The sequence below is a fragment of the Nerophis ophidion genome, linkage group LG04, assembly GCF_033978795.1.
Source record: "Nerophis ophidion isolate RoL-2023_Sa linkage group LG04, RoL_Noph_v1.0, whole genome shotgun sequence".
NCBI lineage: Eukaryota > Metazoa > Chordata > Actinopteri > Syngnathiformes > Syngnathidae > Nerophis > Nerophis ophidion.
Window position 1 is genome coordinate 52,563,954 of NC_084614.1, and position 55,146 is coordinate 52,619,099.

General features: G+C 40.0%; 1 protein-coding gene across 3 annotated transcripts; it reads left to right on the forward strand.

Moving 5' to 3' along the window:
• The first annotated feature begins 1,132 nt into the window (after positions 1 to 1,132).
• Positions 1,133 to 33,991, forward strand: LOC133551535 (probable 2-ketogluconate reductase). Of its 3 annotated transcripts, none has more exons than XM_061898340.1 (7): positions 8,782 to 8,871; positions 13,081 to 13,216; positions 19,368 to 19,746; positions 24,315 to 24,486; positions 32,906 to 33,081; positions 33,147 to 33,243; positions 33,343 to 33,991. In XM_061898340.1, the coding sequence occupies exons 2-7, from the start codon at positions 13,103 to 13,105 to the stop codon at positions 33,494 to 33,496; spliced, it is 1,092 nt and encodes a 363-aa protein (XP_061754324.1). In that variant the 5' UTR covers positions 8,782 to 8,871; positions 13,081 to 13,102; the 3' UTR covers positions 33,497 to 33,991. The 3 variants fall into 3 exon arrangements, with proteins under 3 accessions (XP_061754326.1, XP_061754324.1, XP_061754325.1); XM_061898341.1 differs by having other exon boundaries at positions 32,909 to 33,081; XM_061898342.1 differs by lacking the exons at positions 8,782 to 8,871; positions 13,081 to 13,216 and adding an exon at positions 1,133 to 1,222.
• The last annotated feature ends 21,155 nt before the right edge of the window (positions 33,992 to 55,146 follow it).

Here is a 55,146-nt window from a genome sequence, read left to right on the forward strand (position 1 = left end):
GCTCCCTGTATGATCAGTGTCAGAGCTTGGTCCGCATTGCTGGCAGTAAGTCGGACACGTTTCCAGTGAAGGTTGGACTCCGCCAAGGCTGTCCTTTGTCACCGATTCTGTTCATAACTTTTATGGACAGAATTTCTAGGCGCAGCCAAGGCGTTGAGGGGTTCCGGTTTGGTGGCCACGGGATTAGGTCTCTGCTTTTTGCAGATGATGTAGTCCTGATGGCTTCATCTGGCCGGGATCTTCAGCTCTCACTGGATCGGTTCGCAGCCGAGTGTGAAGCGACCGGAATGAGAATCAGCACCTCCAAGTCCGAGTCCATGGTTCTCGCTCGGAAAAGGGTGGAGTGCCATCTCCGGGTTGGGGAGGAGACCCTGCCCCAAGTGGAGGAGTTCAAGTACCTAGGAGTCTTGTTCACGAGTGGGGGAAGAGTGGATCGTGAGATCGACAGGCGGATCGGTGCGGCGTCTTCAGTAATGCGGACGTTGTATCGATCCGTTGTGGTGAAGAAGGAGCTGAGCCGGAAGGCAAAGCTCTCAATTTACCGGTCGATCTACGTTCCCATCCTCACCTATGGTCATGAGCTTTGGGTCATGACCGAAAGGATAAGATCACGGGTACAAGCGGCCGAAATGAGTTTCCTCCGCCGGGTGGCGGGGCTCTCCCTTAGAGATAGGGTGAGAAGCTCTGCCATCCGGGAGGAGCTCAACGTAAAGCCGCTGCTCCTCCACATCGAGAGGAGCCAGATGAGGTGGTTCGGGCATCTGGTCAGGATGCCACCCGAACGCCTCCCTAGGGATGTGTTTAGGGCACGTCCAGCTGGTAGGAGGCCACGGGGAAGACCCAGGACACGTTGGAAAGACTATGTCTCCCGGCTGGCCTGGGAACGCCTCGGGATCCCCCGGGAAGAGCTAGACGAAGTGGCTGGAGATAGGGAAGTCTGGGCTTCCCTGCTTAGGCTGGATGGATGGATGGACTAAAAACTTGTTGAAAAATAAACAAGTGATTCAATTATAAATAAAGATTTCTGCACATAGAAGTAATCATCAACTTACTAATAATGGTATCACAGATTTTCAGTGAAATTGCCAACAAAATTATTTAATTTATTTTTATTCTATTAACTCTAGGGCCCAAGTGCCTCTGCAGTGATGAAGAGAGATGTGACTCTGAGATGCCTCATGGAGTACATGTGAGAGAGTGGACAGGACTCTCTGACTGCTGTGTAAGTATTGTTTAAAAACAGGTTTGGATCAGTCTGCTGTACAAGTCTGATGTATAATACATGTGTTTACAACTTTTTCTCTGTGTAATAATCCATCCATCCATCTTCTAAAGCTTATCCGGGCTTAGGTCGCGGGGGCATCAGCCAAAGCGGTCCCGTCCATCGCTGCTTGCAGCTTTATTTAAAGAATGGACATTTAAATAGTTACCAGGTAGAACAATGGATTGAGGAAACATTTTTAGACAACATCATGCATCAAAAACTATAAATAATAAAGTAGGAGCTGCAGCAGTTATACCAAAAGGAAACATAGTATTAAATAAAATAATCAGTGATAAGTTATCTGTTTTTACAGGGCAATTTGGTTGCGTTTTACATGTCAGTTAATTGGATAGAGGAAAATAAAGCAAGGAAAGGAGTCGTGTGCTCGGACTCCAGCAGTGCATTGATTAGCATAAAAACATGGCAAGATAAGATTTAGTTTATGAAATAGTTCAGGCAATCTGCAGAATAAATAAAGCGGGAGGTGTGGTAACATTTTTCTGGGTTCCTGCTTTTACAGGAGTTGTGGGCAATGAGTTAGCAGACAGATATGCAAACCAAGCAACCACTAAAACAGAAGTAAACATGGAGATCAAGCACAGTAAAGAAGAAGTGAAAAACATAATTAAGATAGAACACAATAAAAAGTGGCAGGATAATTGGAATAAGGAAACAAAAGGTAGAGAGTATTACAACGTCCAGAGGAGAGTAGGTGTAATGAGAGGAGGGGGTAAAAATAGGAAGGAAGAAGACATTATTACGAGAATGAGATTAGGACATACTGTAATAATCCCAGGAATGTAGGCTCATACGACTTCTTTGCTTGTCTTGTCTTTATTGCACAATATGTAATTCAACCAAACTACAGCTCCAATGTGTGTCTCTCCTTTTCCCGGCAAAACTCAAACTCAACGACACTCCCAATCTCTCCCGGAAGTCCCGCCCCCCAGCCAAAGTCCTTGGCTAACCCCGTAGCCAGCCTCTACATCACCCTCCCCTTACAAAAATTCCTCGCCCTCGAGGACTGACCCGCAAGGCAACTTTTGGTAACATCATAGCAGCAAGTAAATCGGAGTAACCCATTAGTGCAAACAAAACAGTGTAGACAACGTAACCCTTACAGCAAACAAAACAGGGTTCACAATCCTCCCCCTTCCCTTATTTTCCTTCAGTCTAAGGACACTACAAAATCTTGCAAGTGGTCCGGAGGCCTCTTCTTCCGCCTCGACCGCTCCCTTCCAGTCCCCCGTGGTGGGACAACTGGGTCGGGTGTGCCAGTCCTCGGGAGGGAGCTGCAGGGGGCCGGGGACAAGACGGATGGGAGAAATTGGTTCGCCCTGGGGTGTAAGCGGGGAATTGGGAAAGGGCTGGGCGGGAAAGAGAGAGGTCACCTGTGTATCTGAGGCAGGGGAAAGGGGACCCCCCCCCTCCAGTTGGGGGTGAGTCTGTCTCTGTGTAGGGCCACATTCCTTCCCCGAGGGGGGGGCAGTACCTTTGAGACACTTGTAATTTATGGCTATATAAATAAACATTGATTGATTGATTGAATAGTTATGTTTAAATAACTGTCATATTGAGTGTGAAAGTTATACTGTCACATTGAGTAAAATGTAAAAATAATTTGCAAACCTTACAAAAACACCTGTTTCTAGTAAAACTCACATACAGGTAGATACACTATTACAGGCGTGTTTAGATATATTGTGTGGTTTTGGAGTTATGTTTAAAACCTACTCAGTGGCCTAGTGGTTAGAGTGTCCACCCTGAGATCGGTAGGTTGGGAGTTCAAACCCAGGCTGAGTCATACCAAAGACTATAAAAGAAATGGGACCCATTGCCTCCCTGCTTGGCACTCAGCATCAAGGGTTGGAATTGGGGGTTAAATCACCATAAATGATTCCCGGGCGTGGCACCGCTGCTGCCCGCTGCTCCCCTCACTTCCCAGGGGGTGATCAAGGGGGTGGGTCAAATGCAGAGGACACATTTCACCACACCTAGTGTGTGTGACAATCATTGGTACTTTAACTTAAATAACTTTCATATTTAGTATGACAGTTATACTGTCATTGAGTAAAATAACTAATTTGTGTCTTTGCAAACCTTACAAAATATATGTTTTTCTCGTAAAACTAACAAAGATACACTAGTCATGGCAATATTAGATATTTTGCAAGTTTGGTTATGGAAATATGTTTGAATGCATTTTTATCGTTTTCTTCGCATTATCTCAAGATTCTAAGAACATTAAAGGCCTACTGAAACCCGCTACTACCCACCACGCAGTCTGATAGTTTATATATCAATGATGAAATATTAACTTTGCAACACATGCCAATACGGCCTTTTTAGTTTACTAAATTACAATTTTAAATTTCCCGGGAGATTCGTCTTGAAAACGTTGTGTAATGATGACGTGTACGCAAGACGTCACGGGTTTCAAGGAAATATGAGCGCTGCACACACACACAGCTAAAAGTCGTCTGCTTTAACGGCATAATTACACAGTATTTTGGAGATCTGTGTTGCTGAATCTTTTGCAATTTGTTCAATTAATATTGGAGAAGTCACAGTAGAAAGATGGAGTTGGGAAGCTTTAGCTTTTAGCCACACAAACACACGGTGATTCCTTGTTTAAAATTCCTGGAGGTGAAACTTTCCTATGGATCAGAGCGCGGTCAAGCCAACATGGATCCCTACCAAATGTCAACCAGCAGGTTTCGGTGAGAAAATTGTGGTTAAAAAGTCAGTTCTTACCGGAGAAAAGCTGAGCTTGTGCCGTCCATAGCTGCCGTCGACTCCCCTGAGACACTGCGCGTCAAGACACCCGTGGAGACACCCTTCCGACTATCAGGTACTATTTAACTCACTAAAACACTAGCAACACAATAGAAAGATGAGGGATTTCCCAGAATTATCATAGTAAATGTCCCTAAAAACATCGGAATCCGTCCCAATGCAATCGCATTTTGTTTTTTTTAACTTATTTTTTTAATCTTTTTTTTTTCTAGTCCGTCGCTATCAATATCCTCAAACACAAATCTTTCATCCTCGCTCAAATTAATGGGGAAATTGTCGTTTTCTCGGTCCGAATAGCAGTTTTTGTTGGAGGCTCCCATTAAAAACAATGTGAATATGTGAGGAGCCCCCACACGTGTGACGTCATCGTTTGCGACTTCCGGTAGAGGCAGGGCATTTCTCTTAACACCGAAAGTTGCGAACTTTATCGTAGATGTTCTCTACTAAATCCTTTCCAGCAAAAATATGGCAATATCGCGAAATGATCAATTATGACACATAAAATGGACCTGCTATCCCCGTTTAAATATGAAAATCTCATTTCAGTAGGCCTTTAATGTCATATTGAGTAAAAAAACTATTTTTTGTGTTTGCAAGTCTAAAAAAAAAATATGTTTCGAGTAAAACTCACAAAGATACTTCATTTTAGGCCTTATTAGCTATTTTGCATGCTTGGTTTTAATAGTTATGTTTAAATAACTGTCATTTTGAGTGTGAAAGTTATACTGTTATATTGAGTATAACCTATTTTTTTGCAAACCATACAAAAACACCTGTTTCTAGTAAACCTTACATAGATAATTGAGTAAAAAAATTGTTTTTGTGTTTGCAAATGGTCGACAAATGTTGAAGTGCTTTGGAGCATTCTTACAACAGATTACATATTAACACTGCAGCCACCTAATGCAAAGTGTCTTTGTCCATAATGTGAGGACACTGTGGAGGCAGTCAAGCCGGCATCAAGGAGCTCGCAAGTAAAAGGTTTGCAAAAATCTGTGCACCATCACACCAAGGTAATGATGTGTTTTTTTATTTCCATTTTTTTTTTCTATTTTTTTATTTATTTATTATTTTGTAAATATTTAGATCTAGACAAATGGAACACTAAATGGGTTGATGGATGTTTAGGTTTTATTAAGAACCTATCCATTATTCATACTTCTAAAATATACTGTATATTTTTGATACTTTAAATGTGAAAGCTCAAAGTCCACAGGCGGCTGCTGTGTGTTTACCTTGCTTTAACCGGTAAATGTACAACTTTGTTAGGTTTTAAACACAAGTGTTAACCCATTCTAGCTTAGGATTCAATAGTGATGAGCTTAGGATTCAATAGTGATGGGCGATATCACTTGTTAATTTGATACTAAGGGAAACTGAGCTGGGTGCCGTCAATGTCGTTACTTTGGCAATGCAAAATCAACAAATGAAAAAGAGTACCTGCTAATATTAATAAGACCATTATGATTGTATTTCTGCTTTTCTTGAACAGGCAATGCCTAAACAAATTTTGAATACTTATACTTACCCCTTCTCATTCCATAGCAATTTTGTCCCAGTGAATAAATAAATAATATACCATAGTAAGTAAAGATGTCTTAATGCTTTAAAATGTAACATTGGAAATTATGTCTATCTGTGTTGGCCCTGCGATGAGGTGGCGGCTTGTCCAGGGTGTACCCCGCCTTAGGCCCATTGTAGCTGAGATAGGCGCCACCACCCCCCGCAACTCCAAAAGGGAATAAGCGGTAGAAAATGGATGGATGGATGGTTTCAAAAAGTAAAATTAATGACGGACGTAGGAAGAAGTACATAGCAGTTGGGTCTCCCAGTCCGCAGCTCCTCCCCTCTCCCTTCTGTCACACACAACACAGGACTTGACGACTGCAGCATTAGAGGTTTACTGCCGCCGCTTGATGATCTCGTCAAACCGCCGTGCGCGGAGCATAACAACACCAAGAGTGTGTTGTTACCGGTGCTGTAGCCGTGGCTAACAAGCGAGCTCGCTCGGTGACTGACTAACGACACCATGTCTATGGTTTGGTTTTATTTTACAGTGTGTCTGACGGATAAAAAACTGGCAATTTGCAATGACTGCAAAAAGTTAATTATGCGAGGAGGATCCACGACGTTTTCCTTTAATACGAGCAATTTGATCTCCCACCTCTTCAAGAATCATAAGGAGATACACGATGAATACAAGCGGAAGATAAATGAAAAGCAAACACCGAAAAAAGTAGTATCACACAGTTGTCGCTTAAAGACTTCGCTGAGAAAAAAAAAAAATACATAAAAAAACACTCCAAGGCGAAAACCCACGTTGTGGTCAGGGACAACGCACGTAGTTTGGCAAAAGCTACAGTGGAGTTTGGTTTGGCTAGTCAGCCCTGCATGGCGCACACTTTACAGCTTGCAGTGAACGGAGGCGCCCTGTCTCAATGCAGCATTTCAGAAGCTCTGGCTGACTAGTAGGCCACTTCAAGCACTCCCCACAGTCGACGCTCCAAATTCCCCGATTTTTCCCTTATTTCCTCAAGTCAAGTGATTTAAACATTGCGTTTAGTGAGGTGCTCGTTCATGTACACATTTGTGCCCTTCAGCTTTTTTCCCAGTGTCTGCAATGACATTTTGGATTTCCTGTTGGCAAGCTTAACGATGGTGACTGGCGTGGTGTCGTTGCCTCTTCTATTTAGTGAAATGCATGCATCAATTATTTTAATATCGACATAAATTCCCTTTGATCGCAGAAAGTTCACCACTTGTTGCTCCGTTGAAGCAGAACCCATGTTATCTAGTTCTCATCGGTTGTCAACAGCTCTTGCATAGCATCGAGGATTGATACGTAGCCCTGCAATGATGATGTCATTCTGCGTGTAAACTGATCCATTTCCTCTTTGAAGTTTTCCAAAAGGGTGATATTCCCCAGATTTGTGAAATCTTGTCTATCATTGGGCTGTTGTCTTAATGCCGCTATCTGCTTATCGAAGTTCTTCAAATCATTGTCATGTCATGGCATGCAACTGTTGGCACAATTATGTATTCTCCTCGTGCAGCTTCACCACCTGTTTTAATGCATTAATTTCTTGTCTGAACTTTCTAAATCCCACCATTTCTTTACGATTTTCTTTTCTGTCTTTCATTTTCTGTTCTTGGATATCTGCAACATCTTTTTGTACACTGCTGATCATCTGTTACTAGAGAGTGTTGACCTTGCTTGTGTCTTATTTATATCATTTTGTAGAGTTCCTACCAAGTCTTTCAAGTTTGGTTCCATTCCTGATAAACGTGTATTGCACCGTTGACGGCTTCTTGTTGTGATCATGATTGCTTAGCAGCGAAGTTGATGTTGTTCGTTTCTGCGGAAGGCTGCGGCTCTATGGTGTATGGCATGATTGTGCTGTGTTGCCTTTCTTGTAGAACACTTGTATAGTCAAAAGCTTTTAAAACATGTCCAACTCCTTAGTTGTTGTTGTTTAGCTTTGGGTTGCTAGGCAACAGCTCTGCGCTGGGCAGAGTTGAAGTCGAATATGTTAGCGAGCTGTCTGTCATGTTGCTGAGATCACAACCAGTTGTTGGAAATTACAGTTTTTTGGTCGAAGAAGAAGCAGACAAATTAGGTTAGCTCTTTCTAGTCTTGGAAATCGTATGTTTGTAAGTAAACTGTTTAACTTGCTTACATAACTCAATATAAAGGTGGAAAGTGGTTCAATTGGATTTTAAGATGTTTATGAAAAAACTATTTTTGTGCACTGTTAATGGGTGTTTGAGGACTTAAAATGGCTGCCAATCATATATTTCCGCCATCGAAATATTTTCAACACTCACAAGTATTTATTTGATGATAGTATTGCATATTTGCGTAAAGCTAATATTTAGTATATTTGAATCACATACTGTAGCTCATTGTGCATATTTCAGTTTTACAAGTAGTTTTACAAGTAAAGAGCAAGAAAAAAAGTAAAGATAAGTGCAAGACAAAAGTAGAGTGCCAGTTAAAGCAAGATCAACAACAATAAAGAGCCTAAACGGATTTATCTGCTTTGAAACTTTATTGGAATGTCTTGGATTGTTAGCTGTCTGCCAAGCTGTATAACCTCAATACATATAGTGAGGGCAGAACAATTTCAATGAAACATTTTAGTGTTTTAAAATTCATAGTAAAAAAAATCATTGTACATAAAAATAAAGAATGTGGGATTTACAACACTAACTACGAACATTAAAACACTGAATATTGAGAATAAATGAACGTTACTACTTTCCTTCCCAGACCACCTCTTTCATCGACATCTTTTATAATTGAGCAATCTGCCAAGCTGTATAACCTCAATACATATAATGAGGGCAGAAAAATTTAAATGAAACATTTTAGTGTTTTGAAATTGATAGGAGAAAAATTAATTGTACATAAAAAAAGAATGTGGGATTTACAACGCTAACTACAAACATTAAAACACTGAATATTGAGAATACATTAACGTTGCTACTCTCCTTTCCAGACCACCTCTTTGATTGACATATTTTATAATCGAGAAAGAACAACAAAGAGGCAACATACACGGCGAAACAAAAGCCAAGGAGTAAAAAAAAAAAAAACATCCACATATTGGATATAATATCACTCTTCTGTAGAACTTTGTTTTAGATATCTGTCCGACACTCGTTATCAGTTTTTTTTGCTCTGTAAACAAGCCCCGCCCACTGTGTTCATGCCCGGTCCGTCTGAAGCAAAGCTTCTGTGACGTTTGCTGAGCATGGTGATGTTGGATTTGTTCTTCCGTGGATGCGTTCGGGCAAGAAAACAGCGTATGGTAAGAAAAGAAGGATTTATTTAACTAATAAAGGCTAAGTACAAAAACACTGGTGCTAGGCAAACTAGACAAACAAAGGGCGCGAGCATGGAAGCTAGGGAAACAAACAGAAACACTACACTTGGCACAAAGGCACAAAAAGGGAAAACAAAAACAACTAGCATGAGAGCTAGGGATAAATAAGGCGAGCGAGCGAGTAAGAGCATAGAAAGCAGTCGTCACTTGTTGCATAAAAGCAGATTAGGATCCGAGGACGAATGAACGAAAGGGGCAGGCTTAAATAAGGCAGTAATCAGCAAAAACAGGTGTGCGTCGAAAGCAAGGGGCAGGTGAAACTAATAAGCAACCATGGTGACTGAACAACCAGGAACTAAGGAAGTCAAACAACTGAAGGAGATACAACAAATTGAACAAAACTGGAATATGTGATTATCTGGGTTGCGGATTATAACAGCTTCGTAATACATGTAACGCAAAAGTGCAGATTCTAACCATTGGAATAATTTCTATAGTTTGAAAATATTCAGCGAGCCGGCAAGTTTCGCCCCCACAGAACATGCACACTCGCAGGATTTACAACACAAGTTGTCAGGGCTGAAACTGGAGTTAGTAGTTTCAAATTACCTTAATTATGTTATTAAATAATTTCGTGACACACTCTGATCGAGAGAATACTTATGCTTATATCTAAATAAGCTTGCCATCAGTTTGTAGTTTTGCAAGTAACACATGACGTTAGCAAACTACCGTTTTTATGTGGTTGTTTAATTTGCAACATCACAAGTTAAAATTCTAAGCTTTATAGCTCAAGTTTTTCATAGAATAGTGTTTCATGTGCACATTATCTGGCATACCACCTTGAGGCCAACCACAGTGGTGTGGCTGCCAGAACTGTAGAGAAATGCCAACAGACATAGTAAAAATTTTGTGAACGACATCTGGATGTTTGCTTTTCTAAATTGCCTCGAATTGATGTGAACATTCTGTTTCTAAACGAATGTTTTTGAATTCAATGTTTTTAAAAGTGGCCAATGATGAATGCTTATTTAGTGAAATTAAAATAGATATAAAATTAATCAATATACATAAATTGAATATGCATGAATAACTGTTTTTTAATCGAATCGCAGCTTCCTAATCGTAATCGAATCATGAGATGCCCAAAGATTCCCACCTCTGTCAATAACTATGCATTAACCAGTTCCTCTTCTGCGCTGCCTTTGCAAGAGCAGTAGGGGCTGCTATACCAGGGAGAACACCAAAGCGACGGGGTCATCAGGCGTTTTAGTTGTCTTCCTAAATAATCCTTCAGAAGATGAAAGTATTTTTTGTAGAAAACCCAAAACCAGTGAAGTTGGCACGTTGTGTAAATCCATCCATCCATTTTCTACCGCTTATTCCCTTTGGGGTCGCTGGTGCCTATCTCAGGTACAATCGGGCGGAATCGTAAATAAATAAAAAATACAATGATTTGAAAATCCTTTTCAACCAATATTCATTTGAATAGACTGCAAAGACAAGATACTTATCGTTCGAACTGGAAAACTTTACTTTTTGCAAATATTTGCTCATTTGCAATTTAATGCCAGCCACATGTTTAAAAAAAGCTGGGACAAGTGGCAAAAAAGACTGAGAAATTTGAGGAGTGCTCATCAAACACTTATTTGGAACATCCCGCAGGTGAACAGGCTAATTGGGAACAGGTGGGTGCCATGATTGGGTATAAAACCATGAAATGCTCAGTCATTCACAAACAAGGATTGGGCGAGGGTCACCACTTTGTAAACAAATGTGTGATTAAATTGTTTAATAACATTTCTCCACCAGCTATTGAAAGGAATTTAGGGATTTCACCATCTACGGTCCATAATATCATCAAAAGGTTCCGAGAATCTGGAAAAATCACTGCACGTATGCAGCGAGGCTGAAAACCAACATTGAATGCCCGTGACCTTGGATCCCTCAGGCGGTACTGCATCGAAAAGCGACATCGGTGTGTAAAGGATATCACCACATGGGCTCAGGAACACTTAGAAAACCACTGTCAGTAACTACAGTTGGTTGCTGCATCTATAAGTGAAAGTTAAAACTCTACTATACGAAGCCAAAGCCACTTACCAAACAACACCCAGAAACGCCGCCGGCTTCGCTGGGCCCAGGCTCATCTAAGATGGACTGATGCAAAGTAGAAAAGTGTTCTGCGGTCTGACGAGTCCACATTTCAAATTGTTTTTGGAAACTGTGGACATCGTGTCCTCCGGAACAAAGCGGAAAAGAACCATCCGGAAGTTCAAAAGCCAGCATCTGTGATGTTATGGGGGTGTATTCGTGCCCAAAGTGTTACGATTGGTTGGCATAGTGATGCCAAATTGGTCCCTTCGTGGATGCGTCGGCATGAACACAGCAACGGTAAGTGTAAATGATTTATTACACTTAACAAAAACAGACTATGAACAAAAACACTGGAGCTAACAGACAAAAATAAACCAAGGGCGCTAGCATGAAAACTAGGAATAGAAAATACAAAAACTATACTTGGCACGAAGCACACAAAAGAGTAAAACAAAACATATTCAGCATGAAAGCTGGAATATCGAGTGGCCTAGCGTAAGAGCTAGCGAGAAAATACATACGGGTAGTAAACAGTCGTGAATGTTGCTCGAAGGCAAATTAGAGTCCCAGAATGAGTAAACAGAAAAAGTGAGCTTAAATAGGAGGGTGATAATTATTAGCAGGTGTGCGGGGCGAGACTAGCAGGTGGACTGATGAGTGAACCATGGTGACTGACAAAACAGGAAGTAAGAGTGTAGAATAACAGTGATACAACAACTGGAAGTATAAACCATATGTGGTGATCCAAGTAGCGGATCGCAACACAAAGCATGGGTAACTTACACATCTGTGAAGGCACCATTATTGCTGAAAGGTACATACAGGTTTTGGAGCTACATATGTTGCCATTCAAGCAACGTTATAATGGACGCCCATGCTTACGTCAGTTAGATAATGTCAAGCCTTGTGATACAACAACGTGGCTTCATAGTAAAAGAGTGTGGGTACTAGACTTGCCTGCCTGTAGTCCAGACCTGTCTCCCATTGAAAATGTGTGGTGCAATATGAAGCCTAAATTAAAATACCACAACGGAGACCAACTTGAACAACTTAAGATGTACATCAAGCTAGAATGACAAATAATTCCACCTGAAAAGCTTCACAAATCGGTCTCCTCCTAAACGTTTACTGAGTGTTGTTAAAAGGAAAGGCCATGTAACACAGTGGTAAAAATGCCCCATTGTCAACTTTTTTACAATGTGTTGCTGCCTATAAATTCTAAATTAATGATAATTTGCAAAAAAGAATGAAGTTTCTCAGTTCAAACATTGAATGTCTTTGCAGTCTATTCAATTGAATATATGTTGAAAATGATTTGCAAATCAGTCTATTCCAGTTTTATTTACGAATTACACAATGTGCCAACTTCACTGGTTTTGGGTTTTGTATAATCGCCCTTTGAAGGACTTAATGGAGTAGACCAATCCATACATCCCTAAATGACAAAATACATAGTTTTAATTATCATTTATTTAAGACACAATTGATTGTAAGATAATAAATACATTTTACTGCCTTTTTAAACACAATCAGTATGTGTCCATGCACTAAATTAGTCCAATTTCTCAAGTAGTTTGGCTCTGAATAAGCCTCTTACAACCCATGGAAGCACCTTAATCTTGTAGTGTTCGGTTTTAAAGAAGTCAGACTAACACACCTGGATTATCCGATTGGAAACCAGATCTATCGAGGGAATGTTTGCGGCGGGAGAGAACACTTTGTATCGTGCATGCGGCAGTCTCAACGCGTGGGATACAACCCGGAAGCAGATACCATTCAATGAAAACGCAACTGTAATTGTTGTAAAAAGGAGACTGTTTATTTGCTTCACAAATTAAAAGAGATGAAAGATAACGAAGCAAGTATATTAAATGTGAATAATAAAGCGTACATAAACCTCTTCACGCTGCATTTGTGCAAGCCAGTTCAGTTACAGTTTATTTCGAACGTGCATATGATACAATGTAATGCATCACATGTTTCCAGATGTTTCATTACAGCACGTCCAAAAAGGAGTAGGAAGAAGCAGTTTGTTTAACCCTACCCTTTTTCATATAGCAATTTTATCCCATTTCCTTGTTCTTTGTTTTAAATTAGATATCGACCCTGCAGCCACACAATGCAAAGTGTCTTTGTCCATAATGTGAGGACACTGTGGAGGCAGTCAAGCCAGGCATCAAGGAGCTTGCAAGTAAAAGGTTTGCAAAAATCTGTGCACCATCATCACACCAAGGTAATGATGTGTTTGTTTATTTGCATTTTTTTTTTTAAATATTATTTTGGAAATATTTAGATAGAGACAAATTGAACATTAAATGGGTTCAGGATGTTTGGGTTGTACTTCTAAAATACATATTTTTGATACATTAAATGTGAAAGCTCAAAGTCCACAGGCGGCTGCTGTGTGTTTACCTTGCTTTAACCGGTAAATGTCCAACTTTGTTAGGTTTTAAACACAATTTTTAACCCATTGTAGCTTTACATTCAATAGTGATGGGCGATATCGCTCGTTACTTTGATACTGAGGGAAACTGAGCTGGGTGCCGTCAATGTTGTTATTTTGGCAATGCAACAAACAATATCACATGTCAATGTCAAAATTACCAATGAAAGAGCGTACCTACCAATATTAATAGAACCATTATGATTGTATTTTTGCTTTTTTTGAGCAGGCATTGCATAAAAAAATATTAAAATACAAGAAAAGTGTAGAAAAGATTGTCGCCGTCAGCAGTGGCCATTATGTGTACTTATAGATGGGTGTAGTTCTTGATTACTACATCAGAGGAGGCTAGTGACCACATCAGTGGTGCAGCATCTATTAATGTACAGGTAGGTGTGTTTTCCTGCCTGGCATTGTTGCATGTTGCACCTCCTGCGGTGCCCACAGGTCAGCTGCAAGGTCATTAGCTAGGAATCACCATTTCTTGACGTTTCGCTCCTTTAATTGCTACAATGTCTCCTGGTGGCAGATCAGTAACAGAGATGTCTCCCTGTCACCCCCCGCAGCTGATAGAGGTTACCCCCTGGTGTTGCTAGGGTTATTTGTTCTTTCCCCAGCTCCTGTCCTTTCTCCTCAGCCATAGCCAAAAGCTGCCATTCTCGGCCTCCTCTGGAAAATCTTTTATGGCGTTCCTCAGCTTCCCTCCAGTCACTCATGCGTCCCTTAAAAGGCGTGTGGCTGACAGCCCCACGTACCCTCGACAGCAAACCTCCAGTGGGTAGATGGTAGCCTTCCAGCCATCCTCCCGGCACTCTGTAGCCAGCTCTGCAAACTTGGCCGTCTTGCGCTCAAAGGCGGCTTCAATCCCCTCTTCCGCTGGCACTGTCAGCTCAATGAAGTGCACAGCTCCTGCCTTGCTGGACCACACCACAATGTCAGGACGGCGAGATGTAGCTGTGATCTCCATGGGGAACCGGAGCTGCTTGTTGAGATCAACCTGCATGTCCCACTCTTAGCCATGGTAGAAGGGCCTCAATGTCTCTCTTGGCCTGGTGTGTCTTTGTCCACCCCCTTCAATGAAAAAGCAGGTGTGGTTCTCTGCTGGTTCTTTGCTGCCCAATCGACACCCCTCCATCTCCTCAGTCAGCTTCCCAGGGACCTGGTCGTGACGCCAGCTATAGCACACCTGGGAGAGTGCGATCTTGCAGCCTGACAAGATATGCTAGAGGCTTGTGTTGGGAGCATTGCAGAGTGCGCAGTTGTCTTCATTCCCGAACCATTGATGGAAGTTACGAGAACAGGGAAGCATGTCATAAGTAGCACGTATGAGGAAACGGATCCTTGCCTGTGGGATCTTTTACAGGTCAGACCAACTGATCTTGTGGTTGATATCTTCCTCCCAGGTTGTTCAGCTTCCTTGTCAGCACTGCGACACAGCCTTGATCTTGTAGCACTCTTTCTCTATTTTCGACACCTCTGCCACCACCATCTACTTTCTTTCCTTGCGGTTAGCATAGGTCCAGAACCGCGGCACTTCTCCCTATGTTAGCTCTGCTCTTCCTGCCTGGACTCTGCTACTCATCCTACTAAAGTTGTGGTCAGACGCCAACATTGTCTCAAAGCCGAACTTGGAGAAGATGCATGGGTGAACAGAGACCCTGAATACAAAGCTGAGAATCTGCTGATAGGAAAGTTCCACAGCAAGACACTTCCACAGTAAAAACACAGAGTGCTGGGTTGTTGATGCTACAACTGCGCTGGGGATGGGCCTCAATTTTCCCAATGTTTCACGTGTTGTCATGTACGGGGCACCAGAGGATGTAGAAGCTATAGTGCAATATGTTGGGCGGGCAGGGAGAAACACTTTTCCTTCACATGCAGTTTTGTATGCTTTCCAAGCATCACCAAGGTTGGATAAAACAGTGAAAGCAGTGATTCATGCAGGGACACAGGGCTGTTCTAGGAAAGCCCTCTTTCAGTCACTTTGAAGAGCACACTACAAGCTTGGAGCCGGGTCATCTCTGTTGGACCTACTGTAACTCCATGTGTTCATGTTCCTCTGGTGTTTGTGTAGAGCCTACTCCAAAATATGAATCTGTAGAACCAAATGTGCACTACTAAAATGCTTTGTCGTCCATCTGGGCCCTTTGGAATGACACATCAAGTAGGTGCCAAAGCTTAATAAATCAATACCTTTCCCCAGCAGAACATATGACTAAGTTTTGCCCACCCCAGCTTACTTACTCATTCTGGACATACTGTAAAACAGTGGTTCTCAAATGGGAGTACGCGTACCCCTGGGGGTACTTGAAGGTATGCCAAGGGGTACGTGAGATTTTTTTTTTAAATATTATAAAAATAGCAACAATTCAAAAATCTTTTATAAATATATTTATTGAATAATACTTCAACAAAATATGAATGTAAGTTCAACAACTGTGAAAAGAAATGCAACAATGCAATATTCAGTGTTGACAGCTAGATTTTTTGTGGACATGTTCCATAAATATTGTTTGTGTTTGAAATATTCTTTTTTGTGAAGAAATGTTTAGAATTAAGTTCTTGAATCCAGATGGATCTCTATTACATGCCCTTTCTCAACTACTTTGGCACGTGTTGCAGCCATAAAATTTTAAGTTAATTATTATTTGCAAAAAAAAAAATAAAGTTTGAGTTTGAACATCAAATATCTTGTCTTTGTAGTGCATTCAATTGAATATGGGTTGGAAAGGATTTGCAAATCATTGTATTACGTTTATATTTACATCCAAGACAATTTCCCAACTCATATGGAAACGGGGTTTGCATATATATATATATATATATATATATATATATATATATATATATATATATATATATATATATATATATATATATATATATATATGTATGTATGTATATATATATATGTATATATATATATATATATATATATGTATGTATGTATATATATATATGTATATATGTATATATATATATATATATATATACATATATATATATATATATATATATATATATATATATATATATATATATATCAGTGACGTGCAGTCAGGGGAGGCAGGTGAGTTGAGTTTATACCAAAATGTTCTATTTTGGTTTCATCTGACTACATGACATTCTCCCAATCCTCTGCTGTATCATCCATGTATCCATTTTGGTATAAACTCAACTCGTCGTGTTTGGAGGAAGAAGAATACTGAGTTGCATCCCAATAACACCAGACCTACTGTGAAGCATGGGGGTGGAAACATCATGCTTTGGGGCTGTTTTTCTGCTAAGGGGACAGGACGATTGATCCGTGTTAAAGGGGAACATTATCACAATTTCAAAAGGGATAAAAACAATAAAAATCAGTTCCCAGTGGCTTGTTGTATTTTTTGAAGTTTTTTTCAAAATTTTACCGGTCCCGGAATATCCCTAAATAAAGCTTTAAAGTGCCTTATTTTCGCTATCTTCGAAACCCCTATCAATTTCCCTGTGACGTCATACAGGGCTGCCAATACAAACAGCATGGCGGTTACCACAGCAAGGTATAGCGACATTAGCTCGGATTCAGATTCGGATTTCAGCGGCTTAAGCGATTCAACAGATTACGCATGTATTGAAACAGATGGTCGGAGTATGGTGGCAGATAGCGAAAACGAAATTAAAGAAAAAATTGAAGCTATTGAGCGAATAGCTATTGACGCTATTCAGCCATAGCGTGGGTGTACCTAATGAAGTGGCCCATAGCATGGCTGCCTTATTAGCATCGCCGGTAAAATGTGCGGACCAAACGATCAGGACTTTCGCATCTTGTGACACTGGAGCAACTTAAATCCGTCGATTGGTAAGTATTTGTTTCGCATTAAATGTGGGTATCTAGTTTCAAATGTACATACAGCTAGCGTAAATAGCATGTTAGCATCGATTAGTGTACCATGTTAGCATCGATTAGCTGGCAGTCATGCCGTGACCAAATATGTCTGATTAGCACATAAGTCAACAACATCAACAAAACTCACCTTTGTGATTTCGTTGACTTAATCATTGCAAATGCATCTGCAGGTTATCCATACATCTCTGTGCCATGTCTGTCTTAGCATCGCCGGTCAAATGTGAAGACACTTTGGTACATTCAATGGGGGTCTGGCAGAAGATTTCTTGCCAGTGGTGCAACTTGAATCCCTCCATTAGTGTTGTTACACCCTCCGACAACACACCGACGAGGCATGATGTCTCCAGAAAGGCGTTTAATTTGCCAAATTTCACCCATTTAGAGTTCGGAAATCGGTTAAAAAAAATACATGGTCTTTTTTCTGCAACATCAAGGTATATATTGACGCTTGCATAGGTTTGATGATAATGTTCCCCTTTAAGGAAAGAATGAATGGGGCCATGTATCGTGAGATTTTGACCCGAAACTTCCTTCCATCAGTGAGAGCTTTGAATGGTTGACCGAAGACTTATTTTCCACCATAATTTACAAATAAGTTCTTTAAAATTCGTACAATGTGAGTTCCTGGATTTTTTTTTCACATTTTGTCTCTTACAGTTGAAGTATACCTATGATGAAAATTACAGACCTCTGTCATCATTTTAAGTGATATATATATATATATATATATATATATATATATATATATATATATATATATATATATATATATATATATACATATATATATATATATATACACTAACCTTCATTGTTTGCCCTTGGCTGCAACGTGGTCAGGTGGTTGTTTCAAGATTCCGCTCAAAGACAATGCAGCGAAGTAGAACCTTTAAGTAAAGTGTTTACAATCAGTGATGTGCGGTGAACTAAACACCAGGTGAGGTAAAACTTTTTTTTTCTTCTTTTTTTTATTTTTATTTGAATTCATATGTGCAGCTCTAGTCATTGTTGATTTAGGTTGCACATTAGAGTTACAAGGAAAAAAAGGGAGTTATTCACTTTCATAAAAATGTTACCATGATGATATTATGATATGATAACTAGTTCCAAAAAGTATTTAATAAAGTTGTTATTAAATACTTTTTGATCCCATTTGCTTTTAGCAAAATAAATCAAGTATTATTAGTGTATCTTACCTTTCTGAATTTGTATCTGAAGCAGCAATCCCTATCCTTCATGAAAACGTACTTTGTATTCATTTTGTCTTAAAATCCAGTTTAGAGAAGTATTTAATCTTTGATACTGTATATAATCCTCCATATTGGCAGAAACATTAATTTAATTCAATTTCATTCCAAGAAATTAAACAATATTTTTGCATCTGACAAAAAACACCCACAAACGCTGGCTTACCCAAATAAAAATGCCATGTTTGTTATAAATACAGTTAAAAAAAAGAAAAGAAAAAAATGCTGGCTTCCGCTGGAGAGACCTGTGTCTGCTAGCTTGAGCGGCCCCTCTTCTCCCAGTGTGGTGAGTCAGAGTACAGGTGAGGCATTGAACTGCAAGTTGACAATGAATCGCCCCCTAACCTGAGGCAGAGGTACTTGCTGCCTCATGGCCTGCCTTTTCCCCGTAGCAACAAGCATGCGCCCCCTCGCACGCACACGCCCAATACACACTGTGTGTAGCCGTGGAGGCACCGCCTGTGTCTGTCTCACTTCTCGTTTGCTGCATTGTTTTGATCAGGAAACATGGAATTTCTTCGATTTTGACCATGATAATGATCAAAATATACAGGAACCACACCAAAATCACATAGAAAGCATAAATCAAAAGAGAAATATTAAAACTTATTTTATTTTATTACTTCATTTTGGAACATCTCATGGTTAAGCCACCTGGTGGCAAGTGAGGCACTGCCTCACTTGCCTCCCCCGACAGCCGTCACTGTTTACAATGCAACCTTGGAAAGAGTATACATTTAGTTTGAGGCGTACACAAAAACAAACATTTGAGACAGTTTTACCTGACATGCTGTGGTCACAACTCTAGATAATGGATGGCGATAAACCGTGGGCTCTCATTTCCGAAGTGGGTGAGCAAGGCATCCTGGAGTCGACTGTGGATCTCCTGAGCAAACACTTCCGGCTAATCCCCTACCGGGACTTCCTGCGGGACTCCCGAAAGCACGGCCACAAAATCCAGGTGATGTTCATGTGGAATCAAGACCCGCAGGCCACGCCGGCGCTGCTCAGCTCGCTCCCGGCCCTCAAGTTGATCGCCAACGGTGGGGCGGGCACCGACCACCTGGACCTGCCCTACATCACCAGCCGAGGGGTGAAGGTGTCCAACACGCCCGGGGTGGTCAGCGACTGCACTGCGGACATGGCCATGGGGCTGCTACTTGCGTCGGCACGGAGCATTGTTGAAGGTGAGCTTCAAGTATTCAAACAAACGCCTGATTTTGGTTATGTTACAGCCTTATTCCAAAATTGAATAATTTTTTTTTTCTTCAAAATTGTACACACAATACCCCATAATGACAATGTAAAAACGTTTTTTTAGATTGTGGAAGTTGCTTCCTCGCAGTCCCACTGTCAGACGCGGCACAGGAGCACAGTGTGCAGGTTTTAACAAGGTTTTAAATAATCACAATGTTTTAAATAAAGTTCTCTCTCCAGCAGGACGCGACTTTTCAGCCACGTCCGTATCCTCCTCCCCTCCTGCGCCCGGCCGCTTACTGTTAAAGACAACAGATGATTAGATTAACACGTACCACCTGTGAAATCTAATCACCTGCCAGCTGTGTCTCGCTGTCAGCACTGCCACGCCCCCGTCTGATGGTGCTCTGTCCTCAGCACCATGGACAGAGGCGGTGACCTTTGCTCCTGCAGACAGCGCTGGCCCCACCTCCCTCCACATAGATGTATTAAAAATTAAGAACGAATAAATCACATGGACATATGTATTCACAGCTTTTGCTCAATAGTTTGTAAACACACATTTGGCAGCAATTACTATTTTGATCTGTTTGGCCAGGTTCTTCTTTGTTTAATTTTTGGATGTTTTTTTCTGTGTTTTAATTCACTGCCTTTGTTATGCTGTTATTTTGTCCCCACTTCCTGTTCTGTGTTTGTTATTCCTGCGCTGGCTTCACACTGCTGCTTGGCGCAGTCTTCATTACCTGGGCGTGATTAGTAATTATGTTTTTCACCTGCTGCTCATAAGTTAAAGTACCAACGATTGTCACACAGTCTTTGGTATGACTCGGGCGGGGTTTTAACTTACAAACTACCGATTTCAGGGCTCATGTTTCTGGTTTGGGCTCATGTTGTATAGATGTAAGGAGTCAACAGCACGTTGAGTGGACACTTGAATCTTTCTTAACTCATTTTGTTTATTAGCACTCATTCAATTACTATTTTTTTCATTTAGTGTCCCCGTGGAGGTTTTTTTTGCATTCACCCCACTGCACTCTAGTTTGTAATTTAGACTTTTGGACATGAAATACCCTTTTACCTGCACACTGCCTGCTGTCTCCTGCCTTTTAAGGTCACAACCCTTGCTACAAAGAGCAGACCTAATAAATTACAGCCTCAAGTATTTTTGAATACGATACCATTAGCCTGACACACCTAACTTTGGTCAGTATCACCCATTCCTCCTTGCCCATTCCTCTTTACATCACCTCTCAAGCTTCCATCAGGTTGGATGGGAAGCGTCGGTGCACAGCCATTTTCAGATCTCATCAGAGATGTTGAATGGAATTCAAATATGGGCTCTGATTGGCCCACTGAAGGCTCACCTGCACTGGCTTCCTGTGCACTTAAGATGTGACTTTAAGGTTTTACTATTTACGTATAAGATACTACACGGTCTAGCTCCAGCCTATCTTGCCGATTGTATTGTACCATATGTCCCGGCAAGAAATCTGCATTCAAAGGACTCCGGCTTATTAGTGATTCCGAGAGCCCAAAAAAAGTCTGTGGGCTATAGAGCGTTTTCCATTCGGGCTCCAGTACTCTGAATGCCCTTCCGGTAACAGTTCGAGATGCTACCTCAGTAGAAGCATTTAAGTCTCATCTTAAAACTTATTTGTATACTCTAGCCTTTAAATAGACTCCCTTTTTAGACCAGTTGATCTGCCGTTTCTTTTCTTTTTCTCCTATGTCCCCCCCTCCCTTGTGAGGTGGCCATGGATGAAGTACTGGCTGTCCAGAGTCGGGACCCAGGATGGACCGCTCGTCCAGAGTCGGGACCCAGGATGGACCGGTCGCCTGTGTATCATTTGGGGACCTATCTGCGCTGCTGATCTGCCTCCGCTTGGGTTGGTTTCCTGCTGGTCCCACTTTGGATGGGACTCTCGCCACTATATTGGATCCACTTTGGACTTGATTCTCACGGTTACGTTAGATCCACTATGGATTGGGGAGGGGGGGTTTCCCACAATGATTGATTGATTCCCTTGATGTCTTTGCTGTGTGCTTAGGGTCATTGTTCTGCTGAAAGATGAACCATCGCCACAGTCCTAGATAAGGAGCACTCTGGAGCAGGTTTACATCCAAGATGTCCCTGTACTCTGAATTCATTTTTCCATCTATCCTGAATAGCCTCCAAGTTCCTGCCACTGAAAAACATCCCCACAGCATGATGTTGCTACGACCATGTTTCACTGCAAGGATGGTATTGGCCTGGTGATGAGCGGTGGCTGGTTTCCTCTAAAAATGACACATGGCATTCACGCCAAAGAGTTCAATCAAACCAGAACATTTTGTTTCTCATTGTCTGAGTCTTTCAGGTGCATTTTGGCAAACCTTTTACTAAGAAATGACCTCCGTCTGGCTACTATACCATACTGGCCTGATTGTTGGATTGCTGCAGATATAGCTATCCTTCTGTAAGGTGCTCCTCTCTGCAGACGAATAGTGTAGCCCTGACCAGGCCTTTCTTTCTAGATTGCTCAGTTTAGACGGCTGGCCAGTTTAGAAAGAGTCCTGAAGGTTCCAAACTTCTGCCATTTTACGGATGATAGAGGTCACTGTGGTCATTGAGACCTTCAAGTCAGCCTATGTTTTTATTTACCCTTCCCCAGATTTGTGCTTTGAGACAATCCTGTCTCAGAAGTCCACAGACAATTCCTTCAACTTCGTTATTTTTTTGTGCTGTGCCATGCACTGTCAAATGTGGGACCTTTTTATAAATAGACAGGCGTGCCTTTCCAAATCATGTCCAACCAACTAAATTTACCACAGGTGGACTCCAATTAAGCTGTAGGAACATCTCAAGGATGATCAGTTAAAACAGGATGCACCTGAAACTTTTGAGCTTCATCGCAAATTCTGTGAATTCTTATTTACATGTAATTTCTTAAATTTTAATTTTTTTGATTTACAAAAAGCTCTAAAAAAAAATCATTTTTGCATTGTCTTTGTGGGGTATTGTGTGTAGAATTTTGAGGACAAAAATCAATGTATTCCATTTTGGAATAAAACAGTAACATAAGAAAATGTAAAATAAGTTAAGCTCTCTGAATACTTTACAGATGAACAGCAAAAACATCAACACTTCAGGATCAATCAATCAATCAATGTTTATTTATGTAGCCCTAAATCACAAGTGTCTCAAACCACAAACCACAACAACATCCTCGGTAGGGCCCACATAAGGGCAAGGAAAAACTCACCCCAGTGGGACGTCGGTGGCAGTGACTATGATAAACCTTGGAGAGGACCGCATATGTGGGCAAACCCCCCCAGGGGACCGAATGCAACGGATGTCGAGCAGATATAACATGATATTATGAAAGTCCAATCCATAATGGATCTAACATAACCGTAAGAGTCCAGTCCAAAGTGGATCCAATATAGTAGCGAGAGTCCCGTCCAAAGTGGAGCCAGCAGGAAACCATCCCAAGCGGACGCGGATCAGCAGCGCAGAGATGTCCCCAATCGATACGCAGACGACTGGTCCATCCTGGGTCCCGACTCTGGACGAGCGGTCCATCCTGGGTCCCGACTCTGGACACCCAGTACTTCATCCGTGGCCACCGGACCGGACCCCCTCCACAAGGGAGAGGGGGACATAGGAGAAAAAGAAAAGAAACGGCAGATCAACTGGTCTAAAAAGGGGGTCTATTTAACAGCTAGAGTATACAAATGAGTTTTAAGATGAGACTTAAATGCTTCTACTGAGGTAGCATCTCGAACTGTTACCGGGAGGGCATTCCAGAGTACTGGGGCCCGAATGGAAAACGCTCTATAGCCTGCAGACTTTTTTGGGGCTCTGGGAATCACTAATAAGCCGGAGTCCTTTGAACGCAGATTTCTTGCCGGGACATATGGTACAATACAATCGGCAAGATAGGCTGAAGCTAGACCGTGTAGTATTTTATAAGTAAGTAGTAAAACCTTAAAGTCACAGCTTAAGTGCACAGGAAGCCAGTGCAGGTGAGCCAGTATAGGCGTAATATGATCAAACGTTCTTGTTCTTGCCAAAAGTCTAACAGCCGCATTTTGTACCAACTGTAGTTGTTTAATGCTAGACATGGGGAGACCCGAAAATAATACGTTACAGTAATCGAGACGTAATAAACGCATGGATAATGATCTCAGCGTTGTTAGTGGACAAAATGGAGCGAATTTTAGCGAAATTACGGAGATGAAAGAACGCTGTTTTAGTAACGCTTTTAATGTGTGACTCAAATGAGAGAGTTGGGTCGAAGATAATACCCAGATTCTTTACCGAGTCACCTTGTTTAATTGTTTGGTTGTCGAATGTTAAAGTTGTATTATTAGATAGAGGTCGGTGTCTAGCAGGACCGATAATCAGCATTTCCGTTTTTTTGGCGTTGAGTCGCAAAAAGTTAGCGGACATCCATTGTTTAATTTCATTAAGACACGCCTCCAGCTGACTACAATCCGGCGTGTTGGTCAGCTTTAGGGGCATGTAGAGTTGGGTGTCATCAGCATAACAGGATGTCTGACTCCGTCGTGTTTGCAGGTCATCAGTTTATGATGCACCCGGAGACCACCTGCTTACCTCAATGGATGGGAGGCGTGGAGGTCTCGGGGTCAACTCTGGGGATAATCGGAATGGGAAAGATTGGAGAGAAGATCGCTCAGCGCGCCAAAGGATTTGACATGAACATCCTGTATCACAACAGAAACAGAAGGTAAAATATTGATTCCATTATGTTACTGTAGCCTTATTCCGGCAGAGGTGTTTGTGCGCCATCACATAATTAGATGAGCAGGGGGGTATTCCAAATGGCAGGTTAAGCAAAAAAATCCTAAAGCAAATAAATCCTAAAGTCTTATTTTGGTTAGTTTAATATACTATCATTATAAGACTACTAAATATGTATAATTAGCAAATAAAACATTGGATTTTAGATATTTATTATTAATTTGATTTATTTTGATTAAAAACAATTATGATCAATATAAGTAAAATCTGTGCTGTATCCTCCTGAGAAACGCAGGGCCCTCTAAACCGGTGTATCTTCACCATAAAAACATTTTTGGGCCGCGAGCGCCCCCTAAAAGGCCGCAAAAAAAATATCCATTTCTCAGCTGTGGTCCGTATGCACTGCAGCAGCAGTCAGCTGTAGTAAACTTTTCCATCACTTGTGGTATTAATGACTATCAAACAGAATGCATTTGGAGCTAAAGTCAGAAGTTTCTTAACCCTTGTGTGACATTCAAATTGTTATTACTCAGCCAGCGTTTGTGGGTCTGATGGACCCGTTGCATTTTGTGGCTTTTAATGCCTCACAATCAAACACTTTTGTGTTAAAATGTCAGGCTTGGACTGTGGATGTTTGTGCTTCCTCGATGCAAGGATGATTTGGGACGAGTCAGGCATGAATGTAAGTACATGATATTTATTAAATAAACAAACAAACTACAAAAAGGCAAACCAAGGACGTGCTCTGTGGCGGATAATAATCTATACTAAACTTAAAACAAAACAGCACAATGGCATGACTATATACAAATAAACAAAAGATACTATCTATGGCATAAACAAGAAAACTTACTCGGCGTGGACCAAAACGAACAACAAGGCATGAAACAGATTATCGAGGTCGTGAAGGAGGTGCAGCATGGGTAGGGTGCGTGCGAGTGTGAAGATCCCAGGATAAATACAAGAAAAAGAGTGACTTAAATAGCTATGATCATTAGTGAAAACAGGTGTGAGGCAGAGAACAGGGACGTGACAGGTGAAAACTAATGAGTTGGCATGGAGACGAAAACAAACCAGGAAGTGCCAAGACAGAACTAAATGTCCAAAATCAAAACATGACAAAACAAAACATGATCCATAGGTGTGACAAAATTACTGAACAGTCAGCTGGCTGAGTAACAACAATATGAACGTTGCACGGAAAAATTTTCTGCCAGTTTTTGCATCCCACAGTGTTTCTGCACCTGCGGTTCCCACACAAGGTTGCAACATTGTTTGTCAACACATTTTCTCGCACATTTAACCCTCTGATGTTCTGTGTACCTAAACTCTGTCCTCCTGCGACTAGACCTGTTGCGTGTGCGTGTGCATGGTTGGGTGTGGTAAACAGAACATCACTTTCCACACTTCTATTAGCCCAGGGTTCAGTTGATCCGGACATCTTATATGTAATAGAAATGTGTAGGGGGTGGGGGGTGTATGGTGTGTGGTCATTAAATATGTATTCTGTTATATGTTCTTCACAGAAAATGAGCCAAAGTCAGTGAGTCTCAGTTTCAAAAATTAATGAATTGTATCATTTTCTTCTAATAAAAAATGAAACTGGTCTCACAGACCCGAACACCACACAACAAAACTTTTGACTGAAGTGGTGAAGCTGTATTTTGTTTTTTACTTACAATTAATTGACAGTTTATTTAAGAAACGTATATATTATTTTTTTATTTTATTAGGATGCATTTATTTTCACACTGCGTAATTCATCATCAGTCATTTATTTTGCAGTATATTTGATTAGTATTTACTTTTTTTAATCAGCATGATCTAAGCCTTAATAATAATCTGTGGGATTAAAAGGTGCTTTCATTTTTTTTTTTTAAATTTGTCCTGTTAACCTACTGTCGTCGGTAGGTTAGGTATAATTATTGAATACAATTTGAAATTAAGAGTAGGGTGACTAATTCAGTGGTATTATTTGAGTGGACACTGTGTCTCTCTGTTGTGGGAAACATTGGGCCCTGTGGTCAAAAGGTTAAAAACCCCTGCCCTAAACTATCACAGCAATGTACATTTTGGAAGATGTATGTTCTCAGGAACCTTTGAAAAATAAGTAAATAAATAAAATAAAAAATGAAAATCTCATTCATCTCCTTGGTGAACCATAAAGTACTTAACTATTTATTTATGAAAATGTATTGTGGATATGTTTAATATTTTTTTTTTGTATTTGTTTACTTACTTATGGTATATTTATTCATCTATTTATTCACTGTTCTTTTACAAACAGAACAAAGAAATAGGATTAAACGCATACATATCATTTTCAAATCAATGAAACAACTTGAAATATGTGATGCATTACATTATAATTGTATGCATCATCAAAATAAACTGAAACAAAATAACTGGAGGATAGTAATTTGGTTATTACTTACATTAGGTGAACTGGTAAGAAATTTTAATTATTACTAACATACAGTGAACTGGTTAAAAAAAAATTCATGTGGGCAAGCCAGCTATGGTGCAGTGTGGCACGGATGGTAGAGTGGCTGCGCCAGGAACTTGGAGTGTTCCAGTTTCGCTTCCAGCTTTCGCCACCCAAGTCACGGTTGTTGTGTTTTGGGCAAGATACTTGGCACCTACACAAGTTAAATGTGCAGGACACCCTTGAAAAAGAGATTGTTAATCTCAATGGGCTATTCTGGGTTAAATAAATGTTAGAAAAAAAAAAGTTTTGATGATTCATTGATTTCAGATGTTTAATTTGATATAAATATAATCATTATTTTTTTTATGTAGAATTTGTCGGTATTTCTTTATAGCAAGTATTTAAGCCTTATTACTACACTAAACAAAATGCCAATAAGAGCTGAAATGGCAGAGTGTTTTTCTTATTTCAAGATATGTAACATTTTAGTCCATAACATTTATGATGAGCAAAGTCGTCTAACAGTATGTGACTGGCTGGGAAAAATATAGTCACTCAACAATGTTTACTTTGCATTTGCATTGACTTTACATGTCGAATATAATTAAAACAAATGGGAGATAATAATCAGCTGCCTCAGTGTGATTTTCACAGGTGTTATTGCACCTAAATTAAAATACGATTATATTCCACCGACGCCCCCAAAAGGGACAAGCAGTAGGGAATGGATGGATGGATTTTATTCCATAGCAATCCTCCATTTTTCAGTAAACTTCTGCATTTAAAGGCCTACTGAAATGAGATTTTCTTATTTAAACGGGGATAGCAGGTCCATTCTATGTGTCATACTTGATCATTTCGCGATATTGCCATATTTTTGCTGAAAGGATTTAGTAGAGAACATCCACGATAAAGTTTGCAACTTTCGGTGTGAGAAAAGCCCTGCCTCTACCGGAAGTCGCAGATGATGACGTCACACGTGTGGGGGCTCCTCACATATTCACAATATTTTTAATGGGAGCCTCCAACAAAAAGTGCTATTCGGACCGAGGAAACGACAATTTCCCCATTAATTTGAGCGAGGATGAAAGATTTGTGTTTGAGGATATTTATAGCGACGGACTAGAATAAAAAAATGATTTAAAAAAAAATAAGTTAAAAAAAACAAAACGCGATTGCATTGGGATGGATTCCGATGTTTTTAGAAACATTTACTAGGATAATGCTGGGAAATCCTTTATCTTTCTATTGTGTTGCTAGTGTTTTAGTGAGTTAAATAGTACCTGATAGTCGGAAGGGTGTCTCCACGGGTGTCTTGATGCGCAGTGTCTCAGGGGAGTCGACAGCAGCTATGGACGGTACAAGCTCAGCATTTCTCCGGTAAGAACTGACTTTTTAACCACAATTTTCTCACCGAAACCTGCTGGTTGACATTTGGTAGGGATCCATGTTGGCTTGACCGCGCTCTGATCCAGTTTCACCTCCAGGAATTTTAAACAAGGAATCACCGTGTGTTTGTGTGGCTAAAGGTTAAAGCTTCCCAACTCCATCTTTCTACTGTGACTTCTGCAATATTAATTGAACAAATTGCAAAAGATTCAGCAACACAGATCTCCAAAATACTGTATAATTATGCCGTTAAAGCAGACGACATTTAGCTGTGTGTGTGTGTGCAGCGCTCATATTTCCTTAAAACCCGTGACGTACACGTCATAATTACGCGACGTTTTCAAGACGAAACTCCCGGGAAATTTAAAATTGTAATTTAGTAAACTAAAAAGGCCGTATTGGCATGTGTTGCAATGTTAATATTTCATCATTGATATATAAATTATCAGACTGCGTGGTGGGTAGTAGTGGGTTTCAGTAGGCCTTTAAATGTATGCATTGACTCTGGGAGTAATTTTTTCTCACTGCAGTCCAAATTGTTTTCCTGTAGTATTTATTATTATTTTGCTATGGTGAATCGTACAATCTGTGCTCCAAGAAGCAAACAGGCTTCATGACATAACAATTGTAAGACCAGTTGGCAATGCACACAAGTGAATGCAAGTTATATTTGATCAACAGCCATTCAGATCACACTGAGGGTGGCCGTATAAACAACTTTAACACTGTTACAAATATGCGCCACACTGTGAAGCCACACCAAACAAGAATGACAAACACAATTCAGGAGAACAACCGCACCGAAACACGACATGAACACAACAGAACAAATACCCAGAACCCCTTCCAGCACTAACTCTTCCGGGACGCTACAATATCCACCCTCGCTACCACCAAACCCCGCCACCCCCAACCCCGACCACCTCATTATTTTATTTTCAAATTTATTAGCTAGTGGAAAAAGTTAATGTTGATATTTACATTAGAAGGCTGCAAATAGAAAAGAGGCATTACATTTTTTATTTAAATGTTTATTTCTATGAGGTTTTTTCGTTTGTATATGAAAGTTGATTTTGCACTATTAGGTTATATAAGCGTTGTTTAAGCAAATCAGTGTAACAAACTGAGCAATAATTAACGTTTTATTCATTCACTTTCTCTTGCTACTTCAAGGCTTGAATGTTTGATTCATTCCTTATTGTTATTTTACTCTCAAATTTATTATTGGCCTGTTGAAAAAGTTTATTTTGATATTTACATCAGAAGGCTGCAAATAGAAAAGAGGCATTCAATTTTTATTTAAATATTATTTTAATATGCCATTGATATTTTTTAAATAGTGTTATTATTATTTGAAACTCAATTTTACATGTCACTATTAAGTTATATAAGCCTTGCTTCTTCAATATTCAATGCAAAACTTGTTTGGGTCCCTATTAAAAGGTTAATTTGTTCAACCTTGGCTCGCGGCTGTGTTCAGTTTAAAATTTTGGCCCACTCTGTATTTGACTTTGACACCCTTGCCCTATACTAAAGTGTTAGCAAAAACATACAGCTTTGTCTTTAATTTAAAAAAAAAAACATTTTATTTTTCACTAAAGTAGGGTTCGGTGAATGCGCAAATGAAACTGGTGGGGTTCGGTGCCTCCAACAAGGTTAAGAACCACTGCTCTAATCACTAAAGTTATGTGGGTGAATTATGTAAACCCACTACACCGGTAGTTTTTAGCGCTTCTATAGCAAGTGTACTGATAGATATAAGTTACAACGTTACACTACTTTATATTAGAAATGGCAAATGCGTAGTATAAATGCTCCATAACATGAGAATGGAGAAAAAGGAGCTTATGGACTACAATGGCGGACTTGCACAATTTTTCAGGACTGCATATCCCAAATACACAGCACATACCAGAAGGTAAGAAAAGTTGGTTTTGCACAATATAGCGAAACAAAACGCTGGATAATATTTCCGCTAATAGGTGCCATTTTATGGTCCATTTGTTATAGCACAGCACGTCTGACTACGATAGCCGTGATACGCCAACAATCTATCAAGCAGTGCAGCTTTGTAGCTTACCAAAGTCGTACTTAAACATTTTGACAGATTTTTGAGCCCCTTGTGTGATGTTTTATATTCTCAATGGAGCATTTAAAGTGTTGGTGTTGTTTGCTGGCGTCGTCTTGCAGTCCACACGTATCACTTGTGTGACTGTCATTTACTTGGTCACACTTGTCATTACACCATGTACCAAATAAAATAGCTTTGAGGTCGGTAAGCACAGCCAGAATTATTCTGTTCATTAGCCGCATAGTAAATTTTTGAGAAAATTAAAAGATTTTTAGGGCCTACTGAAACCCACTACTACCGACCACGCAGTCTGATAGTTTATATATCAATGATGAAATCTTAACATTGCAACACATGCCAATATGGCCTTTTTAGTTTACTAAATTACAATTTCAAATTTCTCGCGGAGTTTCTAGTTTAAAACGTCGCGGAATGATGACGCGGGTTTGTGACGTCTCGGGTTGTAGCGGACATATTAGCCCAGCACCACTTACGGCTAAAAGTCGTCTCTTTTCATCGCATAATCACACAGTAATTTGGACATCTGTGTTGCTGAATCTTTTGCAATTTGTTCAATTAATAATGGAGATTATAAAGAAGAATGCTGTTGGTGGAAAGCGGTGGATTGCAGCTGCCTTTAGCACCGAAACACAGCCGGTGTTTCTTTGTTTGTTGTGAAGCTTTAACACAGAGCGGTCAAGCGAACATGTTTCTCTACGTCAACCAGCAAGTTTTGGGATGGGAAAATTGTGATATTAAGATGGCTCTTACCGGAGACTTCAGTGGATTATGGGACCTCCTCCTGTAGCTGTCAAAAAGGCAGCCGTGATCTTGGCTCCTCGGCTTCTCTCAGAGACACTGGCGTTCACCGCAGCCATCCAACTTTGAGGTATGACTTTATAATCTCACTAAAATACTAGTAACACAATAAGCAGATAAGGGATTTTCCAGAATTATCCTAGTAAATGTGTCTAATTACATCTGAAACACTTTTTTTTAGTTCTTCACTCTAACTTTCCTCATCCACAAATCTTTCATCCTCGCTCAAATCAATGGGGAAATTGTCGCTTTCTCGGTCTGAATAGCTCTTGCTGCTGGAGGCTACGATTATAAACAATGTGAGGATGTGAGGAGCCCTACAACCCGTGACGTCACGCGCACATTGTCTGCTACTTCCAGTAAAGGCAAGGCTTTTTTATTAGCGACCAAAAGTTGCGAACTTTATCGTTGATGGCAAAAATATGGCAATATCACGAAATGATCAAGTATGACACATAGAATGGGCCTGCTATCCCCGTTTATAAGAAAATCTAATTTCAGTAGGCCTTTAAGTGTATCTTATTGTTCAAAAAGTACCCTAGTTTAAAAGTGACTTCAGGCAAGAAATTGAACCTCCTGAATTCCTATTTTCAAAATCGGACAGTTAGATTAGAATAGAATAGAGTTTTATTGTCATTATTGCAATGAACAGGTTCAAAGCACAACGAAATTGGAGCAGATCCTCCTAAGGTGCATATACAATACGGTAGTATAAATAGTAAAAAAAAAAGATAGATGACAGATGTATCTATGTATATGTATATATATCCACACAGATGCATATCTGCATGCATATGAATATATATACACACATACATATAACATGATTGCACATTGTAGTCCGAAAAAATAGAAACAAATTTAAACATTAAACATGAGGACATGATGGACATATTGTGCTCACTCAGTGCCTGTTTAATGCTACTATGGCTCTTGGGTAAAAGCTGTTTTTTAGTCTATTGGTGCTCGCTTTTAGCACCCTGTAGCGTCTGCCTAAGGGTAGTAGTTCCAGGTGGCTGTGCCCGGGGTGGAATGGGTCTTTCGGGATGCTCTGTGCTTTCCTGAGACAGCGGGAGCTGTACAGGTCAGCCAGGGGGGGGAGGGGGCATCCGATTAACTTCTGGGCGGTCTTTATGACTCTCTGGAGCCCCGTTCTCTCTGCGGCCGTGCAGCTGCTGAACCACACGCAGATGCAGTGGGTCAGGATGCTCTCAATGGAGCACCGTTAGAAGGACACCAGCAGTTCTTGTGAGAGGTGGTTGTTCCTGAGTTTTCTCAGGAAGTGCAGTCTCTGGTGTACCTTCTTGATGGTAGCCGTGGTGTTGGTGCTCCAGGATAGGTCGTCGGCCAGGTGGACTCCCAGGAAGCGGAAGTCGGAGACCCTCTCCACACAGTCACCACTGATGATCAGGGGCAGGATGTCCGTTTTTTTCCTCCTGAAGTCTATGACCAGCTCCTTGGTCTTGGAGGTGTTCAGGGCCAGGTTGTTGACTTTGCACCAATCCGACAGCTTCTCCAAATCGTCCCGATATGCAGCCTCGTCTCCCTCCGAGATGAGCCCCACTACGGTGGTGTCATCCGCAAATTTGATGATGGAGTTGCTGGAGTGGGCAGGTGTGCAGTCGCATGTGTAGATGGAGTAGAGAAGGGGGCTAAAGGGGTTAAAGTAAAGCTTAACTGTAGTTTTTTTCTGTTCAGAAGCGAGGTGGAACAGGCGGTGGCGGCGAGTTACAGCCCGAACATGGATGACGTGCTGAGGTCCTCTGACTTTGTCATGCTGGCCGTTTGCCTGACCCCCGACACCACCAGCCTCATTAGCACCCGAGAACTGAGTCTCATGAAGCCATCAGCAACGCTGATCAACATCAGCAGAGGTCTGCCTCTCACCACATCACCACTTCATTCTTCCAACTTTGACTTTTATTTTTGACTTCTTAAGGCCCTGTGGTGGACCAGAACGCTTTAGTCAAGGCTCTGCAGGCTAGGACCATACGAGGCGCTGCCCTGGATGTGACTTATCCGGAACCTCTACCAAGGTCTCACTCATGGAGGTTCTTGGAGCCTTACAACCACACAATGAGAAAATGACAGTGTTTTCATTAGATTGCTCTCACATAAACTTTAATTCTACCTAGGGACCATCCTCTCCTTGGCCTTCCCAATGTGCTGATTACTCCTCATGCTGGCACCAGCACCATCACTACAATGAGAAAGATGGTGCAGAAGATGGCAGAAAATGCCTTGGCTGCTATTAAAGGAGAATCTATCCCTGATGAAGTAAAATGCTAAGTAGGTTTTATTCGGAAACGAAGTGACGAGCCACCAAACCCAACAAGGATATTGTTCAGCAAACTGAATACGCAAGGGGCCAAGATCTTCCTGCAAAGAGCAGATAACTTTGCAATAGAATCCATCCTAATACATTATCAAAATAAGATGTGTCCATCAGGGGGGTGCACATTATTATAAAGGGGCAGGGGCTCAAAGTCAGAAAAGGGCAGGACATTTTTTTTTGGTCTTTTACACAATATGGAGATTAATGTAAAATTACATTTGCTAATAGGAAGCTTACTACTTAGCTGTGTGTCCTTTGTAGGTAAAAGTGATTGCCATTTCTTTAGTGTCAACAAATTATTTTCATAATGAGTTAATTCACATTATCATAGAATTGGAAGACACGAAAAGCAAAAAAACACTGGTTTATTATTAGGCTATTTATTGTTAAAGATAAGCACTTTAATATTGAACATTGAAAAGTGCAACATGAACTTTGAAAAAAAATAATAAATAAATACCCAAATGGAAAAAACTTCAATGTGAAAATCTGTCCTTCTTCCCTTAACTTGATGAAAACACCATCAAGTTGTGACTTATGGTCTTCCTCACTTAATTTTCGGACTAAACAACTGAAACGCAATACAGGGCCAAAAATATGGACAAGGGGCCAGTAGAGGGCTTTAGGATGGAGGCCACCCATACCCAAATATGCTCCTCAATGTAAATTCAGGGCTTCCATGAAATGCTGTGAAATCAGTGCACAATCAGTAGCAGAGTTGCATCTAAAGCCTCTTTTCTCTCAGGTGTTGCTTCCACACTCTCCTCCTCCTCTCTCTCAGGTGTTGCTTCTAAGGTCTCTGCCTCTCTCTCAGGTGTGACACTTTCTGAGGTCTGTGGTCTTTCTTGAATTCTTGTGCTAGTACTTGGTTTTAGCCGTGCATTAAGAGGACTGCTACCCTTTGTTGCTTCCTGGCGCTCCTTCTCCTTCCTTTTCTGTATCCTTTCTTTTTTTGGCATTGTGCTGCAGGCATAATCAACATGAATCAAGTTTAGATACAGATGGTAATATTCCTAACGGATAACCTACATCTTATATCCCCATAATGCTGAAATTATTATTATTAATAACAATTAATAACAATAATAATAATAATGATGATAATAATAATTATTATTATTATTATCATCATTATTATTATTATTGTTATTATTATCATTATTATTATTTATTATTTTGTTAAGCCACACAGTAAATCAAAGTCACAATAAACTTTATATCTAAACTTCTACTGTGAGAGAAATGTGATCCGCCGTAAACACAGTGCATTTTATTTTGAAAATTAACCCAGTGTTTTATTTTGTATTTTGTACACTACTTCCTGTCCCGCACGATCCGCTCTGCTCTGTGCGGAATCGATGTGCCGTGCTCAATTGATGCGCTGTGCTCCGACGTCCGGCAAACACAGAAGCTGACACATTGAATAATAGAATAATACAGCGTTTTTCTGAAATATGACCCATATTAGGTGCTGAATAAGTGGACAGCGACTAGACCATAACTCACAGGTTCAAATTGCTCCACTGTCACGTCTCCTCAGTCAGAGGCGCAGTTGGCTCTCTCTTCTCTCACTTACTCACTCACTCGCCCTCCGTCTCTCTCTGGCGGAAGTGGCAGGCTCAAACAACCCGGTATTACAAGAAAACGTGGAGTTTTTGTACCGCTGTTTTTTGTTTTGTTTTTGTTTTTACATCCCTGACAGGAATTTATTAATGTTGTTTAAAGAAAAATAAATAAATAAAACACACACGCACAGGCAGACAGCACTTTTTAAGACGAGGCAAAAAGGGCAGGGGCTCAAGCACCCATAGAGCCCTATGTATCCAGTGATCTCAAGTATTATCCGTTGGTCGCGTTCCCACACATTTGGTTCTCCAGATGTCATTCTACACGACAAAACAGATGAAAACTTGAAAAAGCATGGAAAAAAAAAAAAGATAAAGTACCAATGATTGTCACACACATACTAGATGTGGCAAAATTATTCTCTGCATTTGACCCATCACCCTTGATCACCCCCTAGGAGGTGAGGGGAGCAGTCTACAACTTATTAGTGTGTGGCTGGGTCAACCTAATTGGTATCACGACTTGGGTAAGGTTGCATTTTATGATGTAATTTCGCATCTACAGCAATGGGTTTTTTTTTTGTTTTTTTTGGGGGGGGGGGGGGGGGGGGTGTTGTATGCGTCATTTTCGAATACATGTGTTTTTCCTCCTCTATGTCAAAATAGAGATGTCAACGTTGTGTATATGCTGAAAAAAGCATTTATGGTTGGTGCCTTTGGTAAAAGACAATTGCTCACATTTGGTTTACTTTTATTTAGACTCGCCGAGTTGGTGCTTTACAAAACACTCGGTAGCAAAAATGTGTTTTAAGAAATACAAATAATATGAAGATAATACTTCAATAATAATAATAATAATAAAAAACTTTATTTGTATAGCACCTTTCATACAATAATTGCAGCTCAAAGTACTTCACACTAGTAAAAGACATATGATTAAGTAAAGACATGATAAAATCAAGTGTAGAAAATGGAAAATAAATTATAACAGTGAAGTGAATTATAGTTATATAGCCCTTTTCTTTGGTGACTCTAGTGACTAGTGGCTTTTCCATAATGAAACCCAATATCTAAGTTACATTTAAACCAGTGTAGGTGGCACTGGTAGCAGGTGGGTAAAGTGTCTTGCCGAAGGACACAACGGCAGTGACTAGGATGGCAGAAGCTGGGATCAAACCTGGAATTCTCAAGTTGCTGGCACGGCCACTCTACCAACCGAGCTATACAGCTCCTACACACATAAAAAAATAAAAATAAAAGCAAAGTAGAAAACGAAACAAAAAACAAAGGTGCATTTATATAGGATAAAAGTAAGAATAGCAAATTACAGTGAACTCAAGTTGCTTACAATAAAAGTAAAAAATGTATTACAACCAACCGGTCTGTACCGATTTGATGGTACTGCAACAATATAAAATTTAAAAAAAGTGGAAACCAGTATGTTAAGGCAGTGCCGAAGGTAATGTAGACAGTAATGCAAACTGTAAACCTTTATATATCTATAATAAAATACAGGGATCACTGCGAGCCGTAGCTCTCATTTACAGTACAGTAATCACAGCAAGGTAGGAAATAAAAGGCACTGAATCACAGGTTTCATTTACAGTACACTAATCACAGTGCTGTGAGGAGGTGGTGACTTGTCCAGGGTGTACGCCGCCTTCCGCCTGATTGTAGCTGAGATAGGCACCAGCGCCCCCCGGGACCCCAAAGGGAATATGCGTCAGATAATGGATGGATGGATAATCACAGTGTGGATGCAGAAATGTAAGAGCAATGTAGGAATTAAAAGGTTGATGGTGTGGGTGCAGCAAGTGCAAGGTGATAATGTAGCGGTTAAAGGGGAACATTATCACCAAACCTATGTAAGCGTCAATATATACCTTGATGTTGCAGAAAAAAAGACCATATTTTTTTTAACCGATCTCCGAACTCTAAATGGGTGAATTTTGGCGAATTAAACGTCTTTCTATTATTTGCTCTCGGAGCGATGATGTCAAAACCTGACGTCACCTAGGTAGTCAACGCCATTTTCTCAAAGACATTACACACACAAAGTCAAATCAGCTCTGTTATTTTCCGTTTTTTTCGACTGTTTTCTGGTACCTTGGAGACATCATGCCTCGTCGGTGTGTTGTCGGAGGGTGTAACAACACGATCAGGGACGGATTCAATTTGCTTTATGTAGAATGTGCATGGATTAGCACGGCATGCTAATCGATGCTAACATGCTATTTAGGTTAGCTGTATGTACATATTGCATCGTTATGCCTCATTTGTAGCTATATTTGCATCCAGCCTTTCCTTCCATCCACATTTAATGCTAAACAAACACATACCAATCGACGGATTTAAGTTGCTCCAGTGTCAAGAGATGCGAAAGCCCCTCATTTGGTCCGCACATTTTACCGGCGATGCTACGACAGACATGGCACAGAGATGAATGGAAACCCTGCGACACTCAAAGAAGATGCATTTCCAACGATGAAGTCAACGAAATCACAAAGGTGAGTTTTGTTGATGTTATTGACTTATGTGCTAGTCAGACATATTTGGTCGCGGCATGACTGCCAGCTAATCGATGCTAACATGCTATTTAGGCTAGCTGTATGTACATTTGTAGCTGTATTTGCAGCCAGCGTTTCCCTACACCCACATTTAATGCCAAACAAACACTTACCAGTCGACGGATTTAAGTTGCTCCAGTGTCAATGCGAAAGTCCCAATTGTTTGGTCTGCACATCTTACCGGCGATGCTACGACAGACATGGCACAGAGATGAATGGATACCCTGCGGCACTCAAAGCAGATGCATTTCAAACGATAAAGTCAACGAAATCACAAAGGTGAATTTGGTTGATGTTATTGACTTATGTGCTAGTCAGACATATTTGGTCGCGGCATGACTGCCAGCTAATCGATGATAACATGCTATTTAGGCTAGCTGTATGTACATTTGTAGCTGTATTTGCAGCCAGCGTTTCCCTACACCCACATTTAATGCCAAACAAACACTTACCAGTCGACTGATTTAAGTTGCTCCAGTGTCAATGCGAAAGTCCCAATCGTTTGGTCTGCACATCTTACCGGCGATGCTACGACAGACATGGCACAGAGATGAATGGATACCCTGCGGCACTCAAAGCAGATGCATTTCCAACGATAAAGTCAACGAAATCACAAAGGTGAGTTTTGTTGATGTTATTGACTTATGTGCTAATCAGACATATTTGGTCGCGGCATGACTGCCAGCTAATCGATGCTAACATGCTATTTAGGCTAGCTGTATGTACATTTGTAGCTGTATTTGCATCCAGCGTTTCCCTCCACCCACATTTAATGCCAAACAAACTTTACCAATCGACGGATTTAAGTTGCTCAGTGTCAATGCGAAAGTCCCGATTGTTTGGTCTGCACATTTTACTGGCGATGCTGAGGCAGACATGGCCGAATAGCGTCAATAGCTATTCACTCAATAGCTTCAGTTTCTTCTTCAATTTCGTTTTCACTATCTGCCTCCATACTCCAACCATCCGTTTCAATACATGCGTAATCTGTTGAATCGCTTTAGCCGCTGAAATCCGAGTCTGAATCCGAGCTAATGTCACTATATCTTGCTGTGCTATCAGCCATGTTGTTTGTATTGGCATCACTGGATGACATCACAGGAAAGGGGATGGTGGCTTCGCAGATAGCGAAAATCAGGCACTTAAAAGCCTTTTTTCGGGATATTCCGGGATGGGTAAAATTTTGAAAAAAAATAGGAAAAATAAAATAAGCCACTGGGAACTGATTTTTATTGGTTTTAACCCTTCTGAAATTGTGATAATGTTCCCCTTTAAAGGTGCAGTTAGCTGACTTCAATGGGAAATACCAAACGTTTAAAGTATAACAAACAAACCTTTCAAAATAAGTGATCGCTGCAAACGTGTGCGTTCTTCCACTCTGCCTTCCTGGACTGGAGTGTTTGCCCTCTTTCTCGCATTTTTCAAACAAGTTTGATATATTTTGCCATTCTCAGTTACCCCTCAAAGAACTCTGGCAAAACTTGTATCCTTTTTGTGATTTGAACGGTTCTAACAGCCTAAAACAATGCTTGCATAAGGCATATTTATTTGAGAAAAGCAAAATATGTTGCCCGGAAAGCAATGATAAAGCCACTCACTGGCCCACTACTTCAGGCCTCACATAGTTAACGAGCTGAACGTGACGCCATGTGAACACAACCTATTATTTTTTTCAGTGATCCAACAAATAGCATGTTGTAATTTAGGGCTCATAAAATGTTTATACTACTATATTAATGAATAAATAATAACATTTATTTGTGACTACATGAAGCACAGACATACTTATTTTAAAAATAGGGTATTTTCTTCAGGTTCTAACAACTCAAAACAACCAAATTTTCTCCTGGTACATGCATGCAAAATAGCACGTCAACATTTTGTTGTGAAATGCATGCAGTTTGTTGACAAAAGTGACTTAGTTTATCCTGTACTAGGTATTGGATTTTTCCGTCTATAGTTGGAAATACGTATTTTTTATCTCTGTTAAAAGTATTAAAAAAAAATGTTGATAATGGTTTTTGATAATCCAGTGGTAAAAACTATGATTTTCCATTAAAATTATTAACTTAATAATCAAAGCTACGTAGCGAACCAACTCTACGGGCAGGTCTCAAAATATACGGGAAACATCAATCATGATCGGTTGGTTTGTGTACAAGAAAATCAATGATTGGTTGATTGGTTTATTATGATGAGTCACGATTGGTTAAGATTAGGACAAAACATTACGGACAGGCCAATCGGAGGCAAGATAGGGCAGGTCATCGAACCAGGATGCGCACATCCCAAATTACAACGGGAGAGACTGAGAAGAAAAGAGGGAATATTCAAGCGGGCGATTATATATTAAAAACAATTAATGCAGTGGTTCTTAACCTGCATTAATTGTTTTTAATATATAGTATAAATATAATATAATGTAAAAAAAAACAAAAAAACAATTAATGCAGTGGTTCTTAACCTTAGGTTGATTGGCAACACTAAATTGGCTCTAGTGTGTGAATGTGAGTGTGAATGTTGTCTGTCTATCTGTGTTGGTCCTGCGATGAGGTGGCGACTCGTCCAGGGTGTACCCCGCATTCCGCCCGATTGTAGCTGAGATAGGCGCCAGCGCCCCCCGCGACCCCAAAAGGGAATAAGCGGTAGAAAATGGATGGATGGATGGATGGGTTCTTAACCTGGGTTCGATCAAACCCTAGGGGTTCGGTGAGTCGGCCTCAGGGGTTCGGCAGAGGTCAAAAAACACCCGACTCATCGTGTAAATACAAACTTCTCCCTATCGGCGTATTACGGACATGGCAACAGCTGACTGATTTGCAGGTGTGTAATTTGTTGTAAGTTTATCCACTGTGTTGCTTTTGTTGTTTGAACAAGGTGATGTTCATAGAATATGTTCCCCTAGTGTCCAAATCATTTTAAATTTGACATGATCTATGGTCTGAATTATGGTTTTATTATTTTTTGTTCGTTTTTGGACTCTTTTAGTTCCTGTTTGCGATCCCTTGTTTTGTTTGGTTACCATGCCGACTTATGATCATTCTGTCATGACGGGGGTGTCGCAGCTTACTGCAAGGTTTGTTCTCCCGGGACGCAAACAGACTATTCCGGACAAGGCTTGCAGGTAGGAACATGTTTATCAACTCGATAAATCTTGGCAGGGCATGAGGTAAAAAAACAAAAACTATGGCGTGGAACAAACACAAAACTGTGGCATCAAACAAATAAACATAAACTATGGCTCCGAACAAACACGAAACTGTGGCAAAAAGTAAACAAGACTTACGAACCGTGGTATCGCATGAAAACAAGCAATGACACCAGGCCGACTGACTGGCAAAGACAGGCTTAAATAAGGGTCTTGATTAGAAAAGGGTGCGCAGTCCGAACACCAGAGGCAGGTGAAAATCATAATTCGGCATGGTAACCAAACAAAAAAGGGAGCGCAAACAGGAACTAAAAGTCCAAAAAATAACAAAAACATAATCTAGACCACAGATCATGACAAAATTAAGTCTTTGTTACTTAAAATATGTTCTCAATACTAAAGTTTTACCAAAAACATATAACTTTGTCTTGAATTTGAAAAAAAAAAAAAAATTCACTAATGAAGGGTTCGGTGAATGCGCATATGAAACTGGTGGGGTTCGGTACCTCCAACAAGGTTAAGAACCACTGAACTAATGGAAGATGGCAGAGTTTTTCTTTTCCTTATATTCCTTATATTATATTTTTCTTTTAGCGATGTAGACAATGTCCAGGAAACCCACAGTGTGTCTGCTTGGCCACATTTGGACAAATACATGCGTCTGGATAAAACAATGTCCAAAACATTAATTGTAGTTGTTTACCATGTAAGCCCGAATATAAACTGCTCTGGACATGGAAGACGTGAAATACACATTTAAGAACGCACATGATTGTGGCAGACGTGATGACTTTTGCTACATTTAATTTTCATTGGTGTTTTAGAACAAGACATTAACTGACATTTTGTTCCTTATTTGTACTGTTTATATTTTGACATTGAATAGTTGAATCATGTTGAAACATAGACAACATGACTGCAATATATTTGTTATTTCATGCTATCGATCATGAATGGTTATTCATATGAAGGAAGTTAGCTGTTCTGACAGTCTTTAACCCAGTCTTTCATGATGGCATAGGAAACATGGCATAGTTCCCATTTGCAGCAAGAGTGCATTCTTATACACTTTGCGTCCTTTCACATCCCAAAATCCTTTGTGCACTCACCTCTGAAATTATTGTACAGTCAGATGTTCAGTAGTTTATATTTCCAAGTAAATGTACAAACCCCGTTTCCATATGAGTTGGGAAATTGTGTTGGATGTAAATATAAACGGAATACAATGATTTGCAAATCCTTTTCAACCCATGTTCAGTTGAATATGCTACAAAGACAACATATTTGATGTTCAAACTGATAAACATTTTTTTTTTGCAAATAATCATTAACTTTAGAATTTGATGCCAGCAACACCTGACAAAGAAGTTGGGAGAGGAGGCAATAAATACTGATAAAGTTGAGGAATGCTCATTAAACACTTATTTGGAACATCCCTCAGGTGTGCAGGCTGATTGGGAACAGGTGGGTGCCATGATTGGGTATAAAAACAGCTTCCCAAAAAATGCGCAGTCTTTCACAAGAAAGGATAGGTTGAGGTACACCCCTTTGTCCACAACTGGGTTAGCAAATAGTCAAACAGTTTAAGAACAACATTTCTCAAAGTGCAATTGAAAGAAATTTTGGGATTTCAACATCTACGGCCCATAATATCATCAAAAGGTTCAGAGAATCTGGAGAAATCAGTCCACGTAAGCGGCATGGCCGGAAACCAACATTGAATGACCGTGACCTTCGATCCCTCAGACGGCACTGTATCAAAAACCGACATCAATCTCTAAAGGACATCACCACATGGGCTCAGGAACACTTCAGAAAACCACTGTCACTAAATACAATGTGATGCTACAATCTGTAGGTGCAAGTTAAAGCTCTGCTATGCAAAGCAAAAGCCATTTATCAACAACATCCAGAAACGCCGCCAGCTTCTCTGGGCCCGAGATCATCTAATATGGACTGATGCAAAGTGGAAAAGTGTTCTGTGGTCTGACGAGTCCACATTTCAAATTATTTTTGGAACTATTCGACATTGTGTCATCCGGACCAAAGGGGAAACGAACCATCCAGATTGTTATCGACGCAAAGTAAAAAAAAACAGCATCTGTGATGGTATGTGGATGCATTAGTGCCCAAGGCATGGGTAACTTACACATCTGTGAAGGCACCATTAATGTTGAAAGGTACATACAGGTTTTAGAACAACATATGCTGCCATCTAAGCACCGTCTTGTTCATGGATGCCCCTGTTTATTTCAGCAAGACAATGCCAAGCCACATTCAGCACGTTTTACAAAGAGTGTGGGTATTTTTCTGGCCCACCTGCAGTCCAGACCTGTCTCCCGTTGAAAATGTGTGGCGCATTATGAAGCGTAAAATACGACAGCGGAGACCCCGGACTGTTGAACGACTGAAGCTCTACATAAAACAAGAATGGGAAAGAATTCCACTTTCCAAGCTTCAACAATTAGTTTCCTCAGTTCCCAAACATTTATTGAGTGTTGTTAAAAGAAAAGGTGATGTAATACAGTAGTGAACATGCCCTTTCCCAACTACTTTGGCACGTGTTGCAGCCATGATATACTCAATTAATTAGAATATCATGGGCGGTGGGGGGGGCAAAAATAAATATCCATAATCCAACTTTGGGAAGTTGACATTGTTTTCTTATTATATTTGTAATATCATTCTATGTTTGTATTCGTGTAGGCCTATTAACAAGACCTCACATCATATTAATAGCCGAGTGCGGACCGGAACACACGTCACTGAACTTATAACCAATAGGAATCATTCCGCTGTGAAAGGGCGTTGGTGAGCCGGTTGCAGTCGCAGACCACGCTGTCTCACACTACAAAGGAACCATAGACAAGGAACGCCTCCTGAAAACTTGTTCCCCGCGATGTTATGGGTCACGTGATATTGTGGCGACACTGACGTCGGCTTAGAAGTCGAACACAATTTTTCAACTCCTAACGTATCACGTTAGGTAGCCAGATGCAGCGAACAAGTCCAATTAACTACTCAATTAGAGGCGGAGAGAATCGCAGCCATTGTCAACACCGTTTACAGTGCCAGCGACAAAAGGAATCAAAAGGAGGGAGTCTCACAGCAAAGTGCATGTTGTCAGAAAGGTAGGATTTTTGTTATCATTATTCAGATGGTTAAAGGGGAACATTATCACCAGACCTATGTAAGCGTCAATATATACCTTGATGTTGCAGAAAAAAAGACCATATGTTTTTTAACCGATTTCCGAACTCTAAAAGGGTGAATTTGGCGATTTAAATGCCATTCAATTGTTCGCTTGTCGGAGCAATGACCTTTTACCCGTGACGTCACATCGTGAAGCGACCCGCCATTTTCTCAAACACATTACACACACAAAGTAAAATCAGCTCTGTTATTTTCCGTTTTTTCGACTGTTTTCCAGTACCTTGGAGACATCATGCCTCGTCGGTGTGTTGTCGGAGGGTGTAACAACACGAACAGGGACGGTTTCAAGTTGCACCAGTGGTCAAAAGATGCGAAAGTCCCTCGTTTGTTCTGCACACTGTACCAACGACAGCTATGCTACGACAGAGATGGCAAGAATGTGTGGATATCCTGCGACACTCAAAGCAGATGCACTTCCAACGATAAAGTCAACGAAATCACAAAGGTGAGTTTTGTTGATGTTATTAACTTATGTGGAGTGTGCTAATCAGACATATTTGGTCACAGCATGACTGCAAGCTAATCGATGCTAACATGCTATTTAGGCTAGCTGTATGTACATATTGCATCATTATGCCTCATTTGTAGCTATATTTGCATCCAGCCTTTCCCTCCACCCACATTTAATGCCAAACAAACACATACCAATCGTTGGTAAGAAGGCGATCGCCGAATTCGTCCGCGCTTCCTCCCGTGCCGCTGTCCGTCGTGATATGGCTCAAAAGCTTCTGTTTCTTCTTTAATTTCGTTTTCGGTACCTGCCTCCACACTCCGACCATCCGTTTCAATACATGCGTAATCTGTTGAATCGCTTACAGCGCTGAAATCCGAGTCTGAATCCGAGCTAATGTCGCTATACCTTTCTGTGCTAACCGCCATGTTTGTTTCTGTGTGGTCACGCTGTGACGTCACAGGATAATGGACTGGTGGATATAACGACGGTTAAATCAGGCACTTTGAAGCCGTTTTTCGGGATATTGTGTGATGGGTAAAATTTTGAGAAAAACTTTGAAAAATAAAATAAGCCACTGGGAACTGATTTTTATTGGTTCTAACCCTTCAGAAATTGTGATAATGTTCCCCTTTAAGAACCCATCATTATGAAGTGATGGCCATAGTAAACAACAGACTCCTAACCCTCACTTATGCAACAATCCTACCGGACCTCAACTACTTACGCCAAATCTTCTTTTGACCACGAAGTCTTCAGTAATACTACCACCACCACCAGGAGACTCTGTAAAGGAGGACCTGTACCTTCGTAAAAGGTGGCGTCAAGTACCTAGCAAGTGAGTTTTGGCCCAGATGAAGGAAATAATACTTGTTAGGCCTACAACAAAGAACAAAATGGCAGAAAACAATGAGAAATGTATTTTTAGACTTTGTAATCATACAATATAGCATGGCACCCAGAAACGACTGGAAACTTGCTAAGGTCCTGCAGCATATCCAAGTGAAGATGGATGCGTGTGCAAGGTGCAACTGGTAATCGGTGACTCTACATTAGATGACCGCGTAAAGAGAATCAGTAAACCAGTATTCTTGGATAGACCTATCCACAAGACTGTCACATTATTAAAAGCAGAATGGAATACATACTAGATCACAAGTTATCATAAGTTAAGAAATGACACAAAAAATATGTTCCCCTCTAACATAGTTTACATCAATATAATACATTAAAATAATTTACTGCACAATTACCTACTTAGTGGCCTAGTAGTTCGAATGTCCGCTCTGAAATCGGTAGGTTGGGAGTTCAAACCCCAGCCGAGTCCTACAGTTGTGATCAAAATTATTCAACCCCCACACAATTTTGGTGTTTTAGCAAGTGGGACATTCATTCCGTATTTTGTTTGTAGTCATATCAAATAAAGTTGCATTAAATAGACAAATGCAACTCGAATTACAACATTATATTTTGTAACATACCAAACAGTGTCATTTCTCTTAATATCTCATTGACAACATTTTTAAACCCCTTGAAGATCATAACTCTTAAGAACAGAATTTGAATAAGGTCTTTTCAATCAGCTGTTGAAAACACCTGTAGATGTGATTAGAACCATAACGAGCAACAATTAAACTGACTGAAAAAGGCTGTGACGCTCAGCTTCTTGTAGATGGTCAATGGTGTATTTGCAACATGGTGAAGTCCAGGGAGTGGTCAAAGAAGTCAAGAGAGGAGGTAATTTCTCTTCATAAGAAAGGATATGGATATAAGAAAACAGCAAAGACATTAGCCATTCGAAGAGACACAGTTGGGAGCATCATTCGCAAGTTTAAAACTAAAGGCACAGTGGAAACACTACCTGGGCGTGGTAGTAAGAGGATGCTGTGTGCAACTGCTGTCCGGTATTTGAAGCGTACAGTGGTGAAAAACCCCCCGGGTAACAGCTGAGGAACTACAACAGAACATTGCAGAGGGGGGGGCAGGTATGCCAAAAATCATCTGGACAAACCCCAAAGGTTTGGGGAATCTGTTCTATGGGGTGATGAGACAAAACTGGAACTCTTTGGGCCTATGAATCAACGTTATGTCTGGAGGAGAAAAAAATTAAGCTTACAAAGATAAGAACACCTTTCCTATTGTTAAGCATGGTGGCGGGTCAATCATGCTCTGGGGCTGTTTCTCTGCCTCAGGTACCGGGAATCTCCAGCGCGTTCAAGGCATAATGAATTCTATTTCCTACCAGGATATATTAGCTGCAAATGTCATGAAGTCAGTGACGAAGCTGAGGCTTGGGAGACGTTGGACCTTCCAACAGGACAACGATCCTAAGCATACCTCCAAATCAACATCAGAGTGGTTGCAGAAGAAAGGCTGGAAGACTCTGGAGTGGCCTTCACAGTCGCCAGACCTAAATCCTATAGAAAACCTGTGGTGGGACTTGAAGAAGGCAGTTGCAGCACGCAAGCCCAAGAATATGAATAACTGGAGGCCTTTGCCCAAGAGGAATGGGCTAAATTACCTGTAGATCGTTGCAAGAAGCTTGTGTCCGGTTATGTATCACGTTTGAAGGATGTAATTACTGCCAAAGGGTGTTCTACTAAGTACTAAAGATGCATGTAACTAGGGGGTTGAATAATTTTGTCAATGAGATATTAAGAAAAATGTCCTTTTTTGGTATTTTGTAAAATACAGTGTTACGGTTCAAGTTGCATTTGTCTATTTGACACATCTTTATTTGATATGACTATAAACAAAATACGGAATAAATGTCCAACTTGCTAAAACACCAAAATTGTGTGGGGGTTGAATAATTTTGATCACAACTGTACCAAAGACTATAAAAATGGGACCCATTATCTCCCTTCTTGGCACTCAGCCTCAAGGGTTGGAATTGAGGGTTAAATCACCAAAAATGATTCCCGGGCGCGGCAAAGCTGCTGCCCACTGCTCCCCTCACCTCCCAGTTGGTGAACAAGGGGATGGGTCAAATGCAGAGGACAAATTTCACCACACCTAGTGTGTGTGTGACAATCATAAGTACTTTAACTTAGGTAAAGTTTCTCACACACACACTAGGTGTGGGAAAATTTGTCGTCTGCGTCACAAGTGATTTGGTGGGAGTGTAGCTGCTGTTAGAGGCAACTCAAACATTTATTAATCATCCATCCATCCATTTTCTCAGGGTTGCGGAGGGTGCCGGAGCCTATCCCAGCTGCACTCGGGTAGAAGGCGGGGTACATATTGTTATTAAAATAAATTAAATTGCAACTATAACATTTAATTTAATAAATAATAATTGTGCAGTAAATTAATGTTAATGTATTATATTGATGTAAAATATGTTAGAGCGAATCATATTTTTGGTGTCATTTCTTAACTTTAGGGAGAGCGGGGAAAATAGGTGTGAATGTCTGGCGCATTTAGAGAAGTTGTCACAAGTGTACCCAAAGTTTGAGGTAATTAAGTAGTATTCAAAATGTGTGTTGTTTCAGGGAAAGTGTATTCAGTTTTTGTGTTTAATTTCCTCAATTCTGACAGCAGCTTTGTAAAAGAGAAGTTCAAAATAAATGTCTGGTAAACACCAATAATTATTTGAGCTTGGTAGAAACTCGAGGGTAAAAATTCACAATATTTACCGGTAAACCATCCTCTTCAACACCTTTAACCATATTTTCTTTTATCATAGGACGACATTTATTAATTTTAGGTTTATATCATTAATAGTTTAACAATTTGGTTGTAGTAGGTAGGGAACAAGACGAATAGACAAGTCTGGATTAGCTATCCATTTTAGTGAGCAAAATCCTTCCAAAGATGTGTCCCGCTGAAGACATCTGTTTAGGACTGATGTACAGTGATCGATACGGTTTTCGAAGTTGACCTTATCTGCTCTGATCTTTTTTTTACATATGAGAATGCCTTAATAGTTCACCTCATTTTTCAATTTGATATTGTGAAATGTTGTGCTTGGAGAATCATGTAATGTATTTCACACTTGTTCATGTTCAAGTAGAGCCCAGAAGCTTTAGAAAACAAATCAATAGCTGTAGGGCCAAAAGGATTTGATGATTTTTTTTTTTTTCAAAGTGTAGTGTCATCGGCCAGTTGACTTATCAATATCTAATTTCCCATCATTTGAATGTCTTATATGAAAATAGCTAACATTTTGGTCACCTTTATAAATAGTAAAGATGAACTTCCACAGCTTTGTCTTATTCCTATTTTGACATCAAATCTTGGATATTAGTCCCTTTAGTCTCTAGACTCTCATCGAGCCAAACTATTAATATCCATGTACAACGTTGTAATTGTAGCAACACATTTGTGCCGAAAAAAATACTTCAAGGTTTGTAGAATAAATGGATGTTCAACACAGTTAAATTGTCACAATTTAACAAGCTGGCGGACCCAAAAGCAGACAAGAGAGGCACTGGCAGATAAAAAGTCTAAAGCAGGGGTGTCAAACTCATTTTATATCGGGAGCCACATGGAGAAAAATATACTCCTAAGTGGGCCGGACTGGTAAAATCACAGCACGATAACTTCATAATAACAAAACTTCAGATTGTTTTCTTCGTTTAAAAATAAAACAAGCACAATCTGAAGATGTACAAATCATAATGTTGGAGTTTTTTTACACTTACATGTTACAGTTTATAGTTTTCTATCTATTTGTACTTTCTGAATAAATTATGTGATAATAATCATCAGTTAACACATTGGTGTTAATTTCCCAGCTGTCAAGATTAAAAAAAAAAAAAAATCTAATTACACAATTTTATTTATGTAGTTCGCTCGTTTTCCTCAACTGATGTACTAACATCCATTCATCCAACCATTTCCTACCGCTTGTCCATTTCTGGAGCCTAACATCATGTTGTGGTTTTTTTAATATATATATATATATATATATATATATATATATATTTTTTTTTTTTTTTTTTTTTTTAACATATGAAGCATCATCTACAAAGATACAAAAAAATGCTATTTTGACATCTAGTGGACACATTTAGAAAAGCAGTTTCTTTCATTCAAAAATTTGGGCTTATTTTTTATACTTAGCAAACTCATCCCGAGGGCTGGATAAAACCTGTTCTAGGGCCTGATCTGGCCCGTGGGCTTTACGTTTGACACCCCTGGTCTAAAGGTTTTGATTCAGCCACACGAGGGATGAGGGCAAGGCGTCGCCAGTTGGAGTGGAGGTGTCAGGCAGGTAGGCAGGATTAAAGGAGGTCGGCACTGGAGGTAGAGGAAAAAAATGGTGAGTCGACAAACAAGCTTCCAGGAGCAAAGGCACAAACAAAAGATCAACAAGATCATCAAAATTCTGCAAGAACTGGCAAGAAGCGTTACCACTTGGAGAGCTGTGAAACAATCTGGCAGCGTCACGTGAGGAGGCCAGAGCTTTTTTGGAGTGGAGGTGATTAGCCGATGGCAGGCACGTGAGTGGGCTGATTAGCACCAGGTGTGCCAGACTGGGAAGCCAGGAACCCAAACTCCGCCCACACATGACCACACCCAGATGGACGACACAGACACACAAGACACTGCAGGGACTGTGTGACACAAATACTTTTTAAAAATCTAAAAGTAACATGAGACTTTCGCTGTTGATGATATCTTTATAGTCCGTAAAGTATAATACTAGCCTGATGTTATTTTGTATTGAAGGTCATTTTAGGAAACCTGACTGTTTCCTCGGTAACACTAGAAATTCCTTTTTTTAATGTTGAAACCATAGTGCCTGAAATAATTGACAATCCTTTTATATTTGCCAGGTTTAAGTATTAAGGTTATTAGACTTTGCTTCATGTGTGTACCTATTTTTTGTTTTTGTGTGTACATTGATAATGGTTTATATACAATGTGCTTTAATTACTTCCAAAATAATTGACAAAGGTTAGCAGTAAACCCGCCATTGTGAGGACATTTCATAATAACCAAATCTAATTCCTCTGTTTTAAGTTCTGTCTCAAAAAAGTATTTTAAAGAGTCAATAATGATTTATTTGTGGTATACATTTTTTTTTTTTTCTGAAAGAAAAAAAAAAGGTATTATGGGCATGTGAAGTGAAAAGAACAACTTGGAATAAAATGAGAAAATCTATTTTTGGATGTTTTTCACAACTTTGTATTCTTTTCTGGTTATCAATGAACTTTTTATAGCATTTCTCTGTTGGCTACTCTTCTCCAACTTACTAAAGTAGGAATAATGTTTTCCCTTCCTCAATCCATTTAAAGGCCTACTGAAATCCACTACTACCGACCACGCTGTCTGATAGTTTATATATCAATGATGAAATATTAACATTGCAACACATGCCAATACGGCCTTTTTAGTTTACTAAATTGCAATTTTAAATTTCCCGCGAGTTTCTTGTTGAAAACGTCGCGGAATGATGACGTGTGCGCGTGACGTCACAGACTGTCAGGAAATATTAGCGCTGCACCACTAGCGGCTAAAAGTCGTCTGCTTTAATCGCATAATTACACAGTATTCTGGACATCTGTGTTGCTGAATCTTTTGCAATTTGTTCATTTAATAATGGAGACTATAAAGAACAATGCTGTTGGTGGAAAGCGGTGGATTGCAGCTGCCTTTAGCACCGAGACACAGCCGGTGTTTCTTTGTTTGTTGTGAAGCAGAGCGGTCAAGCGAACATGTTTTCTCTACGTCAACCAGCATATTTTTGGATGGGAAAATTGTGATATATATCTTACCGGAGACATCATTGGATTATTCGTCGTCCTGCAGCCGCTGTCAAAAAAGGCAGTGTGAGCTTGGCTCCTCGGCTTCTCTCTGAGACACTGAGTGTTCACCGCAGCCATCCGACCTCAAGCTATGCCTTTACAATTTTTACAATCTCACTAAAACACTATTAAAACAATAAGCAGATAAGGGATCTTCCAGAATTATCCTAGTAAATGTGTCTAAATACATCTGAAACACCCCACTGCCGCCGCCCAGAGCCGTCACTTTTTTTTTCTTTTTCTAGTCCTTCACTATCAATATCATCATCCACAAATCTTTCATCCTCGCTCCAATTAATGGGGAAATGGTCGCTTTCTCGGTCCGAATTGCTCTTACTGCTGGTGGCTCCCATTATAAACAATGTGAATATGTGTGGAGCCCTGCAAGTCGAGACGTCACGCGCATATACTTCCGGTAAATGCAGGGCTTTTTTTTATTACCGACCAAAAGTTGCGAACTTTATCGTCAATGTTTTCTACTAAATCCTTTCAGCAAAAATATGGCAATATCGCGAAATAATCAAGTTTGACACATAGAATGGACCTGCTATTCCCGTTTAAATAAGAAAATCTCATTTCAGTAGGCCTTTAACATGCGACCTCATAAAGACCCTGTCTGCTTTTTCCAGATGAAGTTTATCCAGCTCAGATTGTAATTCTATTAATTTGTTACTTTCTAAAGTATTACCACTAATATCAACACACACTTCGCTTACTTTCTGGAGCAAATTAAGTTCTAAATTAGATTAATTTAGTTAAATTAATAGGCGCCAGCGCCCCCCGCGACCCCAAAAAGGAATAAGCGGTAGAAAAGGATGGATGGACGGACTATAGTCATTCTCCAATTATTTACTGAATTTAATAGTAAATTTCCTCATTTTGAATTTATTGAAATCCAATTCATCAATTTAATCTTAAATTGAATAACCGTCTTTAATACAATTTAATTAAGTTTTTCATTGTATTGCAATAATTGTTAATTTTTCTTGTATGCGGAAACTCTTAACGGAAGTGTAGGCCAGAATATGTGCCTGATTAAAATAGCAACACATTCCAAAACTAAAGCCTTTAAGGATTCAGAAAGAGGCCTGAAAGTGATCGATATCTGTTGTTGTAAAATGTCCGTAGTTTGTAGACAAATGTGAGTTTTTCTGTTGGTTTCTATATCCACATTAACCACTCTTGTTCACGTTAAAGTCTTAGCGGAAGTAGAAGCTCAAATATGGGGGTTTTGGATTGCCAACAAGTGGAAGCTTCCGGAAGGAGAGACGCGGAACTACCAAACATTTGGAGTGAATTTGGCGGCGGCGAGAGTATCTAAATCTATTTTGGCGGTTGAGCATAAGCTGTTTTGTGACTGGATCGAGATGGAAGGGGATAGTGACGGGATGTATGAGGATAGTATGGAAATGGATAGGACTAGAGTGGAGAGAGGAAAGAAGAGGAGAGGAGGGAGTGAAGGAAAGGCGAGTACTAAAAGAGTGCATGAAGACTATGAAGAGGTTGATAAGAGGAAAAGGGTTATGATGGATGAATATAAGATAATTTATACATTTAAATCAAACCAAGATATGAATGACATTAGTTTGATGACACTGGTTAAGGGATTAAAGAAGGACATTGGAGAGGTGGAGATAGCGAAGGTGCTCAGGGACGGACGGCTGTTGATTAAATGCAAAAATGGAGAGCAAAATAACAAAGCAATGCGATTGCAAAAACTGTGCAACAAAATAATAAAGGAAAAAATCGAAGTGGGAGAACGAAAGTGGGCAAGAGGAGTCGTGACAGGAATCCCAAGAGGAGAAAATTTAGATCTGAAAAAAGAAATAAAAGGAGGAACTGTCACTATGATGAAAAGAATGATGGCATTTAGGAACGGTGAAAAGACTGAGAGCGAATCCGTGCTAGTGCAATTTGCAGAGGAGGTCCTACCAGAGAGAATCATGATTGGGTATCTAAGCTTCTATGTTAGAGCTTACGTGCCACCCCCAGTACGTTGTTTCAAGTGCCAACGCTATGGGCACATAGCTAGTGTGTGTCATGCTAAGATGAGATGTGGAAGGTGTGGAGGAGAGCATGAATATGGACAATGTGGAGAAAATGAACAGGTCAAGTGTTGTAATTGTGGCGGGAATCACACAGCAGCGTATGGGGGCTGCATCATAAGAAAACAGGCAACAGAAGTACAGCAAATCAGAGTTGAAAGAAATATTACATACGCAGAGGCAGTTAAAATAAGAAATCAAGAAAGTGCAGAACAGGACAGAAGTGAAAATAGTTCAAGAAATAAAAAACAAGAGGCAGCAAATACAGGAATTTCCATGGACAAACTAGTTGTATTCCTGGCTTATGTAATAAATTGTACAGAACAGGCTAGAAACAAGACTGAGAAAATCAAAATAATTGTCAAAGCAGCAGCAAAGTTTTTAAATTTAAAAGAACTATCCTGGGAACAGGTGCAAGGTGAGCTACAGAGAGTAGACGAGACCGAGTCATGTTACCACAATCCAACGCCATGTTAATTGTTCAGTGGAATGCCAGAAGTTTGATAGAAAACGGACAGGAATTAAAGGGATATATTAATAATATGAAAAATAAACCACATATAATATGTATTCAAGAAACATGGCTGAAGCCAAAATTAAACTTTATAATAAAAGGATATATAACGATACGTAAGGTTAGGAATGATGGGCAAGGAGGAGGATGTGCCATATTTATTAAGGAAGGTATGCATTATTCAATATTTAAAGTAAAACAAGAACTAGAGATAGTAGGAGTAGAAGTATGGAATAATAAAGAAAGATACAAAGTATTAAACTTCTATAATCCATGCAAGAAATTAGAAATTCACCAACTAGAAACAATAATGGAGCATTGGAGTGGCAATATTATTTGGTGTGGTGACTTTAATGCACATAGCACAATGTGGGGGGAAAGGGATGACTGGAATGGGGATACATTGGAAGCACTTTTGGAGGAAAAAGAACTGGTGTGTGTGAATAATGGTTCGGGAACAAGGTTAGATGTCGTCACGGGTAAAGAAACAGCAATAGATTTAACACTAGTGTCACAAGGGTTAGCAGGAAAGGTGGAGTGGGAAGTAAATAAATACAGCACAATGGGAAGTGATCACTATCCAATCTTCATTCACATAAACATAAATCATAGGACAGAAAGCACTAGGATAGAAGGAAGATGGAAGTATAATCATGGTGACTGGGGGAAATTTAGGGAAATTACCGACATAACTTTAAAGGAAGTAGATATAAATCAAGATATTGAACAATTAAATACAGATATTACAAAGTGCATAATAGAAGCAGCCGAACAGAGCATACCAAGGAATAGTATAGGGAGAAGAAGGAAGATAGTGCCGTGGTGGACACAAGAGTGTACAGATGCAATACAAGAACGGAATAGAGCATTTAGAATATTGAGAAGAACACATAATTTCCAAGACATGATCCAATATAAAAGGCATCAAGCTAGAGTAAGGTATGTTATTAAAAAAACAAGAAAACACCATTGGAGAACTTTTTGTGAAACACTAAATAGAACTACTCCTTTAAGCCAAGTGCGGGGAATGATCAAGAGAATGTCAGGGGTCAGAAACGAACATAAAAATCACGTGATGAAAGATGGAATGCGGAGTGTGGTAGGAAATAAAGAAAAAGCAGAACTTTTAGCAAAAACCTTTGTTAAAGTGCACAGTAATGATAATTTGAGAAATGTAGAAAAACAAAAGAGAGAAGAAACAATTAGTTTAAATATTGAGGAAATGAAGGAACACAATGATAATAGTTTTATCAACACTATGGATATGACATTTTCTTTGGATGAAATGGTTCGAATTTTAAAAAAAGTTAAAAATACGACGCCAGGGAAAGACCTGGTGAGTTATC

Excerpts from the sequence above, each read along its gene's own strand:
- LOC133551535 (XM_061898340.1), top strand. The coding sequence starts at position 13,103 with ATGCAAAGTGTCTTTGTCCATAATGTGAGGACACTGTGGAGGCAGTCA. Across the intron at positions 33,082-33,146 it reads GCTGATCAACATCAGCAGAG|GCCCTGTGGTGGACCAGAAC; the intron begins GTCTGCCTCTCA and ends TGACTTCTTAAG. Across the intron at positions 33,244-33,342 it reads TATCCGGAACCTCTACCAAG|GGACCATCCTCTCCTTGGCC; the intron begins GTCTCACTCATG and ends AATTCTACCTAG.